A 72,089-nucleotide genomic window follows, 5' to 3' on the forward strand; every position below is an offset into this window, starting at 1 on the left:
AGTTCAGATTCTAGAGGACATGCTTAGAGCATGTGTGATTGACTTTGGAGGGTAGTGGGATCAGTTCTTGCCTTTGGTCGAGTTTTCTTACAACAACAGTTATCAGTCCAGCATCGAGATGGCTCCATTTGAGGCTTTATATAGTCGGCGATGTCGTTCTCCTATCGGGTGGTTTGAGCCTGGTGAGGCTAAGTTGTTTGGTACAAATTTGGTAAAAGATGCCTTAGAGAAGGTAAAGTTGATTCAGGAAAGGCTTCGCACAGCTCAGTCCAGACAGAAGAGTTATGCAGATCAGAAGACGCGGGATGTATCATTCATGGTCGGCGAGAAGGTTCTCTTGAAAGTCTCGCCAATTAAAGGTATTATGAGATTCGGAAAGAAGGGCAAGTTGAGCCCAAAGTTTATAGGCCCATTCGAGGTGCTGAGGCGAGTTGGGGCGGTTTCTTATGAGCTTGCTTTACCTCCCAATCTATCAGGAGTCTTTCAGTTTTTCACGTATCTACGCTTCGGAGGTATCACGCCGACTTGTCCTATGCGTTAGACTTCAGTACTATTCAGCTGGATGAGAGTTTGGGTTATGAGGAGGAGCCAGTTGCCATTGTTGATAGACAGGATCGCCAGTTGAGTTCCAAGAGGATTTCTGCGATAAAGGTCCAGTGGAGGGGCCAACCAGTCAAGGAGGCGACCTGGGAGTCCGAGGAGGACATGCGGAGCAGATATCCCATCTTTTCCCTAGCTCAGGTACTTTTCTATGTCCGTTCGAGGACGAACGGTTGTTTTAGAGGTGGAGAATGTGATGACCCTTTGGATCATCTCGTGTTTTAGAACACAATTCGAGATTCGAGGCCTTCAAAACCTCATTCTACTTCTCCTCATCTGCGTGCGCAGTCCACGCGCATTTTCGAAAAGCCTTTGTGCGAAAAATTTGAGAAAATAATAATTTTTGCCTTAAAAAGTGATTTTAGTTGACTTCGGTCAACATTTTTGGTGAACAGACCTGGACTCGTGTTTTGACGGTCCCGGAGGGTCCGCAGTAAAATATGGGACTTAGGCGTATGCCCGGAATCGAATTTCGAGGTCCCTAGCCCGGGTAATGAATAAACTGAAAATCTAAGGATTTAAAGAAATTGAATAATGTTTGATCATGTGGTATCGGGCCCGTATGTTGGTTCTGGAGCCGGGTACAGGTCTAATATAACATTTAAGTCATGTCTGTGAAATTTGGTGAGAAACGGGACTTATTTGATGTGATTCAGACGTTCGGCTGTAAAATAGGAATTTCAAATGTTCTTAAGGATTTCATGTGTTTTGGTGTTAAATCCGTAGTTTTAAATGCTATTTCGGTGATTTGATCGCACGAGCAAGTTTGTATGATGTTGTTAGACTTGTGTGAGTATTCGGTGTGGAGCCCCGAGGGCTCGTGTGAGTTTCGGACGTGTGTTGGGAGTGAAAACACTCAAGTTTTCTGGTATTTCTGGGCAGTTGTTGCAGGTCTCGCAAATGCGAGGATTTGTTCGCATTTGCGACGACCGCATTTGCGAGGAAGGCTTTCCGATTGCGAAGAAGCCTGAGCTGGGTAGTGTTCGCATTTGCGATATTTTGTTCGCATTTGTGAACCCAGCAGGGTCAGCATTTGCGGCCCTTTTGTAGCATTTGCGGCCCCAGTAGTGGGAGCCCAGGTTCCCATTTGCGATGATTCTGTCGCAGTTGCGACCTTCACATTTGCGAACCTGATGTCGCAAATGCGACATTAGAGGCCTGGACACGGCTTTTAAAAACAGGACTTAGGCCATTTATTTCATTTCACTTCTACATTTGGGCGATTTAGGAGCTTCCAAAGAGGGGATTTCAACCTAGCATTGTAAGGTAAGTTATTTCCACTTAATATGAGTTTGATACTTGGGTTTTGGGTTGATTAACACATAATGATTAGTGAAAACCATGGGATTAGAGTAAAACCTAGGGTTTTTGATAAAAACAAGATCTAACCGCAAAATTTGTTATGGAATGGATAAAAATCAGATATTCTTGATCCTTAGGTTATGGGTAACAACTTTCTTCAAAAATTTCTGGAATCCGAGCACGTGGGCCCGGAGATAAATTTTAGGAACTTTGCATTCAGGGTCGGGAAATTACTCTAATAGCTAGAATATGAACTCTTGAGCTTGTATTGACTAGTTCTTACCCCGTTTGATTAGTTTTGGATCGTTCGGCTCCGAATTGAGGGTTTTGAGCACGTTCTTGAATTTGGAAGTAAGCTTTGGAGCAAGGTGAGTCTCCTTTCTAACCTCGTAAGAGGGAAATAAACCCCTTGGTGAATTAAATAAATGTATGTGATTGTCTGTGGGGGCTAAATACGTACGTAGTGACGAGAGTCCGTGCGTAGCTACTATTATGCTAATTGTCCGGGTAGTTTAGGACCTGTATCATGCCATACTTGCAAATGCTTACGTTCTTGCTTGCTACTGAGATCACTTAGGACATGTTAGGGATTGAAAATAAATATAAACAAACGTACGCACTTACTTGAGAACTTGTATGAATTTATTTGACTATAAATGCGCCTTTATGTGCCTTCTTGATAATAATTGCTATTTGTGGATCGGGCCGATCGCCTCGGTAGAAATAGATGCATCTATGGTTCGCGCCATTCGACCCTCTGGCAGTGCACAATTATATTATGTTGGACCGGGCCGTACGACCTCGGCATAATGTGCGCATGTTATTTATGTGGAATTCACCCATGATATGCTATGTTTAAATGCCTTGAAATGTAAGCCATTATATGACCTGATTGAATCCGATATATATATATATATATATATATATATATATATATATATATATATATATACACATATATATATATGCGTTGCTGCTCCTTGTTCTGAGAATGTCATTATATACATGCCATCCATGCTTAGTGTAAATCTTATATATTATTGTATTGACCTTAGTAAGTGTCAAGTCGACCCCTCGCCACTACTTCTTCGAGGTTAGACTGGATACTTGCTGGGTACATGTTGTTTATGTACTCATATTACGCTTCTGTACTTAACTGTATAGGATCTGAGGCAGGTGCATCTAGTTACCCCTCTAGCGCGCATTCTTGATTCCTGATCGAGATCTCACAGTGAGCTGCCCCTTCCGAGCCGTTCAGCAGCATACCGGAGTTTCTCTTCTTTTATTGTTATTATATACTGTCTATTCTGTTTCAGGCAGTAGGATAGTGGTATTCTTTTGTACATTCTACTAGTTGCCCTAGTACTTGTGACACTAGTTCCTGGCACACACTGTAGACTATTATTTTGGGATGTAACTATACTATTACGAACTTGTTGATTATTGACTGTATAAAAACCTAACTGTTGAGAAAAATATTGAGGTTGTTTTTGGTAAATTAATAAGAACTCATTATTTGAATTAGGGTTGGCTTGCCTGGCAGTGGTGTCGGGCGCCATCACGACCTATGATGGAATTTGGGTCGTGACATGTGATCTTTTGGGCTGTTGAAGGAATTGACTAAGTGTTTGAACTCCAAAAGTTATGTCAGGTCTAGTTACAGTCAAATATAAGAGTTTTCCTATTAATCTCTGATAAGAAGTTTGATCAACCAATCAATCATTTTCTTCTGAGTCTACTATTTGTCCAATATAGTCATCATACTGTTTTGAAGTTAGCTTGACATTATAGTCAATAGGAGTTACTACTGGTTTGGCTGCAGCAAGTCCAACTTCTGAAATTAGCTCCAAGGCATATTTCATTTGATGCATAGTGATCCCTTGATGTGATCAGACAAATTCAATACCTAGGAAATATTTTAATTCCCCTAGGTCTTTCATTTTGAAGGCATTTTTCAGTGATGTTTTTGTTTCCTCAATCAGTTGTAGGCTATCTGTGATTAACATGTCATCTATATATTACTAAAATTATAGTAATTCCTTCATTGGTCTTCCTAATGAATAATGAATGATCAAATTGACTCTGTTTGAAGTTGAATTTCAGTAAGGCTTCATACAGTTTTGTATTCCACTGTCTAGGGGCTTGTTTAAGCCCATACAGGGATTTATGAGCATGCATACCTTATTCTCCCCTGGCTTTTAAATCCCTGAGGCAGCTCCATATAGATTTTATCAAATAAGTCACCTTGAAGGAAAGCATTATGCACATCCATTTGGTGTATATGCCATTTCCTTGTAGCTGCCAGAGTTAAGATAGTTCTCACTGTAACCATTTTCACCACCGGTGAGAATATTTCTTGGTAATCAATCCCTTCTTTTTGACTATATCCTTTAGCTACTAGTCTATCTTTGAACCTTTCAACATCATCTGAGGCTTTGTATTTGATTCGGTAAATCTATTTGCAGCCAATACGTTTCTTACCTTGCGGCAATGTGACAATATCCCATGTATGATTGTTCTCAATGGCTTTTATCTCTTCATTCATTGCTTCTATACATTTGGGATCTAGGATAACTTCAGGGTGCTTGGTAGGTTTAATAACTGAAGAAGTTGCAGCTACTTATACTTGATATTTAGGAGATATTTTGTCTAGCTAATATATTGATCTAGTGCATAAGGCACATTCTGATGGATATTCAAAGATACAAAATCTTTCATCCAAATTGGAGGATGCTTACATCTGCAGGACTTTCTAAGCTCAGGTTGTTATTGATTCTGAGCTTCTATAGTTATCTGAGAAGGCCCCTCATGAATAATATGATCACTTTGTTCAAGATACATGTAGTCTGTTGCTATGTCTGTATCATCTTCTTCTCTTATGTCTTGGTTTGCATTAGATTCAACTCTTTCGATTCTATCTGATTGATTGTTGCTTGAGGTAATTTCTGTTCTAATTTCAAAGGATGTTTCATGGTTGTCAAACAATACTCATGTTTTTTATGTGTTATCCACAAATACAAGTTTTGAAATGCATTCTTTATCGAAAATTAGAAATATGTCTTTTCTAAAGATGACATCTCTATTACCAAAGAAAGATTGATTAGAAAGATCATATAAGATATTGCCTTTTTGAACTTCTAAGTATCCCATATGAATTGACATTTTTGCTCTAGGCATCAACTTGTCATGCTCATGTACTATTTTTGCAAAGCATAGGCAACCTAATACTCTAAGATATATTTCAGAAGGTTTTCTTTTATGTATCCTCTCAAATGCATACATATTACCAATAACTGAGCTGGACAGTCTATTTACCAGGTAAACTGCAGCCAATATGCATTATCCCCAGAACTTAAAAGGTATTTGAGCTTGAAACTTGGTGGCTCTTTTAACTTGCAATATATGTTTGTGCTTCCTCTCAGCTACTCCATTTTGTTGAGGGGTATATGCACAAGTTCTTTGGTGTATGACACCCAAGGTTCTGAACAGATTTTCACACACAGAGTTCACAAATTCTGTTCCATTATTTTGTTCTTATAATCTTTATTATCTTCTCAAATTGAGTTTTGACATAGTTAAAGAAATGTTGAATTGATACACACTCATCTGACTTTTGCTTTAGTAAGAACACTCATATCATTCTGGAAAAATCATCTACAATAGTCAAGAAGTATTTGTTTCCATCCAAAGTAGCTATTTTATATGGCCCCCAGAAATGTACATGTATAAGATCAAACAACTCCTACTCCGAATACTGCTTATAGGAAAAGGCAGTCTACTTTGCTTGGCACAAGGACAAACTATGCACTCATTTATTCTACTCTTGATAGTTTCTAAGTCTACTGAAAGCAACTTCTTTAAAACTAGTGTAGATACATGACCACATCTTCTATGCCACAGTACTACATACGATTTTTCAGCTTCAAGTGTTTCATTCCTCCTTTCAGTTAGTGCAATCATTTTCTATTTTTCACTTGTATCCGTATATAGTAGGCCCACCATCTTCTTTACCAATCCCCTTCACCTTTCCAGCGAAGAGCTCCTGAAACACACAAAAATCAGGAAAGAGTGTGGCTGAGCACTGTAATTCTTTGGTTAGTTTAGAAAGTGATAGTATATTGTATTTGAATTGAGGAACATAAAACACATTTGTTATTATGTTACTTTCTAATACTGAACTGGACCCTGTATGAGTGACTACTGTAATGTCACCATTTGGTAATAATATTTTCTTTGCATTTCCTATTTCAGCTACTATTCCTTTCTCTAATAAGCTGATATCAGAAACCATGTGGTTTGTAGCCCCTGTATCTATAATCCACTGTCTAAGACAATAAAAAAACTAATAATGTTGTGTCAATACCTGCTACATTAGCTGCTGAGATACTGTTATTTGACCCTGTGTTTTTATTCAGCATTTGAAGAATCTGCTCATACTGACTCTTTGTAAGAGCATAGTTTCCCAGTTGATTCATAGAATTCTCAGTGATTGAATTGTTAGAACAACTTCTACCCGTGGTCTGTTCATTCACATTTGTATTATGTCCATAGTTGAAGGCAGACACTTGTTGGTGATCTTGAGCAGATGAATTATACACAGATTACCATTTTCTGTTAGTAGGTTGACATTATAGGCTGCATTTGTACGAACATTTCCTCTTCTTTTGTTCTTGAAATCTGCAAGGTATCCAACAATTTTATAGCAATTTTCTTTGCTATGTCCATTAATTCATAATACGCATTATAATTTCTTCTGAATCTTTGATTCTGATTTTGATTTCCTCCAACCTTAGAGTACATAGCAACTTCAGAACTTCCCATTTGACTTGTAGGATTAGCTCCCAAGATTCATGTGGTTGCAGCAACAGATTTTTGTCCTTCATCACTCACAATCAAGGCATATGCCTGATTCACAATTGGAATAGGACTTCTAATCAGAATCTGACTCCTAGCTTGAGAATAGGAGTCATTTAATCCCATCATGAACTGATATAGCTTCAATTTCTGCAAGTAAGTCACAAACTCTCTTGATTTTGGACAGTCACATCCAGGTGCTGGTACCACGGCCTGAAATTCTTCCCACAGATCTTTCAGCTTTGAAAAGTACACAGAGACTGAAGTTGTTCCTTGTGATACAGTAGCTATTTCCTTATGCAGATTATAAGTTCTTGAGCCATCAACTTTGTTAAACCTTTCTGCTAGATCTTCCCAAACAACTTGAGCACTTGATGCGCACATGATCCCTCCAAGAAGACATTTAGCCGATGAATTCATGATCCAAGAAAGCACAATCGCAGTCACTCTTTCCCAATTATTCCACATGATTTCTGGAAATTTTTCTTACTTGCATGTGCCATCAACCATAACAAGTTTATTTCTTCCTAACAAAGCCACTCGCATAGACTTAAACCGGATAGAATAGTTCTCAATCCCAGTCAATTGTAATGATATGATTCTGAATTCTGCTTACATTTGTAGCAGACATAACTAGGGGATGAGTAGCTCTAGTAGATTGAATTGCATGTTCTCTATTTAACTAAATTCCTGGACTTTGACCCAATGAGTCATCAGTTATCGTCATTTTCTTGCTAATTCAAGAATCAATCAGAACTGATATCAACCTTTTAGTAGAAAATGAACAGAAATAGAAATTAGAGTTTAGGATCGATACACAAGCTAGAATTTCAAGCTTGATTGCTCTGATACCATGATGTAATTCATTGTGTAGCAATGATTATAGTTTCAGAAGAAGAAGGAAGAAGAAGAAGATGGAGCAGTCGTTGAGAGAAAACAGAGATAAGAAATGAGAGCTTATTTTCATTACTCAAAAAGTGTACTCTAAATACATTCCACTATTGCCTTTATACACTTTTCATTAACCATGTATTTGGCTTCCTAACTAACTCCTAACCATAAACTTAACTAACTCTCAGCAGTGATTAACGGCTAGCTAACTATTTCAATATACAAAGATTGTTATACCCTTTACATTATTTAATAGAACCATGCGATTTTCAATTAATTTGAATCCTAATGATCACTTTAACCATTAAGCTGATCAGATAAGTTTTCTCCATTCCTTGTTAACTATCCTTAAAAATGGTTAAAAGAAAGTAGAAAACCAATATCGCTATCCATGAGGTCAGGTTTGACGGAAGACATGCATCTTAGTCTGGGGCTGATAATTGGACCTTGGGCCTAACTCGTCCCCAAAATCTAGCTCAGGAGGTGAGGATTGCCCAAGTCCATATAAGGAGACCACTCATCCCCTTCATTGTCAATGTGGGACTCAACACCCCCTCTCACGCCCAAGATTGGACATCTGGAGCGTGGACAACTATGGGGGCCCAACAGCGGAAAATCGGGATGGGTCCTGCTCTGATACCATGATAAATGGACCTTGGGCCTAACTCAACCCCAAAAGCTAGCTCAAGAGGTGAGAATTGCGCAAGTCCATATAAGGAGACCACCCATCCCCTTCATTGTCGATGTGGGATTCAACAGGAGCGAAGCCATAATTTCAAACTTGTGGGTTTCAGAATTTTAATCCATTTAAGTTACTGGTGTTGCATTAAAAATGATACATATTAAATAAAATTTTAAAAGGCAAATACAAAGTTTTAACCAAAGCTTCTAGGTTCAGTCGATCACACAACTGGCACTCTGGCTCCGCCCCTGAGCTTAGTACGTAACATATATTGACAATAGATTAGAGAGTGCTTAAATCAACAAAAGAAGAGGGAGGGTGGGGGGGAGAGGAACAGGACCTGCCAGAGAATTAAAGCAACTGAAAAAATAGAATCAAAGGGTGTAGTCAAGTAGTCTAGCGGTCAATAAAATTATTGAGAATCATGAGATCTCACATCTTATGTTCAAATTTTAACGGGAGCAAAAATACTAGTAGATGATACTTTTTATCTGTTTAAGTTTTGATGGACAAAGTTATTCCGTATAAGAAATAGCAAATACCTCATATTAAAATTGGTCAAGGTACGTATAAGGATAGGGAAAAAAAGAGAACATATATGCAGCTGAAAACATGCCATGTGGTTGGTCAATGGTGTTTTCGAGTACGTACTAATTAAGACAGGTAAAGAAATAAAATGATGGAACGAAAGCCATTGATAGATCTGTTAAGTAGCTTATGAAATTGATTCATTAGTCATGTGACATGCATTGTTATGAATTTATATCTTTTATAAATTGGGTCCGCTTAAATCCATTTCTTTTATCCAACAATTTGTCTGTTCCACTTCACAGTATTGACAACTACTTAAAGCCGGAATATTTCTTGAATAAAACATTTAGAACGATTTATTAAGTTAAAATATCATGGTATAGCCAGTTTTCACACTGGTCAACGAAAAATAGCCAGCGTTTATCAAGTCAATGAAAAATAGCCACTATTTTGCTGCAACAGGGACCGGTCCAGTATAATATACGGGAGTTCTGGTGCATTTGTGTACGAACTCCAGCATATTATGCTGGACCGGTATACTTTGCTAACTCCTGTAAAATTTGCGGGAGACTGGAGCACCAGTGCTCCAAACTCCAGTATATTATACTGGACAATTATACTTGCTGGAACTCCCGTAAAATTTGCGGGAGTTCCAGCATAATTATGCTTGAACTCCCGTAAAATTTGCCGGAGTTCCAGCATAGTTATCCTGGAACTCCCGTAAAATTTATGGGAGTTCAAGCATACTTATGCTGGAACTCCCGTAAAATTTGCGGGCGTATTTTTCCGGATTTTGAATAGTGTTTTCGCTCAGATTTATAGTGGCTAAATTTCGATGACTTTTGAAACTTGGCTAATTTTCAACGACCAGTGGTAAATCTGGCTATTTTTAAATTTCTTCCATTTATTAACGCACAAAATTCCCCAATTTGATAAAGGGTTTAATTTATATACGTTGATCATGTAATTAATTTTTACACCATCAATATATACATTTTAATATATTATTGCAGGTAATTTATTTTGTTTTAAAGGATTTCGTTATCCTAAAACTATCAGCGAATGAATTTGGTAACTAATGCCACTGCCCAAGAGGTTGAGGAGAGTATCGTTGTATAGCTTTTTTTGCTTGTAGTCACGGCTCTTATCCTTATCCGGCTAACAACTCGATTTTGTTAATTCATTGTTCATTTACCTTTAAACTTAATTTTTGGTCAACGACTTTGATGGTCTTTCCTTAGCACAAAGTTTTTAATCCTTTTTCCATATTGCTAATTAAATTGAGCTTATTGTAAAATATTACTTAATTTGTTATAGGTCAATGTAACCTGTAAGCACTTTATTCATTATCAGCACACAAAAGTTGAACTCGGATTTTTTTTTTTAAAAATAACACATTGTTTAGCGTAGTGATGGCAAAATGGTGTAAAAAAAAAAAACAGTTAACCATCCATATTATCTATTAAAAAATGGATTGGATAATGAATTTTTTTAAAAACGGGTCAAATATGAATAAGAACCATATTATCCATTTAGAAAATGGATAACTAATGGGTTTAACTTTTACATTTGTAAATCCTCAACTTGGGGTTCCTCAAGTTTGGAAGACTAGGAATTCTCCAAAAGTGATCATATTCAAAAAATCATGGATAATATGAATATCCATATCCATATTATTTGCCGGTTAACCGTTTTATCCGTATTAAATATGGGTCAGATCGAATAATTTATCCGTTTTTGCATTACCCGTTTTCGACCCCAGCCGCCCGTTTGTCACCCCTATCCAGAAGCAATGGCTGTTGCTAAAATCTTTAGTACACTCAAATCTGATGCAGGACAAGATAGGCAGTTTCTAACTTTCTTTACCACTGCTAAGTGCTAAGAAAATTAAATCAAGTAGCTTGCAAACCGGTAGTCATTGCACACTAGCTGGTCAGTGGGAAAACTACAATTCAAGTGCAAAAGGTAAAGGAAAAAAGGTAAGAATCCGAATCTCACCTAAATGAGAATGACATAAGAAGTTTTTTTCTGGCATTGCAACCTTTACCACAATTTCTTAGATCGAATTATTTTGTGAAATTGAATTTCACTATGCTTGGGATAGAACTTCTGTATAAACGTATCACCTTCCTATTTAAGTATTTTTAATTACTCTCTAAGGGGTGGATAGAAGGACAATCTTTCCCTATCCATCAACCTGCCAATCAAATGATCTAAACATTAACAGTAACATTTGGACATTACTAGGCTATTATAAGGGTTTGAGAAATAATCGCACAATATTTACATTTCTGCAAGAGGTTGTTTTGATGGTTTGAACCCCATGACCTCATACAGCGACAACTTTTATCTTTGCGCCAAGGCTCCCCTTTAAGCTGAACTTACACACTCTTTCAAATTACTTGGATATTAAAACCTAACATCAGATACTCTGACATTTGTTAGATTATAAGATTCATATACAGGCAGACCCTTTACAAAGAATTACACCACAACCTTTCTAAGATAAGCAAATGTGAGACCGAAAAAGACCTGTGTATTCTACCCGTTAAGTTATCAGAAAGAATATGTCAAAATGAAATACAAATGCAAGAAAGAGCTTGCGTGTAGTTGGCTCAGACCTGAATATGCCAGAATCAGCACAAGAAACATATACTCCTATTCCTTTGTGTGCCCCCTTCTTCAAAGCCCCTCATATACGATCTAATCGATAGATGCTCCGAAGCATATGTCATGAAGGATGCTAAAACAAGGCCTCCTACGACCATCAATCCTAATCTGCAACAACATAAACACAGCATAAAAGATAAACTTTAATTTTTTCTAGTGCCAGACGACACATGTACTGAAAAGTTGAAAGGCATATGGCGTTATCAACTGAGTGAGAACAAATCCAGTGAGAAGTTAATAATGCACTAGAAGGCCATCTGCGTGAAGCCATATGGTTGTAGACAGTAGTTTATATGTGATGCAGCATTTTAGAGGCGTATGCTTTGAATGCTTTAACTGTCTTAGATAATGAATGTAGACATAATCTGAATGTAGACATAATTTTTATAATATACATAGCTAGCATAATTATAGGGATTCACAACAGATTTATAGGATTTCCTTTTTGATTCTTTCCCTAGTTAGGGCTCTATGTACTTGTATATATACTTGTTACTTCTTGAATACAACACAAGAGAGATTTCTCTATTGTCTCTCTACTTTACATGGTATCAGAGCAGGTCTACTGCTCGTCGGAGTTGAGTCGAATCCGCTACCGGAAATTCCTTGGCCGGAAGCTAATCTGAGGTCTTTTTGACATTTCCAGTTGATTTGTGGTGGTTCTGATCATAGAACCACATTTTGGCAAAGAACAACCTCAGACCAGATCTTATTCTCACTTTGTTTGGTCAGGTTTGAGTTTGGTTTATTGGTTATTCGATTTCTTTAATTCTGTGGTATTTTTCTTGGAGGTTGCCTGTGTGAGAAGCTTGCATCTTTATTTTTGACTCACTGTGGTGATCGATTAGTGACTTGATATTGTCTGTTGGGTCTTTCCTTATCAGAAACTTTGTTGCTCTCTGATTTTGTTTGAGTTGGGCACAAATTCGTTTGATTCTCTGATTTGGTTGAGTCGATTATTAAAGTTGAATCCTGTTCAATAAGTTGTTGATTTCGTATCTACCAGGATCTGTTTGGGTATCTTTTAGCTTCGGGGACCTCTGTTAGTTTAATCAGTTTGTTATTGAAAGAAAAAAATGATGGTAAAGAATAATAATGCAAAACTCCTAGCCCAACAATTTTGGTTTCGGATGAGTTTCTAAAATTCCTTCAATATCATAAATCAGTTAAGGAATCTTCTTCAGTTACTGCCTTTGATGGGTCAGATAAAACATGTCTTATCACCTCTTCCAATAAATGGGTGATCGATTCAGGTGCCACAAATCACATGACAGGTAATCCAAATATTTTTTTTAGCTTTCACTCACATAAAACACCCTCTCCGGTTACTGTAGCTGATGGATCAACTTGTAGCAGTGTTGGATCTGGGACTGTTAAACCAACTTCCTCTATTAACCTGTCATTTGTATTAAGTCTACCAAACTTGGCTTTTAACTTGATTTTTGTTAGTAAAATTACCAAAGACCTTAATTGTTATGTTGCTTTTTTTCTGGATCATTGTTTGTTTCTAAATCTTAAGACGATGCAGGTTATTGGTAAAGGATATATATCTGGTTATCTCTACATCCTTGATGAATGGGAGCCACGGTCTGTTGCATGCTCTAGTACCGTGTCTCCTTTTGAAGCACATTGTCGACCTGGACATCCCTCTTTGCCTTCGTTAAAGAAGCTTTGTCCTCAGTTTCAGAATATTTCATCATTGGATTGTGAGTCATGTCGATTTGCAGAACACCATCGCATCTCGTTAAGTCCAAGGGTTAATAAGCGAGCTGGGTCAGCTTTTGAGTTAGTCCATTCTGATGTTTGGGGACCATGTCCGGTTGTTTCTAAAACTGGGCATAAGTATTTTGTCACTATTGTAGATGATTTTTCTCGAATGACTTGGATTTACTTTATGAAGAGCCGCTCTGAAGTGTTTACTCATTTTTCTGCCTTTTGTGCTGAAGTCAAAACTCAATTCAATGCTTCAGTACGTACTCTAAGGAGTGATAACGCTAAAGAATACATGTCAGAGATATTTCAGTCCTACATGAGACAACATGGTATATTACATCAGTCTTCATGTGTTGATACACCCTCTCAAAATGGAGTTGCTGAGAGGAAGAATAAGCATCTACTTGAGACAGCTCGAGCACTTTTGTTCCAAATGAAGGTTCCTAAACAGTTCTGGGCTGATGCGGTTTCNCCTGTAATAATTTTATTTCCTTCTCCATATCAGCGATTAACCCATAGCATTGTTCCCTCTCGGCCTGTAATTCTTTCTCCCGACGGGCTGCTTTTTCTTCAAGAGTATTCATTTTTCTTTTCATGTTGGCGATGGTTCCCTCATAGCTCTTCTTCATTTGTTGTACAAACCGAGCCCTTTCCTCGGTCTTTTTTGCCCATTGTGCCCGAAGTTTTGCCATGCTTCCCTCGGATTTTTCCAATTCTTCCTGACAGTCCAGGACCTGTTTCTTCAACCCTCTTATCAATCTCTCGTCGGATAGACTTCTTTCTCGATTCCTGGCATCTAATTTCAGTTGTTGGATTTGGGCCTTGAGAGCTTCATTCTCCTGGGCCAGTTGCTTTTTATCTCCTTCATCGGCTGCGGCTTGCAAGCTGTTTTCAAACCGAAGCTCCTGAACCTGTTTTTCTAACGCTCCTATTCGGGCTCTATACTCTTTTTCTTTAGCTAACCAATCCCACTGCACCTGAGCCTCGCTGTTAATTGTTGCACATGTGGCCTTTTGGCGGGTCTCTCGGGGATTTGAAACCTTTTACCGAACCAAACCAAGTATTTGGGATCTACCTCACCTCTGGCCCGGTCCTGTACTATAGTTTTAAGCTCAAGGTACCTGCACTCATTCCATATCTTTCGGATTCGGCCTTCAGGGAATGCAGCTTTTGGGCCCAACTCAATGACTTGCCCACTCAGGTCTTCATCGTTGTGCACCGTCTGGAATCTTCCAAATTGTCGCAAAACGCGGTAAGGAGCATAGGGCTGAATGTTTCGAATACCCATCAAAAGAATATAAGGGACCTCTGCTGATGTGTATACAGCTTCAGTAGGAGGAAGCCATCCATAAGCCCATTCCACTTTATCTGCAGTGAGGGATCTTAAACATGACGACCAGGCCTCAGTACCCTCCGGGAACTCAATACCTGTAACTCGGGTCTTGAATTCTGCAATACAACTCAACCCGGTTAAGCCGTAGTTCATGTAACCTGTGCGGTGACAGAGATGTTCCTGTATCCACAAGTGCAAGAGCAAATTGCAACCTTGAAAGAATTTCCCCCCTTCTCGACATTTGGTCAAAGCTCGGTATATTTCTGCTACAATCAGGGGAACCACTGTGCTAGTAGGTTTCTTCATGGCAACATCTAGCATTCCTACTAGGCCAAGGTCTATGTGACCATCTTTTCTAGGACAAATTACCACTCCCAAAAAGGCCACCATGAAGGCTAATCCCCGTCGGGCTTCCCATTTGTCTTTATTTCCAGCATGTGTTAATCCTGTATTGGGTTCCTTAAAACCTTTGGGGTTACCATACCGGTGATATAGGAAATGTAGTGTACAACACCCTTCCGCCAGATGCGGGTCCTGAATATCCCGACTGATGTTCAACAAGTCCAAAAACCTATGAAGAGTTACCGGTCGTGGGGTCAAAGGGTATCTACCGCGGAGGTTCCCGTTGAGACCAGCATATCCGGCAATTTCCTCCAATGTGGGTGTGAGTTCAAAATCTGACAACCGGAATACATTACGGGTCCCAAAATGGTATCAGTGCCTCAATGACATCCTTCCTTGGTCTGATTTTCAATAAATCTACAAGACCGCCCAGGCTTTTAACCACAGTATCTCTGCTTCCTTTTCCCAAGTCATGCCACCACATATGGAGTTTCAAAGGGATCTCGCTCAGGACTGAGAAGGTTTTGATGTCACTTGAATTCATCCTGCACATTTTTTAGGGGAATTTAATGATTTATTTTGAAAAATGGCTATTCGTGCAAAATTCTTTATTTAGAAAATAAGGACTTGGATTTGCAAATACGGCCTTTCAGCACTTCTGGGAGGAAGATTTTAAGGCTGTGCCCGCAAACCATTTAAAAATGACTCAGGGTGGCTATTCTCGCAAAAACGGCCTTCCGGCGTCCTTTTGGGGACATTCGGCTTATTTAAACAGGAATGGCATCACCCGACTTATTTATGACACAAAATTTGGCATTTTTTGGCTATTTTTGAAAAAGGGTGGGTTGGACCCGATGAGCGTTGCCTACGTATCTCACATCCGGTGAGAATCAAACCGGCGTAGTTCGGGCAGATTTGCCAAAATCAAAACCATTTTGAAACCACATTTTTCTTTCTATTTTTCCGAGCAATTTTCTTTTCTCTTTTCATTTTTCAAAAAAGAATCCGGCAGCATTTCGGTACTATTTGGGCATTGGGGTTTTTTCAAAACAAATGGTTAACCTCCCTTACTTAGTCCTAACACTACTTATTTTCTCAATTTTCACTCATTTAGACAAGCCGGTCAACATGCAAATCCGAGCAAATAAATGTGCAAGTAGCACGTAAGATGCATCAGGATGGTCAATTTATTTCAGGTCACCTGTCCTAGACGGACCCAACCCCTGTGTTGAGTCCCCTAAGTCAAATGCACATGATGCAAACAAGCGTCCTACTAGGGATCCGGCATGAGGTTTTGTTCTTCTAGGTTTAACCCTAGGTTTATTGGTCTAGACCTGGCTTACCCGAGCGGACAACTCGAGCCGAGTGGGAGGCAGCGTACCGGGGATACAGAAGCTCCGCCGGCTTTGCAACTTATCCAAACCTCGTTCTAAATGGGAAAAGACTCTAAACAGAAGAGAAACTACACGAAGTGCACCCTTCTCCATGATGTAGAAGACTCAGAAAGAGGATGGGATTCGCGACAGTTTATATATACAATTTCAACAAATATCAAAGCGGTAGAACATTTAGCACATATAGCATGGAACATGTAGAATAATCAGATAAAGCCAGATATAACAATTGTACTAAGCTCGAATTCTTGAACCCTGAATCGAAATTCTGGGTTCGTGTCCCCTGTGGAGTCGCCAGAGCTGTCACACCTCCCTTTTTTACACACCTACCCCGAATGATAAATGTATAAGGGAGTTTTTCCATTTAAAGTGACATTATTCGAAATGGGATTATTTATTCAATTTAGAGTCGCCACTTGGGATAGGTTTGGCTTTTGGTGTCCCAAGTCACCGGTTTATCTTGAATCCCAAATCGAGGAAATTTCGACTTCCCGAGTGGAGTCTGCGAACCAGAAATTCTGAATAAGGAATTCTGTTGACCCGAGGGAAGGTGTTAGGCACCCCTGGATCCCGTGGTTCTAGCACGGTCGCTTAAATTATTATAAATGGCTAAAAAATCTAAGTTTTTACATGTTCAAACCTATAGTGCAATTTTTAAGATTATTTACCGCTTTAGTTATTTTTTACGAAAGTGAACGCCGTTTAAGAGCGTGTTTTTGGATCACGTCACATGAAATGCACCCGGATCCTCGACACCTCTTATTCAACGTTTTGGGATTTGGATTTGGGTCGCATGAAATGCACACCCGTATTTAAGAAGGTAAAATTATTAAAAAGCGCACCTAAAGTGGCTAGCGTCTTATTAACTTTGCGGGAAGCCATGAAAATTCGCTAAATGGCATGTCCCGAATTTCTAAAATATTTTTAATAAAGCATTTAATGAGGGCCCCGCAATTTATGCATTTTTATTTGGCGAGGCTCGTCCCACTTTTTATTTAAAGGCCAATCCTAAAGTAACTATTATTTTTCTATTACAGTTGTCTCTAAACGGGCCCTAATTAATTCGCATTTATAAAATTCGGGCCTTAAGTTCAAGTCCGAATTCAAACAAAAGGGAAGACCCTCTTAATTTGAATCTGCCACCTAATTTGAAACCCAAATTTATATTTGTGAATTAATTCCCGATATCCTAATGTAGTTTTTAAAAGACTTTTGGACTTAACAATTTGGGCCTTGAGCATTAGCCCAGGGTTTTATGAATGCTGCTGTGTTTCATTTAAAGCTGGCCCAGCTTTGGGCCTCTGATGTCGTCCTTGGGCCCTTTGTTGTTAACNAGTTTGGTGGGTAAGTTTGGAGTGTTTGGAGCCGGCGCCGCCGTGTGCGGCGGTGACGGCGCCTAGGGTTTCAATGATTTGAGGTTTTTGACACGAATTTGGGCCATGGGGTTTTGAGGTTTGGAAAGAGGAGGACTTGAGGAATCTGTGGTGTAATTTTTAGGTGGTTTGGACGAACGCCGTCGGCAGAGACGATTTCCGGCCGGCGGCGGACGGCGGAGGGCGGCGGAGTTAGGGTTTTCCGGTAAGGTCTGAGAGAGGTGAAGGGTAGGGGGTCCTGAGGGGGTAGGGGTTGTTCGGACATATATATATTGAGGGTAGGGGACTTCTGGACCGTCTGATCAATTAACCTCGACGGTCCAGATTAACCTAAGATGGAACGGCGTCGTTTTGTGGTATAATGAGACTGGACCGGGTTATTGGGGTAGGTTTGGGCTAATTCTGGATGGGTTCAGGGTGTTTAAAGGCTTGGGCTTGGGGTTTTGCATGATAGTAGCCCAATTCATGGCAGTCAATTCTTTTCTTTATTCTTATAATTATTTACTTGTATTTTATTGACTTGCCTTTTTTTTTTTTGTATTTTTGTATTTATTTATTTTTCTAATTTTATCAAATGCCAAAACAAAACCTAATTAAACTATTTAACTTCTAAAAATTATTTAAAACTCTACAACAATTAACAATTAAAAGGGCAAAGAAACTATTTTTTGCAATTTTCTTTAAATTTGTTCTAAAACTAATTAATACCTAATTAATACTAAAATTATGGAATTAAATCCCTAAATGCAGATGCATGTTTTTGTATTTTCATATGAATAAAAATGCAACCAATTAACACAAAAAGTTAACAAAAAAAAAATTCACAAAAATTGTAAAATAATTAAGAAATCAATTATTCGAAATTTTTGGAAATAATTTGCTTAGGGCAAAAATCACGTGCTCACATGCAGGAGCATAGTCATAGTCTCCATCATCGTCGTCACCACCTCCCTCTGTACAGGCTGCTGGAGCATAATCATACCCATCATCTCCATCGTCATCTCCATCTAAACACGACCTTCTTTTCTGGAACTCAATAATCATGAAAATGTAAGACATTCTATAATCTCTTCTTGATTGGACTATAGAAATATTTGAAATATGAGCTATTGGATGTTATGTTTATCTCTTTGAGAAGATGTGAAGAATGGTTTTTGTAGTGTGTATGATAAGTAGTGAAGAAACCATTTGCTTATATAAGGGTAAGAGAAGTTTAATTTGCACTCGTTTTGATGGAGTTTGGCACGTTAGAAAGTGTGTTATGTTACCTGAAGAATGTGTACTAACATGAGCTTGGCTGTATTTTGGGGCTGCCACATCAAAAAATTCACTTTACACATGGCATTATCTATAAGGGGGGTTAAAATTTATTCTCCATATATCCTGTGGAAACATAGAATCTTGAGTTGTGAATATGCTAGCCCTCTCTCCAGATCTCTCTTTAAACTAAATGAAAGGATATGAGAGCATCTAGTGCTAAATTTTAAGATAATGAGTCGAGTGAGGAAGAATATGATAAACCCTTTTGGAGATATTAAAATGAAGTACAAGCATAGCATGTGTTAATGCTTTTTCACTCTGTGTTAAGAGTATTTTTGGGGCGTTTTAGCCAACAAATGGTATTAGACCCGGGTCCAGAAGGACGAGTATGGTAATGGTTGAGTGATGGTTGGTGCGGAGCTCGATTTACTTACCATTACGAACTTGAAAATACACGCACAAAAAGAAGCTAGTTGCTGACCTCAATTGCTATCACTCTAACAATGTGCCGGACACACCTTGTATCTCAACCTGTAGAGGGTAGTACAAGTTTTCAGGTGCAATTTCCTGAATGAGCCAAAAGCCCTAACTTTAGCTAGTGGAAAAGTGTGCATGGCACGTGTAAGTGTGTAATATTACACGTGGATGCTTACTTGGCATGACACCTAGACGACAGGGTATTAACACTGCAGAACGAATATGTTGAGGACCATGTGTCGACATATGTTCTTTTGATCAAAGTAAAAATGTCGACAATATTCCTTTGTGTGCGTATGAAGAATTGGATCGAAAACATTTTATTCGTAGATTTTGTTCCATATGTAGTGCTTTTCTGAAAAGAGGAACTGTTTCTTACATTGTTTTATGATGTTTGGTGGTTAATTTTGATGCGATGTTGAGCTAGAATTTGAAGTTTATGAGTTCTTATATTGATTATTTTAAGTTAATATAAAATAATAATTGAATTCATAGTTAAAATATATATAGGTATTTAGTAAATTTTATAATACATATAGTTGATCTAAGTAAAAGCGAATAGGCTCATGTGAACTCATAGATGTCACTCTAGCTAGATCCGCATCTGCCCGGCCTTACACATAATATAATAATAGTAGAGTAGATAGTAGCTAGTGATAGTGTATGATATGGGTGTTTAATTAGTGACAACTGCTAAGTGATGGGGATTATTATTACTAAAGGACGTGGGGATGAATAGGATCCATGAATCTTTAATCAAAGGTCACAAATTCTAGTCCTGAGAACAGAAAAAAAAAAAAAAAAAAAAAAAAAAAAAAAAAAAAAACCTTAAAATATACCTTAAAATTAAAGGACNCAACCTCAGACCAGATCGTATTCTCACTTTGTTTGGTCAGGTTTGAGTTTGGTTTATTGGTTATTCGATTTCTTTAATTCTGTGGTATTTTTCTTGGAGGCTGCCTGTGTGAGAAGCTTGCATCTTTAATTTTGACTCACTGTGCTGATCGATTAGTGACTTGATATTGTCTGTTGGATCTTTCCTTATCAGAAACTTTGTTGGTCTCTAATTTTGTTTGAGTTGGGGACAAATTCGTTTGGTTCTCTGATTTGGTTGAGTGGATTATTAAAGTTGAATCCTGTTCAATAGATTGTTGATTTCGTATCTACCAGGATCTGTTTGAGTATCTTTTAGCTTCGGGGACCTCTGTTAGATTAATCAGTTTGTTATTGAAAGAAAAAAATGATGGTAAAGAATAATAATGCAAAACTCCTAGTCCAACAATCTTGGTTTCGGATGAGTTTCTAAAATTCCTTCAATATCATAAATCAGTTAAGGAATCTTCTTCAGTTACTGCCTTTGCTGGGTCAGATAAAACATGTCTTACCACCTCTTCCAATAAATGGGTGATCGATTATGGTGCTACAAATCACATGACAGGTAATCCAAATATTTTTTCTAGCTTTCGCTCACATAAAGCACCCTCTCCGGTTACTGTAGCTGATGGATCAACTTGTAGCAGTTTTGGATCTGGGACTGTTAAACCAACTTCCTCTATTACCCTGTCATCTGTATTAAGTCTACCAAACTTGGCCTTTAACTTGATTTCTGTTAGTAAAATTACCAAAGACCTTAATTGTTGTGTTGCATTCTTTCCCGATCATTGTTTGTTTTTAGATCTTAAGACGATGAAGGTTATTGGTAAAGGATATATATCTGGTGATCTCTACATTCTTGATTAATGGGAGCCACGGTCTGTTGCATGCTCTAGTATCGTGTCTCCTTTTGAAGCACATTGTCGACTTGGACATCCCTCTTTGCCTTTGTTAAAGAAGCTCTGTCCTCAGTTTCAGAATATTTCATCATTGGATTGTGAGTCATGTCGATTTGCAGAACACCATCGCATCTCGTTAAGTCCAAGGGGTTAATAAGCGAGCTGGGTCAGCTTTTGAGTTAGTCCATTCTGATGTTTGGGGACCATGTCCGGTTGTTTCTAAAACTGGGCATAAGTATTTTGTCACTATTGTAGATGATTTTTCTCGAATGACTTGGATTTACTTTATGAAGAGCCGCTCTGAAGTGTTTACTCATTTTTCTGCCTTTTGTGCTGAAGTCAAAACTCAATTCAATGCTTCAGTACGTACTCTAAGGAGTGATAACGCTAAAGAATACATGTCAGAGATATTTCAGTCCTACATGAGACAACATGGTATATTACATCAGTCTTCATGTGTTGATACACCCTCTCAAAATGGAGTTGCTGAGAGGAAGAATAAGCATCTACTTGAGACAGCTCGAGCACTTTTGTTCCAAATGAAGGTTCCTAAACAGTTCTGGGCTGATGCGATTTCTACGGCTTGTTTTCTGATTAATCGCATGCCATCTAGTGTACTCGATGGTAATGTGCCTTATAGTGTTCTTTTTCCGAACAAGTCATTATTTCCGGTGGAACCTAAGGTGTTTGGAAGCACATGTTATGTTCGAGATGTTCGACCATCTCTTACCAAGTTGGATCCCAAGGCTGTGAAGTGTGTTTTCATGGGCTATTCTCGCATTCAGAAGAGGTATCGATGTTATTCTACTGAGCTTGGTAAATATTTAGTGTCAACTGATGTGGTATTTTCAGAGACTACACCATTCTTCTATGCACCTCCCATTTCTACAAGACAGGAAGAGGAAGATGAATGGCTAGTATATCAGGTTACCTGTACTTTGACAGAACAATCAGATGATACTCTTCGATTTCCCAGTTCTTCTGTTGAGCACCAATCGACTATTATGCCTTCAGTACCTGCTCCAACTGTGTTAGCAAGACCTCCAATTGTTCAAGTTTATTCGCGAAGGCGAGAGACAAATGATACATGTCCCGCACCAGTTCCAACATCATCTGATCCTCCTTTGCCTGATCCTCCAGATAACCTTGACCTTCCTATTGCTCTTCGCAAACGTACACGTACTTACAAATCGACATATTCTGTTGCTAACTTTGTTTCCTATGACCACTTATCCTCTACGTCTAGATCTATGATTGCTTCTCTAGATTCCATCTCCGTGCCCAAAACAGTGAAGGAGGCTTTGAATCATCCTGGATGATCTGATGCAATGCTTGAGGAAATACATGCTTTAGAGGATAACCACACATAGGATTTGGTAGATTTACCAAAGGGAAAGAAACCAGTGGGATGCAAGTGTGTCTTTACAGTTAAAGTTAATCCAGATGGTTCTGTGGCAAGACTTAAGGCCAGACTTGTAGCGAAAGGGTATGCTCAAACTTATGGGGTGGATTATTCTGACACCTTCTCCCCAATTGCCAAACTCACTTCTGTCCGCTTATTTATTTCTCTAGCTGCGTCCAAGAATTGGCCTTTACATCAGTTGGATATCAAGAATACGTTCCTTCACGGTGATCTTCAGGAGGAAGTGTATATGGAGCAACCACCCGGTTTTGTTGCTCAAGGGGAGTATGGGGAAGTCTGTCATTTAAAGAAGTCCTTGTATGGCTTGAAGCAGAGTCCACGAGCTTGGTTTGGCAAGTTCAGTGAGGTAGTTCAGGAGTTTGGGTTGAAAATGAGTAAGTGCGATCACTCGGTCTTCTATCGGAAATCAGTAGCTGGCACTATTCTCCTTGTTGTATATGTTGATGATATTGTTATCACAGGAACTCAGGAAGTGACTATGCGGGGATTTCTTCCCTCAAGTCTTTTCTGCATACTAAGTTTCATACAAAGGACTTGGGCCAGTTGAAATACTTTTTGGGAGTAGAAGTAAATAGAAGCAAGAAGGGAATTCTTTTATCTCAGAGAAAGTACATTCTTGACTTGCTTGCAGAAACTGGAAAGTTGGCAGCTAAACCTTGCAGTACTCGAATGGTTCCTAATGTGCATCTTATGAAAGATGATGGTGATCCTTTTGACGATCCAGAGAGATATAGGAGATTAGTTGGGAAATTAAACTACCTCACTGTGACTCGTCCAGATATTGCTTTTGCGGTAAGTGTTGTTAGCCAGTTCATGTCTGCACCAACGGTCAAACATTGGGCAGCTTTGGAACAAATTTTGTGTTACTTGAAAGGAGCTCCTGGACTTGGCATATTATATAGCAATCACAATCATACTTGTATTGAGTGTTTTGCAGATGCTGACTGGGCTGAATCAAAAATTGATAGAAAATCTACTACAGGTTATTGTGTCTTTGTTGGAGGAAACCTGGTATCATGGAGGAGTAAGAAGCAAAGTGTTGTATCTCGATCCAGTGCAGAATCCGAGTATAGAGCTATATCACCGTCTACATGTGAGATTATGTGGATACATCATCTGTTGACTGAAATTGGGTTAGAGCATCCAATACCAGCAAAACTCTGGTGTGACAATCAAGCTGCCCTCCATATTGTGTCAAATCCGGTGTATCATGAAAGAACTAAGCATATTGAGGTTGACTGCCATTTTATTCGTGAGAAGATTCGGGAGAACTTGATCTCCACTGGCTACGTGAAGACAGGAGAGCAACCGGCTGATTTGTTCACAAAGGCGTTGAATGGAATTCGAGTTGATTACCTTTGTAACAAGCTGGGCATGATCAATATCTATGCTCCAGCTTGAGGGGAAGTGTTAGATAATGAATGTAGACATAATCTGAATGTAGACATAATCTTATGTAATATACATAGCTAGCATAATTATAGGGATTCACAACAGATTTATGGGATTTCCTTTTTGATTCTTTCCATAGTTAGGCTCTATGTACTTGTATATATACTTGTTACTTCTTGAATACAACACAAGAAAGATTTCTCTATTGTCTCTCTACTTTACATACTGTTAACACATCCGGAAATGAATGCATAAAGTTTAACCAAAATGGTTACAACCGTGAACCATCTCCTAGGCTACTTAACCAATGATCCGATCTACTCTAAATATCTTTTTTTTTGGGCATAAGTGACCTATTCTAAAATAGCTAATTACATCTTTTATTCAATGTGCTCTCACCCAACGGTCTCAAAAGGATCCCCTTAGACAGATTTGGCTAAATACACCGAGGACTCCTCAAACTTGCCAAGTTTTCATTTAGACACCTTAACTAAAGCTATCACCTATCGAATACCTAGTCTATACTTTTTGCATATTGGACACCTAATGGACAATCTCCGACAAGAACGAAGTGCTTGACTCCCAAACGCTATGATATGGCAAAAAAAAAAATCAAGTATGCGACACGTGGAAGATTTTAAAGTAAAACCTCTCATCTAAAAAATTTTATTCAGAATCTATCTACACATCTGTGTCGTCTTCTTCGATTTCCTACCCCCCCCCCCCCCCCAAACCACAAAAAGTACTTTCTTCAATTCCCCACAACACCATTTTTCACTGTCAAAAAGAGTTTTACACCCAGATCTTCAACCCCCCATTCATGCCACAATATAGCTTCATCAACACCAGACCAATGACATCCTTAACTCCCCTGTTCTCTCTTCTGTAATTTAAAAGGCTATCAAGCATACCACTACTGCAGAAAATGGCTAGCTGCGGAAGCAAGCAGTGGGTGAAATTCCACAGTATTTATAAGTTTCCTGAGGATTGCCTTTCACCAAACTTATGAAAAGGTTTGTACAATTGCTCTTCGAAGTAAGAGAAAACCTATGAAGATGTATGCGGGAATTGGTTGAGAGAAGAGACGGAAGGGGTGACTGTAACGGCGTGAATTAAGAAAGGTCGAGGGTGGGGTGAGTGGCAGTGGTGGCGAGAGAGAGGAAGAAGAGGAAGGATTTGATGGTGCCAGTGGTAGCGGAGAGAGAGGAGGAAAGGGACGGGGAAGGGGAAGGTAGGATATGGTGGCAGGGAGAGAGAAGGGGGAGGAAGAAAGAAAACTTAAAAACAAAAATTGTTGCGCCTCCACGCGCTCAAAATTGGTGTTGTACACGTACTATGCCATGTCAAGATTATGTGTCTAATATGCACAGTTTTGAGTATAGATCAGGTATTAATAGGTCACACCTTCTGTTAAAGTGTCAATGAAAATTGTTGGCAAGTTTGGGGGCCATTAATGCATTCAGCCAAAAGATTTTGTTCCTTTTCATATTAAGTACATTTAAACTGATGATGTGGCAACGGACTTCAGCATGTCATATATGAATACTAAATTCAAACTTATAACTTCAGGCAACTACTCAGTGAACAGATTCACATTTGTTGACAAAATAATGACCCAACGCAAGTAAACGCCAAATAGCACTGTGTCAAATGCAGCCATTAATACATATATATACACACACAACTATAATAAATAACTTGAAATGCGGAAGAAATTATATTAAAAGTACCTCAAAAACAAAGCAGTGATTCCAAAAATACTAGGCAATGCAGGGGCTAAAATTGCAAGAGATGCCATCCCTAACCCATAGTAGCACGCAGCAATGTCACAACATGATTGCTGCGGCTGATGACCTACAAGGTTAACAAAACACCAAGAACAATGAAAACAATGCACCTTAAATTAAGTAAAATGAAAACTACTTATGTCAACCAACCTTTTCCAGACTCATGGTCCAAAGATGCAGGATGAGCCTGAAATTGTCCAGCACGATTCGCGACAGCCTTACCCCATTGATAAATTAAGTGCAAATAACTTCCAAACAAGAGGAAGAAAAGTGTAAATGTCCACTCATACATTAGGAGGAGACCAGTCCATGGCATTACTTGGCGTGGGATAATTACAAGTGAAAGCCCAAGGGACACCAGAACAGCAGCAAAACAGACACATACAGATATTCCACCCAGAAAAGCAGGCACCTTCGGCTGCATACAATTTGTGAACTTGTTTCATTATCATCGAAGAACAAGCAATGTAAGTTTATTATAAACTGAGAAAACATTAGCAATAGGAGTAAAAACTTCACAAGCAAAATATGTCATGCTTGATATATAACAGAAAGCCATTCTGCAAGAAATGAGAGGCAATTCACTATTTTGCCAATCTCGTACAGATTAGTGAAAGGGAAAGAGCAAGAAAAATCAGCATGTCACAATTTTACAACCGATAAGGAAGGAGCAGAGATACCTGCTGAGGGGAAACAATGGTGGATGAAGGAACGGAAGAATATGGTAGGACGCCTCTAGCTCTGACCTTGTAGTATAGCTGTCTAACATGGTCCCACAATGATCGGGTCTGCAGACACAAATCTTTTTTCAATATGACAGATACTTAAAATGCTGACAACTACGTAATGACATCATTTTAAATTTCTGACCTTTAGAAAAGATCGATAGTAGCAAAATACTATCAGAAGTAACGGAAACAGAAACAAAAATTTGACAAGAAGTTCATCTCTAGGATTTTTGCCCCCTCCAGTTCCAGGTAGTGATTCTTGAAGACGTACCCTAACATTCTGCAGCATGAGCAAACATAAGACAGTTGTTGGAGATAAGTTAAACAAAATCCTCTCTCACACACCAACATAGAGTGCGCAAACTCAGCTTCAAGCCGCAAACAGCAAAGTGCATAAAATGGCATTTATGTTGAGCAAGGAATCTGTGCTATGGACCACGTTATAAGGGAAGTAAAATTTAGGATATAAATGGAGGAAGAAGACAACAATATCGAATCTAAAATGACTTGCAACAGCTGTGGGCAGTGACTAGAGTACACGGAAGAAGAAAAGTACCTGCCATACGTCAACAGGTTTTAACAGCCAAGATGTCCACCAATCCCATGGTTTAAGTGGTCCCAACGTGTAATGAATAACTCGGAGTTCTTTCTCATCTACCATCCACTACAAATATATAAAAGAAAAAAAGGATTGGTGCAAGCAAGGAAAAGTTAAAATGCATTTAAAGAAAATCAAGCTCTTGCGTCTAAAAAGTTTCTGCTCTAAACATATGCATTCTAAAGTTTACCTTTTCCATCAAAAATGAAATTCTCATTTATTTTCTCATGTAACTGTTACCAGTTCCTGCCATTCAAGACTCCTTTCCTTGACTGATTTCTATTCACACCACCCGCTTATCAAATAACATTTCCCTAAAGGGCTATTGTTCAACTTTCTCCAACAACAACAACAACTACGCCTCAGTCCAAGCAAGTTGGGATCGTATATATGAATCTCACTAACCATGTTACGCCATTTAAACTGATCTCAGGCCATTATTTGATAAAATAAAAATAAACATAAAAAGTACCAGAAGTTCTTTATATTTTTTACTAGGCTAAATAACTCCTAGAAAAGTATAGGAAGTAAAGTAATAGTGCTAACATGACTAAAACATCTTTTCAACTAATAGATACCTCCTATATCGATCTTTTTCTTTTATTGTGCCCTATCTTTCGCAAAGTCTACATGAGTCCTAAGAAATTGTAGGTCCTTCGATCCAACCTCCCCCCAAGTGATTTTAGGTCTACCTCATCCCATTTTAACCCTTTACTCATCATGGTTTCTCATACACGGACCGGTGTATCTGGCGAACAACATAGGACATGTCCATACCATCTCAAGGACCTTCTCTCATTTCATCCGCGATGTAAGCTACTTGAACCTTTATGGTCATTTCTAATCTTGTTTAGTCTTATATGACCGCACATCCATCTTAGCATCAGCATTTCTGCGACACTTATGTTGTGAATGTGTTGGACTTTAGTGTTCACTTGTGTAGGCATCTCTCTATGACATAGCACTTCTCCATTTCAACCATCCGAATTTCGATTCTATGTGTAACTTCTTCATATAATTTCTTGGTGTGGTTCTTCTTTGTATAGAATATGGCTATGTGAATCACTAAGACTGCCGAACTGTTCATACTTGGTAGAATGAAATTAAGCAAACAAAAACTGCAGTAGCTTCCAATGAATGAAGCATGATTGACACAACCACAATAAGCCCACAATATTGTAGCCTCTTCAGGATAATTTTCTCGCACAACCACAGTAAGCCCACAGAACAATGCAAAGCTCGAAACATCACATGTTGCAATTTTCCAATGACTGCTGCAGTATATGACAGTTCTCATGTAAATCATTCTGTGCAAACAGAAATTCCATTTGAAGTCATTGCTTCCAGATCCGAATAATTAAAACGCAAAGCACACAACCCAGCCCACCCCCACCCCCACCCCCACCCCCTCCCCCATAAAAACCCCCCAAAAATAATAAATAAATGTAAAAACAAAAAAAAAAAAAAAAAAAAGGATTCAAAAGAGGCAGTTCCTTGATCCTAACACAAACCTTGTTAGCAAGCATGTAAAGGCCAACATCTGCATTGTAAAGAGTAGAAAGTCTCTCCATTTCAGGGACCTTTCTAGAATTTAGGACATCTGAAGGCTGATTTGGCTCATAAACACGCGCATTAGCAAACCCAACGTAGTAGGAGTTCAGAAAACCTTGATCACCTGTCAGCAGGAAGAGAATGCATCACCTTTTCACATTCATTCTCAAACTAGGAAGACTTTCATTGTTAGGACTACACAAGATAAGCTCGTAATAAGACTAAGAAAATTCCACCTTACACAATAACTTTGTAAGATTATTAGACGACAGAAGATAATCCAAATCCTCCAAAATACAGATTACATATGTTCAACTTTTAAGGTTGGACTGAGAGGACATAACCTAAGAATTAAACAGTTAACAGAAATAGCATACCTCCAGTGTAAGAAGGCAGAGTGGTCACCTTGCTCATCATATCCTTAAAAACCTCTTCTGATGGCTCAATCACCATTACTCCAGAATTTAGTCTCTCAGAATGTTTTAAATTTGCACAAAACTTCCCACACTTAAATAGATCTTCAATGCTCTTTACTACAATAGTATCAGCATCAAGATATACCACTGCCAAAATAAAAGCAGAAATTTCAACATTAAGGACTAGAATTCAGAAAATGTGTCATCTTTACTTTAAAAAAATATGTCATGAATTTATCAAAAAAGCCGAAAAAAGAAAAAGATGCCAAAAGACATGAATACAGCTACATCAATATTAATACTCAAATGCACATGCAGCTGCATCAATATTAATACAGTCTTGTTCCCTAATGACATTAAAACGAATGAATGAAGCTTGAAGAAGAAAACATGAAAAATGATACCTTGAAATTTCCTGCCAAGGTGTTAGAACTGATCGTTTATACCAACTATAATTTAAGAGGAAATAGGTTGTTGCACTTCGCAGAGAAGCAGACAACAATTCACTTGGCCTAAGTTGAACAGCACTTAAGAAAGTTTTAAAACGTAGATCATACCCACTTATCAAAAAAATTGTAGATCATATCCCTTTTTTCCTTTCTGTCCAAACTTAAAATCAAGCTCTCAGATATGGAATTACCTTTCTTGTACTTGGTCATATTAAATACTTTTAGCTTTGTGTAGACGCCCCAAAACCTCGTCGGCCTCACTTGATTCGGGTTTGACAATAAACTAATCTTTTCCACAATCCAGCCATCAGCCTGCACAGGAAGAAACAAAGACCATAAGCCACGTCTACTGATGCCTTAGAATCAGAAACAACTTTTAAGATAGACATCTCAAACAACTGAAAAGACTAACATGGGACTTATTAAGGCAAGCTAAATATAGAATGACAGCCGGAACAACTGAATAGACTATAGGACTTGCTGAGACAAGCTCAATTTCAGTCACTGGTTTGCTTCTTTTTCTTTTCTTTTCTTTTTAAAAAAAAAAAAAAAAAAAAAAAAAAAAAAAAAAAAAAAAAAAAAAACCTTAAATTATACCTTAAAATTAAAGGACGTCAATTACTTTTTTCAATTATTTTACTATCAGTATTCTCCAGGTATATTTGCGTAAAACATTTTTTCATACTAATTTTGGACTCAATTGAGAAACTACGTACTAAGTTCAGTTTGCAACAAGAAAATTACAATAGAACACTTACATAATTGTCAAAGTATTAACTTAATCATATTTACGTTTTGGGTGCTAAAATCTTGTCAATTTTCCCATTTCTTCACAAATTACTTTAGGAATCCCACTAGTTAATTACAATCTGCTGCAAAATGCACGATAAATGGAATAAGATAAAAAAAGAAAAAAGAAAAAAGAAAAAGAGGAAGATCAAAAGATGTTGCTGTAGTAGGTATGTACAGCCAAACCTCTTTATAACAACCTCGTTTGTTTCGAATATTTTTTGATATTATAGCGAAGTGCTGTTATAGAGAACAAATATAATAACATAATTTAAAAATTAATTCCGAAAAAGTTTGGCTTTTATGGTGAGGTGTTATTATATAGGGATGATGTTATATAGAGGTCTGACTGTATATCATATTTTATATCCGAGACAAGATTAAAAAGACTTGTGCTTTTCATTAAAAGTTGAAGAATAATGTACACAATAGCAGAACGTCTGTGTCCATGACACTTGTCGAATATTTACCTGCAGCAGAAAAAAATTATTTTTTTTGGTCAAAGAGAAACTAGTTAATTAGAGTGCTCAAGGGTCATTACATTGAGTATTGGCATGGTAGTGATGGGATGAATATAATTTTATTCTACCTTAATCAGAGAATTTGGGTTCGAATCGAAATGAAAAATCATGATAGATAACACTCCTGTCTAGTGGACCTTAGTTTTTACCTTGCTCCATACTTCTAGCATTATTAGTTGAGCAGTCCGTTACTTTCAGTATTATTCATTTTCTTCTGGTTTAATCATCTGATATCCGAAACTTTCTGCGTTTTTCTACTAAAAATTTATGTATTTTCAGGGGCTCGAACTTGAGACATTGGTTAAAAGATGAATGGATTATATACATCCTCCTACATTCCGTAATGGATAATTCAAATTATTAATTTAAAATACGGTAATTTAAAATGATTAAAAATTCGAACCCGTAAACTTTAAATTCTGGTCCGAAGACAATCTTCTTTTAATTGCGGGACGAAATCTGACATCCGTTAAAGAAGATTCGAGAAAAGATTGGAATAGGAAGACGTGTTTTCAGAAATGAACATGATACGGTCTGTAATTTGATCATCAAGGCATGGCAACAAGTTGACTAGAAGCGTTGATGAGCATACTGAAAGTAACTAGGCTACTAAAGGACCGTTATCATATGGTAGAGCACTACATATATTAAACTCAATATGATCTTACTGGAATTGCAAACTGTCGTAGCATACATATCTCAAAGCCTCTAGTGTTCATTCTCACTAAAGAATATAAGGAACAACCGACTAAAATAAATGCAAAAATATTATAGATAGGGAAAGTTTTACATACTGTATACGTATATCAAACTAGGGCTTTGTATGTAACTAGGATACTAAAGCCTAACATTCCACCAGAATGGTAGCTTTTGATTTAAAAGAAAAAAAAAGGCTTAACATAGTTAGGGTTTTAGGTACTTAGAGCTAGGGTTTTCTTATAAAGACGATTTATATATTTGATTAAGCAGCCGGAGCATAGTCATAATCAGCATCATCATCGTCATCATCTCCATCGTCCACGGACCATGCAGCCGGAGCATAGACATAACCGGTGTCGTCGCCGTCTTTCCTCATCGGAGGTTTACAGAAATGACCATTTCCATTATGGCCCTTTTTGTCCTGGTAATCAAAGAATACCAAACAAATTGAGCTCATCAATATAGTTGAAATTTGGGACATATTGTTAGATTTTTTTTTTAACCAAAATTGAAGAAAAAGAGATGATATATAGTTAAGGGAAGTTGTTGCTGAGCTATAGGGCAGTGAATTTATGAGAAAATATGTGAAGTTATTTAAAGAAGAGAAATGTAAAGCAAAGAGGAATATGCAAAGGTTTATTTTGTGGTATTGAATGCTTGAAGTAAGGATGGCTGGTGACATAATGTGGTCAAATGGCTCCATAATTGTGCAATTCGCATGTAAATCTGATAACCTTTCACAATTCCACAAGGCCAGTGAAACTTGGGATATTCGAATATCACTACTAAAAAATTGCCAAAAAGCGTTCACAAAAGCCGATTCGAAATCGGTCGGAATCCAACAAAAATCGACCGAATTCCGATCGTTTTCAATTGCTCGATAAAATAATGGTCGCAAACGGGGAGCGACCAAACTCGGTCACTATCTACCGACCGAATTCGATCGATAACTGTCAACACAATTTGACCAAATGTTTGACATAATTTAATGTTACCGACCGAACTCGGTCGGTATTGTTAAAAATATTTTTTAATTATTTTTAAATTTCCGACCAAATTCGATCGGAAGTTTAATTATTAATTTTTTTAAATTATTCAATTCCGGCCGAAATCGGTCGGTATTGTCAAAATATATAATTATATATTTTTATTTAAAATTGTTAATTATTTCCGACCGAAATCGGTCGGTATTATTAAAATAATTAAAATTTAATCATAAATTCTGACCGAAGTTGGTCGGTAAATTTGATTTTCTGGGAATTAATATGATCACATTTCCGACCGAAGTCGGTTGATTTTCTAGGTAATTTTTTGCCAGAAAACAACTGTTTTATGCTGCACCACCTGCCAACAACCAATCACCTATAATGGCAGCATTATATTGCTGCCATTCAACCAATAACAACAACAACTACAACAACTACAACAACAACAATAACAACAACAAGAACAACAATAACAACAACAATAACAACTATCAAAACTATATTAACAAAACATTAGTGCCATCTCCATCTCCACTAAACTATATTAACAAGACATTATACCCAACAACAAAATGTTTCACAAGTTAAAAGTTCAAACATCATTCAATGAGTGTTTTGTACTACATCATCTTCATCTCCACTACTATAGCATTAATCGTCGGCATTGTTCGAAGGATTAGCATCTAGCGAAGGCCCATGAGACCGGGGAATCGTGAAAGCACCACTAGCAAGAAGATTGGCTAGCTGACCTTGAAGGATATTAAATTGTTGGTCCCTCTTTTCTAGGTGAAATTGAAAGGTATCTAATTGTTTATCTCTCTTTTGTTCTCTAGTCTTTGTCTCTTCAAGCTCTGTTGTCAGCTTTGCGATCTTCTTCTCCATAGAAGAGAGAGTCGACCTATCAATTGCCTCGCCCTGGGCGGAAGTCCCTATACCTTGCAATCCAGCCCTGTAGCGCCGAAATGGTCTCTCTGGAAGGCCGTATGCTATCCCCTTTTTAGGACAACCGGCAACATCCAACCATATCCTCTGCGCTTCTTCGTCTGAAATAGGTGGTCGCTCGCCTTGCTCATTCGGTGGCAAGCTCTAATTGTACTCCTCCACATTAGCCTTGTAGCGACCCTTTACTTAGAAGATAGAGAATTATTAACTATATAATATTATAAACATTACTTTCAAGTTATAGTAGTTATGAAACTTACATATGCAGTCTCCGCCCAGTCATCGACCCATCTAGATGGATCTATCGGTGCATTCTTCTTCCGGATGTGAGTCTCCATGAAGAACTCATCACGAGTCATCTTCCTCCCATATTTTTTACCTACAAATATAATAAAACGTGTTCACTAAATTAAACTATACAAAAATATAGTTCGATAAAAATAGATGTAAATATTTTAAGGAGTTACCAGTAGTCTCCTCGTAGTCCCCATGCTCCTTGCACCCACATAGTGCAAGGAGCCACCCTTCTTAGATGCTCAAGCCTTCTTTCCTGTTCACTCCTCTTCTCGAATTTCTCGGTGGTCCACTACCTCAGCAGATCCTCCAATAAATCTGGTAGAACTCATGAAGGCTTCTTCCTCTTCTTTCGAGCAGAGCAGAACGAACCAGATAGTCTCTTACGGCATTTGAACACAAAATTTGCAAGAATTTCACTGTTATGTAGGTCCTCCCAGGCACACTTAGTATGCAAATGAAGTGTGTAACATTAAATGAAAATATTGTTAATATAATACTTAAATAGATAAGAATTATATTAAAACCTTAAAATTGATTGAAAATTTGTTGCTGGAGCTCCGGTGGAAAGTCACTCCAAGTCGCATAGGGTGCATTATACAACCGGCCAAGAGTTTCAGTGATTATTTTTGTAGACCGATGATTATGTATGAACCTGCAACATAACAATTACATTAGATAAACAAGAGTAGCTATTATAATTCAACAAGAATAAAGAAGTAATAAACAAATCATACCCATTGCCCTTAGGCCTAATGATTATCCTATGATAACGATTATACCGCACTTCCTCTGGATCATCATCCTCCAATGAATCTGAAGCGTGCGGAGAAGGGGGGCATCTGGCTCAGCACTACTATCCCAAAGGCGAAGTCTAAAAATGCTAGGAGATAAACTCTGTGGAGAATGAGACGGGGTCGCTGATAAAGGTGGATGCGATCCACACCCTTGATGCGATCTAGACCCCTGATGCGATCCAGAGCACTGCTACGATCTCGTTAGCTGAAATCTAGATGGATGTGATCCAGCTGGTGATGAAGCAAACGGAGCAGATGACGGGCGTATCACCACATGGCCCTGTGACTGCTAACTAGATGGACCCATATAACCATATGCATGATCATATGGAGGAAGGGGGTATAGCCCTATGGTACAGAATGCTAAGAATATTGCTGGGAGGGCGAATGGTAGGTAGTTTGATGAGTAGATGGATGAGGTGGAAAAGATGTGTGCCTAGAAGATTGCTGCCGGCCATCAGCAGCGGAGGGATGCAAATGTGGAGTGGAAGGAAGCGAGGGTGTAGCACCATCATCATGATCAATAGGCCTCTTATCCTTCCTAGACCTACCTCGACCCTGACTGGTCATCTGCATAGATTAAAGAAACTGTTAGAATTGAGAATATACATCTATATAAGTTGAGAGCGCTTGAAAAAACTTACATGATAGTCGTCTTCGAAGTATCCTTCCTCGTCCGAAAATTCTTCCTCTTCACTTATTTCATTTTTCAGTGCCAAAAAATCTGAATGAACTGTCTTGTATAGTATGTAAAAAATTATAATATATATCATGAGCTAAAGAAATTTTAGATGCAAAAACTCAAACACCTTTTCTGCCGGCACCCTAATGTATATATATTCCAGCAATCACCATAATTTGGAGGATCAACACAAGAAGTCTTTGATGGCTTCCCAGTTATCAATCAACATTTATTTCATTCACAAATATATTAACTGAAAATTAGTGAATATATAATAATAAGAGGGAGAGTGAGAGTGTTAAGAAATAATTAATAACTACAAATAAATAAATAAAGGAGGGAGAGAGAGAGAGTTGGAGCGATCTCTTTTTGAATCCAATTGCCAAGTGAGGTTCTGATGTTTTATACTTCAATACCACACAAGAGGGGGGAGGGGGTGATTTGTGTGGTACTCAATTTTTGCTTAACTTGATTATAGAAGGACCTGGTTCTTCTATGTTTTCCAACTACTACTGTTGCGGAATAATAAGTATAGAAATAAAGAACACAGAGATTTTACGTGGAAAACATCTGGCTCAAAAGGTGAAAAAACCACGACCTACTTTCCAGTAGGATTTTCCCAAACTCTCCACTAAAATTACTGAGCCAAAAACTGCATTTACAAAAACTCTTTTGTAAACCTAGGATTAACTCTAATCCCGTTGTGGCATACAGCCTCAACTGTTGCGACAAATTCAATTTAACTCTAACTTGAAAACTCTAAATACCTAATACAATTGCTTCTATAAAAGCTGAAAGGTATAATGTAAAATCACCTACTACAATTGAACTAGAATAAAAGATAGACACTTGGAACTGGTTCTTCTATCTAGTTCAAGTAGCTTCAGGATTGCACGCTTGAATCACACATAAATTGCTTGCAAAATTGCCTTGCTATTTTGCTCTCAATTCACGTTTAACTTCTGCTTATGTGCATTACCTGTAAAAGAGAACAACACTAATATTTAAGGAGTTAGTAATTTGAGATTAACTAGGATACAGATGCTACTCTTCCATGGTGGAAGAGTTCTAGTTGATCTCATACTCTAACTCTATCCTTTTCCTAAACCGTGTTCTCTTTGTGTAAGGAGTCTTTCTCCTTATCCAATATGCAATCTTTTCGATCATGATCAAGAGATATCGCTTCTGATAAGTTAGATTTATCTCCTTCACGTGCATCTCACATGTTTGGGTTGATTACAACTGTACTTCACAAGATGGACCTGGTCCATGTCTGAGTTCTTTTGTCAGTCTTCAAAACTTCACATTTACTTGGGCCAACAAATTCACCCTTTTTGATGATGATAAACTATGTGCTTTTCACTCACTTAGGCCTTGTAAGAACTCAACTTATTCATCAATACAAAGATTAGAAAAATTCACTTATCATCAAGGACCAGGTTAATTAGGTTATAAACATCACATATTCAGAATATGTAAAGCACAATATCAATATCTCTCTCTTCCCCCTTTTGGCATCATCGAAAAGTTTCATAAACAAAGTGTGAGTCCCAGATTTTAATAAGTACTCATTGCCACTGGAGCAACTGCAAGTGCAATCATGGATTATTCATCAGTAATCAGGCAAACATATTTAAACTATCAAGGAAATAGTAACAGTCAACAAGAGCAAAAACAGTAGATATAAGCAAAAGCAAAAATATTCAAAACATGAGCAAAAAGAAAGAGAAATCCCTAATCTGGGTCACTGATGGTACTAGACAGGTTAAGGAGATAAAGGATAGAATTCCTAAGGCTTGGGGGAGCTAGAGGGTTGGTTTTGGGCTTGGAGAAGATTCAGCATATTGTGAAGAATCTCGTCATTCTTCTCCTTTTCCTTGGTAAGCTAAGTTCTGATAGCATCCCTCTCAGATTCAACCTCTACTAAGCGAGCCTTCAGCCTAGCTATCTCAGCATCCTTGGCCTCACTTTCCTGAACTAGAGCCCTGACTTTACTGTTGATAGGTTTCTTCTTGGATGAACCGGGTTCATTTGGAATGGCATTGACTAGATAGTCACAAGCAATCAGAGTATTAATGCCAAAGTAGTCCTTGCTTGTGACCAGTTCCCACTTCTTCAGAGGCACCTTGCACCGATCCAGAACAGTAGTCAGAATAAATCCATAGGGGGTGGCATGGGCCTTGGAGCCATTGATGACCTTGTCCAGTAACTTGATGATGAATGCAGGCCAGTTAATTTGCCTTCCACTTTCAAGGCACTCCATCAGAACTAAGTCCATATAGTTAGCAATATGCCTTCTTTCCTACCCGGGCAGTAAGCACTTGTTGACAAACTCAAAGAGGACTTTGTGTTGTGGCTTCATTTTACTTTGTGCACAAATTTGGCCTTATTCACTTCTTCAACATCACAGAATCGCCTAGTGATTTCAAGGGCAGGAGGAAGGGAATCCAGACTTGGCCATCTTTGCCTAGTGTAGTCATCATAGCCCTCAGCAGGGATGCCAAGAATCTCTCCCAGCTTTTCTGCATCAAAAGTCACTTGGACTCCTTTTACTTGGCTGGTAATTGTGCCATCTTTGACTTCTGCATTGGCCATGACTTCAATGATTTCATTCCTAGCTAGCCTTCCATCCATCTGAAGAACCATGTCCTTCCAGCCCTGAACAGCTAGGGCATCAACCAAACGAACCATTCCTAGTTCTACCAAGTCTTTCAGCAATCTTCCCTTCAAAATTTTTCTTTTGCCAAATGTGGCGAGCTTGTCTTTTTCACCATCAGACTCACTCTCTTCTTCACCACTCCATTCCTCATCTTCAGAAACTCTAACTTCTTTGGTTTTCACTGCAGACCTTGTCCTCTTGGCCAATGAAGGTTCAGCAGCCTGAGACACAGACGAAGACTTCTTGGAAGAGGTCTTGGTCCTTTTGGGCTTGGGGGTCTGAACCTCCATTGTTGTATGTTCCTCCTGATGGACCTGTTCCATCTCCTCAATATCAACAGCATCAGAGGACTCTTGAACCTTACGTTTTCCTTTATCCATTCTCTTTTTCTTGTTTTCAGCCAAAGCCTTTTGAAATTCACTCTCAACCTGTTTCACTGTACTTCGTGTGGCTCTTCCCTTTGGCAAGAAAATTTTAGTAGTTGTTGGGGAGGAAGCCTTTCGTTTCTTGGAAGGTTTTGCAGTGCTGGGGGCTTTTGGTGTTGGAGTTCTCATTTTCTTTGGATCATAATTGGCACCTACCTTTTTCAGAAGGTCTGCCAGGGTCTCCTCAATAGATGAACCAGGTTCATCTGCCTGTGAACTTAGATTAACCAACCCTTCAGCAGCCTCCCCTAAACCACTTCCCCCTGACTTCTTGCCACTTTCTTCCATAGTTTCCTGTTCAACCCCATAGATAGTTGGTATTGGCAATTCAGAAGTGGGTGAAGAACCAGCCACTCCTTTCCCTTTTCCCCTCACATCACCACATACACCCTCTATCTCTTTTTCTTTTTCAATTTTCTTTTTACCTCCTCTCCTTTCCAATTCAGGCAGTTCCACATCCCTGATAGGCCCAACCGAAACAAACCTATTTTTTAAATTTTTAGCCAAAGAAGAACTTACCTTAGAATGGGAGTTTTGAGCCTTCTATGAGTCAGAAGACCCAGGTCCTTCCCCCTCACTCGAAAATTCGAACAAATTGCCTGAGTTCTCAGAATCTTGGGCTTAGGCAGCCTTCCATTGTGCGTTTAATCTCTTTGACAATGCACCTGAGGCTACAGTTTTCCGGGCTAGCATTTTGACACGTCTTTTCTTAGGCTGGGGGTTTGTATTGGGTGGAGAAGGCGTGGAGGAACCAGAAGGGGATGGTGGTAGAGGAGTCCCTGGATTATCTTGAGGGATTGACATTGTAACTGATGGCTTTAGAGAGTTTGTGAGTTAGGCTTTTGGAGGAGAAAATAATTTCGAGTGAAGAAGGATTTTTGACGGTTTGGATTAATGAGGGTGGCAGAAGGTAATAATGGGTAGTTAAAGAGAAAGACTTATTTAATGGCTAATGGTAGCTTTTAGCAGTCAATTAGAGGTCTAATCAACTTGAAATTGCAGGTTGAACGAACGGTTAAGCTTCCCTAGATTTTAGGCATTTTTTGTGGTGAGAATTCTAATAGGGGCGGAACTGGTTCAAAAACAAACGGATAGGATTTTCTAATGTTTTGAACATAGGTAGGACTCTGCTTATGATTTAAATATTTATATTTCTAATTGTGCAGATTATAGAAAACATACCTTGTCATTCAGATGAACCAATACTGATGAACCAGGTTCTTTATTTAGAATTCTCTTGATCATGCCTCAATTTACCAAAATAGAGAAAATTTTACTAGAGATCAGTGAGTCATATCAACACATGTCACATGAGTATACTATTCATAGTATGAAGCTGAGAAAAATTAAAAAAAAAATTTCATTGTGCATTCTGAACTGGTCCCATTAGGTGATCTTAATCATCCCTAATTCTAACATGTTCCTTTCAAAGCTTTCTCTACTCGGTGCTTTAGTAAAGATGTCAGCAATTTGTTTATCAGTAGCATAGAATTCCTTTAATAATCAATCCTTTCTCATAGTTGTCCCTTAAGAAGTGATGTCTAACATCTATGTGCTTAGTCCTCTTATGATGAACTGGGTTCTTTGTCATACATATAGCACTAGTGTTATCATAAAAGATAGGGATGTCAGGTCTGCTAGCAGTAAGATACAAAAGTGAGCCAATCATACCCCTATACAACTTCCGATCAACAGATGAACCAGGTTCATCTATGTCTAATTTAGTAGCTATTGCAATGGGCGTGTCTATTTCTTTTGATTCATCCATTTTAAACTTCTTAATCAACTCTTTTGCATATTTCTGCTGATGGATCATGGTTCCATTTGGGTTATGTTTGATCTGTAAGCCTAAGAAAAAGTTAAGCTCACCTATCATACTCATTTCAAATTCACTCCCCATTAATTTTGCAAATTCCTTACTCAGTTTTTTAGTGGTTGCCCCAAAAATTATGTCATCAACATATATTTGTACTACTAGTAGATCCTTACCTTTTTCCCTCAAGAATAAAGTACTGTCAATGTTACCTCTTTTGTATCCGTGTTCGAGCAAGAATTTGGATAGACGTTCATACCATGCTCTAGGAGCCTGCTTGTGTCCATATAGGGCCTTGTCCAATTTGTATACATGATCTGGACACTCCTTAATTTCAAACCCTGAAGGTTGTTTGACAAAGACTTCTTCCTTTAAGTAGCCATTTAGGAAGGCACTCTTCATATCCATTTGGTGAAGGGTAAATTCCATGTGTGCCGCAAAGGCTATGAGGAGTATTATTGCCTCCAGTCTTGCTAAAGGAGCAAAGGTCTCATCATAATTGATGCCCTCGTCTTGGCTATAACCTTGGACCACCAGCCTTGCCTTGTTCCTTGTAATTGTTCCATTTTCATCAAGTTTGTTTCTAAAGACCCATTTAGTGCCAATCACTGATCTGTCCTTGGGTCTTGTGACCAGATGCCACACTTGGCTTCTTTCAAACTGATTGAGTTCATCTTGCATTGCATTCACCCAATCTGCATCCTGCAAAGCTTCAGCAACATTTTTAGGTTCAATAAGAGATAAGAATGCACCAAAAGCACACAGATTCTTTAATTGAGATCTGGTTTTAACTCCAGAAGTTGGATCAGTAAGGATTTTTTCAATGGGATGAGAACTTTGATACTTGTAAGGTTTCACAACCAACTGATTTATGTTTGGAGTTTCTCCCATATTTTGTTGCTGAGGAACAGGCTCATGGACAGGTTCCATTTGGGAGTTAGATTCAGTTCTTCTTTGTTCAGTTCCCCCTATCAGGTTGCCTTGGATACAAGAACCTGTTCCATCACCTGTTCCTTTTTTTGGTGCATCTTCAGCTTGAGCTGTGACTTCACTCAATTCTTTTACCAGCCCAATGGCTTCATCTTCATGTTCCTGTCTCTCAGAAAGAATGTTAGTTTCATAAAAAACTGCATGTACACTTTCTTCTACACACAAAGTTCTTTTGTTGTAAACTTTATAAGCCTTGCTATGTGAAGAATATCCCAAGAATACTCCCTCATCACTTTTGGGATCAAACTTACCTAGGGAGTCCTTTCCATTATTGTGCACAAAGCACTTGCATCCAAATGCCCTAAGATGGGATATATTTGGTTTTCTCCCTTTAAGTAACTCATAGGGAGTCTTCTCTACAAGAGGTCTAGTCATGCACCTATTAATAATGTAACATGCAGTATTTACAGCCTCTGCCCAGAAGCTATGGGGAAGTTTACTAGAAAGAAGCATAGTCCTTACCATATCTTCAAGAGTCCTATTCTTTCTTTCAACTACCCCATTTTGTTGAGGAGTCCTAGGTGCAGAGAAATTATGATCTATACCATGCTCATCACAAAATTCAGCAAACTTAGCATTTTCAAATTCAGTTCCATGATCAGACCTAATTGATGCAAGTTGATTACCTAGTTGTTTCTGAGTTTTTCTAACAAAGGCAGTAAACATGTCAAATGCTTCATCCTTAGATGTTAAAAACAATGTCCAAGTAAACCTAGAGTAATCATCAACAAGCACCATCACATATTTCTTACCACCTCTGCTCAATGTTCTCATTGGACCACAGAGATCCATATGAACCAGTTCCATCGACCTGGTCGTGCTTACCACTTTCTTGCTTTTAAAAGAGGATCTTACCTGCTTCCCCCTTGCACAAGCCTCACAAACTTTGTCTTCCTTAAACTTGATGTTAGGCAGCCCTATCACCAGGTCCTTGGAGACTAATTTGTTGAGTTGACTTAGACTTGCATGTCCAAGTCTTTTGTGCCAAAGGAGGGGATCATTGTCCAACACACTTAAGCAAGTGAGTTCATTTTCTGAAAGAGTGGACAGATCTACAATGTATATATTGTTTACTCTTTTTCCCTGCAAAACAATCTTGTCAGTGGTAAGATTTATCACAAAACATTTGGTAGAGGTGAATGCTACCAAGTTACCTCTGTCACACAATTGTGATACACTGATTAGGCTATATTTCAAGCCATCTATCAAGTAGACATTCTCAATGGAATGTGAGTCTGTCTTACCTACCTTTCCAACCCCAATGATCTCACCTTTCTTACCATTTCCAAAGGAGACATTACCTCCTTTAAGGTCCTCAAGTGAAAAGAACTGGTTCTTGCTATCAGTCATATGCTTTGAGCAGCCACTATCCATGTACCATATTTGGCTGCTCCCCTTCACTTTGACCTGCAAAAGAAAATCAGGGGTTAGTCTTAGGAACCCAAACTAGTTTGGGTCCCTTTCTATAGGCAAAATGGTGAATTAAATTCTTTTTAGCCCATCCTGGCAGCCTATTTTTTCCTTGAACAAAGGTTTTGGTCTTTTGACTGGCCTTTTCTTTTGCATTACATTCACTTTTAAAGTGACCGGTCTTACCATAGTGTGTGCAGATTTTGTTCTCAGGAAGTGTGATATACTTGCTTTTGGGATCCCACTTAGGTGCAGGGGTCCCATAGCCAAGTCCTCTCTTATTGAGTGCATCGGAGGACTTATCCATTTGCAAGTTCTGTCTAGTTCATGCTTAACCTTGCCTAGATCTTCTTTTAGGACTCTTATCTGCTCATCGTTCTTGTATAACTCGTCCTTCATTTTTCCTAGATTTTCTTCTAAGGTGAGGTGTGTGTGATCAACTTTCTTTTTACCTGTTCCTAATTTCAGTTTTAGATTTTCAGATCTATGTGCTAAGATAGTTGTGTCAAGTTCAAGAACCTCATTCTTCAACTCAGTATTTTCACTATCACTTTCACTAGCCCTGAGTTCCAGATTTTTGCACTTAGCTTTTAGGATCACACATTCCCTAGACAGCTGTTCCTTCTCATTATTTATGACCTCGGACTCATCAATGAAGTCTAGCAGTAATTCAGATAGCTTTTCTTTAGATAAAAATTTAATCTTGTCTTTGAGATGAAGCACACTTACCTCTTGTTCATCATCTGATTCTCCAATGGCCATAAGTGCTTGTTCATCTCCAGCTTCATCTTCTGAATCCTCATCTGTGCTTTCTCCCCATGCAGCAACCATAGCCTTTGTTGATCCTTTGCTCCTCTTGGGTTGAACCTGTTCCTTCTTTCTGTTTCTTCGTTCAACCCTTTCTTTCTTCCATTCAATTTCCCCCTGAGGACAATTCTTGATCATGTGGTCAGTCTTGCCTCATTTTTAGCAGCCCTCGTTGGTCTGGTTTTCAGGGGCCCTTGGTTTGTTGAAGGTTGCACCTCTTGAATAACCCTTTCCTCTCATTAGGTACTTCTTAAAATCCCTTGTGATCATAGCCATTTCATCATCCTCTAAGTCTGCACCTTCAGCTGTTCTGAGAGCCAGGATTCTTTCCTTCTTAGGTGCATCCATCTTCATGGTTTGCCTTCTCAGTTCATAGGCAGTGAGATTTCCAATTAGCTTATCCAACTTGAGAGTAGCATTGTTCTTTGATTCCTGAATAGCTGTGATTTTGCTTTCCCAAGTTATTGGCAAGACCCTTGTCAAGATTTTCTCAACCTTGTCTTCTTCAAGGATAATTCTTCCAAGAGACTTAAGTTCATTTGTTAGTGTTGTGAACCTTGTGTACATCTCTTGTATGGTTTCTCATTCCTTCATGGTGAAATTCTCATATTGAGAATAAAGCAGTGTTCCTCTTGATCTCTTTACTTGAGGAGTTCCTTCATGGTCCACTTGTAGAGTGTCCCAGATCTCCTTAGCAGTAGTACAACTTTGAATTCTGTTGTACTCATCTGGACCTAGTCTAACACAAGCCATTTCTTGACCTTGGCATTCTTTTTCCACTTCTTCAAATCTTCAGCAGTACAGTCAGCTCTAGTCTTTGGCACATCCTCTCCTTCAACATTCTTCTTTGTAGTAGCCAGGGGACCATCAGTAACAATATCCCAAAGTTCATAGTCTTCTCCTATGATGTGGCCTCTCATCCTGTTCTTCCACCAGGAATAGTACTGGCCATTAAAGAGTGGAGGCCTAGCAGTGGACTCATCTTGATCTGTTCTTAAGGTGTTAATCTCTTCAAAGATAACCCGCTCTGATACCAATTGATGTTTTATACTTCAATACCATACAAGAGGGGGGGTGATTTATTTGGTACCCAATTTTTGCTTAACTTGATTATAGAAGGACCTGGTTCTTCTATGTGTTCAAACTGCTACTGTTGCGGAATAATAAATACAGAAAATAACAAACACAGAGATTTTTACGTGGAAAACACCTGGCTCAAAAGGTGAAAAAATCACGACCTACCTTCCAGTAGGATTTTCCCAAACTCTCCACTAAAATCACTGAGCCAAAAATTGCATTTACAAAAACTCTTTTGTAAACCTAGGATTAACTCTAATCTCGTTGTGGCACACAACCTCAATTGTTGCGACAACTTTAAGTTAACTCTAACTCGAAAACTCTAAGTACCTAATACAATTGCTTCTAGATAAGCTGAAAGGTACAATGTAAAATCACCTACTACAATTGAACTAGAATAAAAATAGGCACTTGGAATTGGTTCTTCTATCTGGTTCAAGTAGCTTTAGGTTTGCACGCTTGAATCACACACGAATTGCTTGCAAAATTGCCTCGCTATTTTGCTCTCAATTCACGTTTAACTTCTGCTTGTGTGCATTACCTGTAAAAGAGAACAACACTAACATTTAAGGAATTAGCAATTAGAGATTGACTAGAATACTAATGCTACTTACTCTTCCATGGTGGAAGAGTTCTAGTTGATCTCATACTCTAACTCTATCCTTTTCCTAAACAGTGTTCTCTTTGAGTAAGGAGTCTTTCTCCTTATCCAATATGCAACCTTTTCGATCATGATCAGGAGATATCACTTCTGATAAGTTAGGTTTATCTCCTTCACGTGCATCTCACATGTTTGAGTTGATCATAACTGTGCTTCACAAGATCGACCAGGTCCATGTTTGAGTTCCTTTGTTAGTCTTCAAAACTTCACCTTTACTTGGGCCAACACATTCATTATGTTATGAAGCTTAAACCTATGTGCTTTCTTGTCTGTTGCTTTACTTCGCTTGAATCCATGACTTTTCTGTATTTCAATTAGCATGACTACTTTTGGACTTCAATTAGTATGACTACTTCTATGTAATTGAACCTATATCTTCCTTGTTCCCAATCAACATGACTACTTCTGTATTTAGCTCTGTGTCTTTCATGTCTATTGCTTTAAATCAACATGATTACTTCTGTTGTTATGTCCTATCCAGTATTGTGTAATCTGGTTATTAAGTTTATGTGCTTCCTTTTTTTTGCTTCTAATCAGCATGTCTATCCCCTATTGAGTGTTATGGAATCTGGCTGTCAACCTGCTTTGTCTTAACTGGCATGTTTTCCTTCCTGACCTGTTTTATGTGTTCCTGACTAATGACTTCTATGTTCCCAACCCTTACTACCTTTCTTTGTATAGTTTTTCTGTTTATTATTATTCTACTCCCAGCATGCTATGTGCCCCACCTAGTGATAACTAATGGATTGAGTTGAATCTAGGCAATCTGAAGCTTGTTTGAAATGGTTGTGAGCCTGTTTTGTCCTTGTTTGATTGTTTGAGCACAGAGGACTGCAATGACTCTGTTTACTCCTGTTTCACTTCTACTCTTGCTTCACTTCTAAGTTGTTTTACTTCCAAACTGTTTTTCTTAAAACTATTTATATTTTCAAGCACCATTTTCAACTCCTACTCTTAGAACACCTAGGGTCTTGCCCCTCTGATGTAAACATTGCTTAGGAGTCCACGAGGCTCCTCTGAACTTTGATACACTGGGGTTGGCTTTCCAAACTTGCTCACAAAGGGTTACTTTGAAAGTTTTCTAGTGTGAGCATTGCCCGGGGTCCCTGAGGCCCTTGGGAACTTTGACACACCAGGATCCTATTAGATGCACTATGAGATTATGGCATTTGTGAACTGGTTGAAGGCTTGGTCTGCCAGGTTTATCTTTTGGGCCTATATTCAGGCTCCCTATAGTTGTAGCAATTCCACTTCTGTAATTCATTATTAGTGTTGGTTTGTAATAATAATTTCTTGTAAACAGATATTGGANGAACAGCACTTAAGAAAGTTTAAAACGTAGATCATACCCACTTATCAAAAAATTGTAGATCATATCCCTTTTTCCTTTCTGTCCAAACTTTAAAATCAAGCTCTCAGATATGGAATTACCTTTCTTGTACTTGGTCATATTAAATACTTTTAGCTTTGTGTAGACGCCCCAAAACCTCGTCGGCCTCAACTTGATTCGGGTTTAGACAATAAACTAAATCTTTTCCACAAATCCAGCCATCAGCCTGCACAGGAAGAAACAAAGACCATAAGCCACGTCTACTGATGCCTTAGAATCAGAAACAACTTTTAAGATAGACATCTCAAACAACTGAAAAGACTAACATGGGACTTATTAAGGCAAGCTAAATATAGAATGACAGCCGGAACAACTGAATAGACTATAGGACTTGCTGAGACAAGCTCAATTTCAGTCACTGGTTTGCTTCTTTTTCTTTTCTTTTCTTTTTAAAAAAAAAAAAAAAAAAAAAAAAAAAAAAAAACTGGAAGGCCTTTTTAGCAGCAAAATAGAAGATACATTGCATCTGTAAGTACAGGTTAGACTCTATCTTCAAGATAAACTAAACTACTACACCTCCATATCAAACTCAAGCTTCCTAAAGTGAAGCAGCACAATGATACTTCAATTTAAGACTTTAGACTTTAACTTACAAAATTATTATTAAATGAGCAAGCATCATTAGCTCAACTCCGAGTTACATAGACTCGACCATATGTATCATTGTATTCATTTCGTACCATTTAGAAGCATACGTGGTTGCAGGGGCAAACCCATTACATAAGCAGTGGGTTCATCCTTACCCACTGCTAATCCACTGCTCATGACTCTGACTTTTATATATACGTGAATTCATTAGGATTAGTACATAATGAGAGAATCCAAGCACAAGAGATCTTTGCCTCCTCAAGACTGTAAGAACTCCAAAACCACTTTCCCTGCGTCCTTAATCCGTGCCTATAGGTGGGCATACTCCTTTAATTTTCTTATAACAATAACGGTGGTGTTTAGTCCAACTTGCATGCACCTCGACTAATCTATTATTTGATTCCTACTACCTTCCATCAACAAAGTAGCTTAGGTAGATGGGAAAAAAATAATATGGAGTTGCCCCACATTCCAACCTTGATTCTCGAGGTTATCACCCAACTCTTCGACAACTAGGCCACCCTCTTGGGGGCTAGATGGGCATGGTCATTTCAATGCAATATTTAGAGTACTCATTATAATTACACCATATTCACACTAGTTATCTACCAATTGCAACCCTCCTCGACTCAGAGGTCGGATCCAGAATTTAAGCTTTACGTGTCCAATCGTTAAGCTTCTTAGCATTGAACCCATTGTATATTTAAAGTTATGGGTTCATATCTAATTTTAGTGAATTTTTATACATAAATTTATACTCCGCGTTAAAAGTATTAAGTTCAGATGAACCAAGCACCAATACACTGCTTCGGCCCCGGCCTCTGCCTCTGGCTCGACTAACTGACTTGAAAACAATTACTTCCTCTCTTCTACTTTAGTTGGCAATATTTTCTTATTAGTCCTTTTCAAAAAGATCTAACACTTGTCTATTTTAGAAACCATTAATTTCTAACTTTTCATTTTATCCTTAACGAGAAATTTTTATACCCGCACTAATATTATGGCATATTTAGGACCACACATTTCAAAGATCATGGTTTCTTTTTAAATTTCGTGTTGAGTCGAACTATACTAAACAAAATGGAACACAGGGAGTATACAGCAACTAAAAGCTTGCATGAATCAAACTACACTACGTAAAAATGACACTCAAATGAAAGTAAATGATATAAAAAATACATACTCGAAGGAGGTCGTTAGCGTATTGAGAAACCCCATCAGAGACCAAAACAACCATATCTTTAGTGGACCCACTTTCCCTTATTGACTTTCCAAGCACTCTAACACCCAACAAGAACTCATCTCCGTACAGAAGAGTAACGTAAGCTTCCTCAGTTGATTGAGATTTGGAAGCTCCGATGACCCAATAATTACATGACAAAAACATTATTAAGGAGATAATCCATAATCTTAACAAAATTGCTTTCATCGTAATCTTTCTCGAGAAAATGGGAAAAATAAAAAAAATATCTCGAGAATAAGATATACCAGCAGAATTCAGTAAAAGAAACTTGAATTTCAGAAAGGAAGGGAAAAGGGATCTGGGGAGAAACGTGGGGTTACTGGAAATGGTATTAGAATAGTGAAATGAGATTATTTAAATTAAGAATTGGGGATTATTATTCAGTATATTCGCTGTTCTTGTGACTTTCCTCCTTGTATTCGTTGTCATCTCCTAGGCTGTCTTTCCGGAAACTGAGAATTTTCAAAACCTCTCACGTTGATGTTATGTGGAGTTAAAAATTTATAAAATCGGGTCATTTAGGTAACTAAAATCTCTAAATAAGTATTAAGGGATATGTTTGTTTGAGTGCCTGTATGAATTAGTAAAGAACACGAATATGTTAGTTTGAGTGCCTCTATGAATTAGTAAAGAATCTGGTTCGTTACGTAGAAAATCACCCGGCTCAAAAGTGTAAAAAGCACGACCTACCATGTAGGATTTAACTCCAACTCTACTAGAACAATGAGCCAAAAATGTATCAATCACAATACTGTAATTAAATACTCTCCAGTACTCCTGCTACACCTATTTGATTCACAAGTTACTCTAACTTGTAAAGCAAAATACTCACTCCAACTCAACTAATTGTTAATGACAATTGATTACAACTCAATTTTCTAAAACACATTCACTAGACTGACTCAAGAAGAATACAAGGCAAATACTCAACACAAGTAAACGACTTATGGCTCTTTAGTTGATGTGTAAAAGGATGGTTTAGAAGTCCAAAGTCAATCCTATTTAAAACACAACTTGAGATCTTCTAGGAGTCTCATTCATAGTCAGGTTCTTCTTTGATAGGACTTCTACTGTTCTAAGGATTCCACTAGCTTTGGGACTTTTGTCTCTGACTAAATTATCTGTATCTTCTTGAGCAATGACCCTTATCACTTATAGCAACCTTCTTCCACCAAACTCGGACTTGGGTAACTATGAGATAAAGTTATTGTCTTGTACAGACGTACAAGTATCGATCATGAAGAGCTGATCCTTTATCCTGAGGAGTTGGCTCTTCACAACAGCTAAACAGTTATGTTGAGGACCTGGTTCGTTGAGCATTTAGTCACACTTTGTTAATCATCAAAACTTCAATACTCAACATGATATTCTCAAATTTACTTCAATATCTTCTAGTCACACTTTGGATCAGAGATGATATTCTCAAGAGGATGTGAGCTTTGATGCTTCCATGATCTGATCTGTATACCCAGAGAAGATTCACCCGAGGAGTGACCCAAAGGAGCAGGTTCAGTAGGTGTGACTTCATTATTCTGGTCAGTAGTTAGAGTAATTCTTTCCTCTCCTTGTTCCTAATGATCACTGTCAATTTCCTTGTGTTTTTCAGATCCATCTTCATCAGATTCCTTTGTATCTCCATCGCCAGTGAATCCTATGTCATAAACTTTATCCTGCAGACCTTTCTCAACTAAATTGTTAGATTAATCAAAAATAACATGAATATGTTATTCCACACACATAGTTCTTTTATTAAAAATCGTATAGGCCTTACTATGTGGAGAGTAACCCAAGAATTCCCTCATTCCTTCTGTCATCAAACTTACCTAGAGCTTCTTTCCCATTATTATGCACAAAACATTTGCACCCAAAGGCTCTCAGGAGAGTGATGGTGGGTTTTCTTCCTCGAAGTAACTCATAGGGAGTTTTCTCAAGAATGGGTCTGACCATGCATCTATTTAGCAGGTAGCAAGCAGTATTGATTGCCTCACCCCAGAAACTCTTAGGCAGTCCACTAGCAATCAACATGGTCCTCCCCATGTATTCTAAGGATCTATCCTTTCTTTCTACAACCCCATTTTGTTGTGGCGTTCTGGGAGCAGAGAAATTATGATCAATACCATGTGAACCACAGAACTCAAGGAATTTTGAATTTTCAAATTTAGTTCCATGGTTAGTTCTTATACATAAAACATTGCACCCTAGTTTTTGTTGAATCATTCTGACAAATACACAGAAAACATCAAAGATTTCATCTTTGGATCCCAAAAACAAAGTCCGGGTATACCTGCAGAAGTCATCAACAATCACAAACACATAACTATTACATCCTTTGCTCCTTATTCTCATTGGTCCAAATAGGTCCATGTGAAGGAGTTCCAGAGGTTGAGAGGTACTTAGAAATTTTTTAGACTTAAAGGATGACCTAACATGTTTCACTCTAATACATGCATCACATGCCTTGTTAGAGGTGAACTCAACTTTAGGTAGCCCAAGGACCAAGTATTTTGCTGCCAACTTGTTGAGTTGACTGGCATGCCCCAGTCTTCTATGCCATAGCAGTGGATCATCTTCCACTGCACTCAAGCATGCGTGATCACTCTGGGGAAGTGACATAATCGACATCTTATAGACATTGTTATGTCTCTTACCCTTTAACACAATTTCATCAGTATCAAGCTTAGTGACAATGCAAATTTTGAAATTGAATTTTACCTCATTTTCCTTTGTCACACATTTGAGAGATGCTAAGAAGATTATGTTTAAGACCTACCACAAAATACACACCTTCTATAGCATGAGAAAGTGACTTGCCAACCTTACCAATACATGTTATCTGGCCTTTTTCCATTTCCAAATGACACACTCCCTCCTTGGAAGGCTATCAGTGAGAGAAAATTTTGTTGGGTTTTTAAGCATTAATATGGCTTAAAAGAGAGTGATGGGAAATGGAGGGAAATGAAATTTTTAAGTGAAATTTTAAGTTACCCCCCCCCCCCCCGACAAAGGGACATTGTCCCATATTAGAAGAGGAAGAGGTTTTTAATTGGTCTATAAGCAATTGCTCTTCTTCTAGCTCTTAAAGAGTTGATAAGAAGGCAAGCCTCGCGCCGTCGTAGTCGTCACTCGCTCGGCTTCGGCTTCGAATTCGGATTCTGATTTGGTCAAATGATCGATTGATTGATTAGTTTTTGGACCAAATTTATTTGTTAATAGTAAATATTAACATAAATGTTATTAAATATCCGATTAAATAATAGACTATTAATATTAATATTAAATCCAATGGAATGTTAAACGTTTTTCCGTTTTTTGTTTTTCAATTGTGTAACTGAAAATTAACCTCCCTCTTGAAATCCCGGTTTATTGTTGTGTAAATAGCCATTTATGTTATGGTATTTATGCTATGGCCATTCTCTCAGATTCTCCATACGATTTTTTGAGTTCTCTTCCTTTCTTCTGCATACTTTTAACTTCAAAGAAAGCAACAGTAAGTGTGTTTTGCTGCCGAACTTTGTGTTCGCTTAAACACTGGGGTTTGAAGTACCTCTACACCAGTGTGTAATTCGTTCTATCCTGGGAGGAAATAATCTATAACCTGTACTAGGAGGGGATTAAATTCCTTAAGGAAACACTGTGAATTCAGTGGGCTCGGATTAACTTTTGTTTGGTTTACATTTTCTGTTTATATATTATTCTATCATTTCCAGAATTAGTTTACAAATACAGTTTACTCACAAGCTTAAGGAATTTAATATTTTCTATATTTGTGTTATATTCACTGTTCTGGAGATTAAAACCTTTGTGGTTTTCTACTCCGTTGGAAATTAAAATCTACGTGATTTTAACGATTGTTTGTGTCATTCTTTTACAGAAATGACTAATGACAACGGAAACCAAGCTGTTCTGATGGTGACTGCCAATGCGTCGACAAACCGTACATCGGCATTGGCACCGGCGAAAAAACCCGAAAAAAATTTTGGGATTGATTTCAAGTGGTGGAAGCAGAAGATGCTCTTCTACCTGACTACTTTAAGTATGCAGAAGTTCATTAAGGAAGATGTTTCTGTTTTGCCCGATGAAACTCCAGAGAATGAACGCTTTCTTGTGATTGAGGCGTGGAAGCATTCTGATTTTCTGTGCAAGAATTATGTTCTTAGCGGGCTGGAGCACGATCTGTATAATGTCTACAGTGGCATGGAGACGTCAAAAGAATTGTGGACTGCGCTTGAAAAGAAATACAAAACTGAAGATGCGGGGTTGAAGAAATTCGTTGCCGCTAAGTTTTTGGACTACAAAATGGTAGATAGCAAGTCTGTTATTACCCAAGTCCAGGAATTGCAAATAATTATTCAGATCTCCTTGCTGAAGGTATAAATCGAATTAATACTGATGTTGAAAGTAGTAATTTTAGTATTTTACTAACAGAATTTTCATTGAACGTCTTGTCATCAATGAAGCATTCCAAGTAGCAGCAATAATTGAGAAGTTGCCTCCTTTGTGGAAGGACTTCAAAAACTACTTGAAACACAAACGCAAGGAGATGTCACTTGAAGATCTCATTGTTCGGTTGAGAATCGAAGAGGACAACAAAGCTGTTGAAAAGAGAGGCCGTGGAAACTCAATAATAATGGGAGCAAACATGGTTGAAAAGCATGAAGATGTTGATGACTTGTATGCTATGCTTTCTGAATGCAACCTGGTGGGAAATCCTAAGGAGTGGTGGATTGATTCTGGAGCCACTCGCCATGTTTGTGCTGTTAGGGAAGCTTTTGCTACATATGCTCCTGTTGGACCCGAAGAGACGCTTTCTATGGGAAATGCTGCAACGGCCAAGATTGAAGGATGTGGGAAGATCTTTCTGAAGATGACTTCTGGCAAGGTGGTGACTTTGAACAACGTCCTTCATGTTCTCGAGATTAGGAAGAATTCAGTCTCTGATGGACTTCTTGTTAAGAATGGTTTTAAGTGTGTTTATGTATCCGATAAGGTTGTAATAAGTAAGAATGAAATGTTTGTAGGAAAAGGTTACCTCACTGAGGGCCTTTTCAAGCTGAATGTAATGGTTGTTGAGAATAATAATAAAATTTTAGCTTCGTCTTACCTACTTGAGTCAAATGAACTATGGCATATACGTTTGGGTCATGTTAATTACAAAACCTTGCGGAAAATGATTAACTTGGAAGTATTGCCTAAGTTGGAATGCGACAAATCAAAATATCAAATATGTGTGGAATCTAAGTATGTTAAACATCCTTATAAGTCAGCTGAAAGGAATTCAAATCCTTTAGACTTACTTCACACAGATATTTGCGACATGAAGTCAATACCATCTCGCGGTGGAAAGAAGTATTTCATAACCTTTTTTGGACGATAGTACTCGATATTACTATGTTTACTTACTTAATAGTAAAGATGAAGCAATAGACGCATTCAAGCAATACAAAAATAAAGTTGAAACGCAACTTAATAAGAAAATCAAAATGATAAAAAGTGATTGGGGTGGTGAATATGAATCTCCTTTTGAACAAATATGTTTAGAATATGGAATTATTTATCAAACAACGGCCCATTACACGCCCCAATCCAATGGAATTGCGGAAAGAAAGTATCGTTCATTAAAGGAGATGATGAACACATTGTTGTTAAGTTCTGGTTTGCCACAAAACTTGTGGGGGGAAGTCGTTCTTACGGCTAGCCGGATACTAAATCGAGTACCCCATAGCAAATCACAATCCATTCCATATGAAAAATGGAAAGGAAGGAGGCCCAACTTGAATTATTTTAAAGTGTGGGAGTTTTTGGCAAAAGTGCAAGTTCCTAAACCCAAAAGGGTAAAAATAGGACCGAAAACCGTTGATTGTGTTTTCATAGGATATGCAACCAGTAGTAAAGCATATCAATTTCTGGTTCAAAAATCAGAAAATTCCGATATTCATAATAATACGGTTATAGAATCAGATAATGCTGAGTTCTTTGAAAATATATATCTATATAAAAAGGAATGTGAGCCGATTGGTGAAGGATTTAAACGACCTCGGGAAGAAACAAAAGAAAGTACATTTAATCAGGAGGATCCAAGACGTAGTAAACATCAAAGAACGTCTACTTCACTTGGACCATATTTTGTGACTTTCTTATTGGAAAATGAGCCTCGAACATTTAAAGAAGCCATGTTTTCTTCGGAATCATTGTTTTGAAAAGAGGCAGTCAATAGTGAAATAGAATCCATATTGAACAACCATACATGGGAATTGGTTGATCTTCCTCCTGGAAATAAACCTTTGGGTTCTAAATGGATTTTTAAGAGAAAAATGAAAGATGATAGCATTATTAATAAATTTAAGGCAAGACTTGTAGTCAAAGGGTATAGACAACGAGAAGGTATTGACTACTTTGATACATACTCTCCAGTTACAAGAATTACGTCCATACGGATGTTAGTAGCATTAGCTGCAGTGTATGGTCTTGAAATTCATCAAATCGACGTTAAGACAACCTTCTTGAATAGAGATTTGGAGGAAGAAATCTACATGGAACAACCTGAAGGGTTTGTGGTTCCAGGTAAAGAAAAGAAGGTATGTAGACTTGTTAAGTCCCTTTACGGACTAAAACAAGCACCTAAACAATGGCATGCGAAATTTGACCAAACAATGTTGTCAAATGGTTTTAAGATAAATGAATGTGATGAATGTGTGTACATTAAAAATGTTCCAAATCACATAGTCGTTATTTGCTTATATGTGGATGATATGCTAATAATGAGTAATAACATTGCCAACATAAATGGTACTAAGCGTATGCTAAGTAGCAAGTTTGGTATGAAGGACTTGGGAGTTGCTGATTTATTCTGGGGATTAAGATCCATAAGACTCCTCAAGGTCTGGCATTGTCACAATCTCATTATATTAAGACAGTACTTGAAAAATTCAAGCACTTAGGGTTTAAAGTTGCAAAGACTCCAATTGACGTGTATCTTGCATTAGCAAAGAACAAAGGCCAAAGCATATCACAATTGGATTATGCTCGTGTGTTGGGATGCTTAATGTACATCATGAATTGTACACGACCAGATATATCTTGTGCTATAAGAAAATTGAGTCGATACACGAGCAATCCAGGTCAATCTCATTGGATGGCAATGAAACGAGTTTTGGGATATTTAGAACATACTCAGGGCTTTGCTTTGCACTACAGTAAATATCCTGCGGTGATTGAGGGATACTGTGATGCAAATTGGATCACCAGTTCAGCTGATTCGAAGTCCACAAGTGGATATGTATTCACTATTGGTGGAGGAGAGGTATCTTGGAAGTCATCCAAACAAACTTGCATTGCCCGCTCTACAATGGAGGCTGAATTCATAGCCTTAGATAAAGCCGGTGAGGAAGCTGAATGGCTCCGGAATTTCTTGGAAAATATTCCATTTTGTCCCAAATCGTTGGCACCAATATGCATACATTGTGATAGTCAAGCGGCAATTGGAAGGGCTCGGAGCGTTATGTATAACGATAAATCTCGTCATATGCAACGAAAACATAAAACCGTTAGGCAATTACTCTCTAGAGGAATTATCACGATTGACTATGTAAAGTCAACTAATAATGTGTCGGATCCACTTACAAAAGTCCTAACTAGAGACGTAGTTGAGAAATCATCAAGGGGAATGGGACTATGGCCGAGAGCAAGTCATTGTGGCGGTAACTCTACCTAGTGTTGATACCCAATTTTTCCCCGTATATTTTTTATATGCAAAATACTTTAAAATAGTATATATATGCATATATAAGCATGTCCAAGTGTTTTATTATTTTTTTCAATTTTTAAAAGGGTTTTAAACCAATTTATTGCCCTATTTTAGTAGTACAAAAACCAATAATTGTTCCCAAATTATCCTTTTGGTGATTCATTAATTGTATTCTCATATTTATACCAATATATAGCTAAGGTAATTTTTTGCACATTTTTTATAAATTAATTTGGTATTTTTAAAGCTAAATTGCACTAAATTGCAATTTTAGCCTATTTTAAGAATTAATTGCGTTTGTGATTACAAATTTGATTCCAGTATTTTTAATCTAATATTTATATACTATTAATTAATTTATCATGATTAATTTATTTTCCGAAATCGTTTTACTGTTTTATAAATTAAAAAGGGAAAAGTGGCTATTTAAAAGTTAGCCCCATTTCATTTCAATTTTAGCCCAAATTAACCCCCCTAATTAACCCTATTTCAATCTCAAACCGGGCCAGCTCAATTCCTAAATTACCCAACCCCTAACCCGTTAATAAAACCCGCCCGGCTCCCCTTTTGATCCAGGTCGTTGATCATTTTGATCAACGGCCATAATTATCCCTTTCCTTTTTAATTTCCCAAACACCCTAGCCCTAATCACTTTTACCTAATCAGCCGCCTTTGAACCCCTTCGTCTCTCAAACTCTCTCGAACATTCCTGGAACCCTAATCGTCTCCCACCGTCTTCAACCTCGAAACCAACCGGAAACCATGGCTTCTCCGGCCATAGGAGTCTTATATTCACCTCTTATCGCTCCTATGTGCTCGATACTTGAAGATTAGAGGCCACACCTCGAAGGTCTTCACTCAGACCTTCGCCGACTCAAGGTTTCACGGCCATCTCCGGCCTTGCTCCGGCGTATCCTGGTCTTCTGAGCCTGATTCTAATTCTCCGACTGAGATCGATGACTTTTCAAAGCCTTCTCATTCTAGGGTTCTTCTGAAACCCTAACCTTTCAAGGTTTTCTCCGATTCTTTTTAGATCTGTAGTGTATCTATGCTCTACTTGAGTTTTCAAACGATTTCCTTAATTTTTTTTTGAAAATTACTTTCAAAACCCTTCTTTTCCGAATTAGGGTTTTCTGGAAAGTGTTTAAGTATTTTATGATTTTTGTTCTTTGTTATTCGTATTGTTCTCTTACTGTGTTTCCTATATCATGTTCTCGCATGCTTTCTACTGTGTTCTTGTGCTTTTTCTTTTACCATGTTCTTGTATGTTCTTTTACTGAGTTTTACACTCCGTTCTTGAATGTTCTTTACTGTGTTCTATATGCTCCACGCTTGTGTTTCTTCTACCATGTTTTCGATATTATGTTCTCATGTGCTTTCTACTATGTTCTGGTATTTCTTCTACTATGTCCTGCTATACTATACCTTTCTACTGTGTTCTTTGATATTTTCCTTCTACTGATCCTTGTTTAGGTTTTTTCTGAGAAAAAACTTTCTTAAGCATGTTTCTTCTACTCTTTCTACTATGTTTACATGTTTTCTTATGAGTTTCTGAAAGAAACCCCTGAGCTGGTTTCGACTACTTGCCTCCTCATCCCTGTATTTGATTATAGGTGGAAACCTTAGAATTTGGGGATTCCGCTGAGGATTGATTATGTGAACTAGGGTTTTGTTTTAGAACCCTTAACTCCTTCAGACTGACTTTGAGTCTCTGAGCTGAGTTTGGACATCTTTTGTACAATTCTGAACTTTTTGCTAAAACTCTCCTACACTGGAGTTTCTACTGATTCTACAATGGCTCGACAAGTTTCTTTCATGTTTAACGTGTCTGTATGATTTATATGTGATGAATCCTTCTTCAAAAAGGTTTTCAAACTAGTGATTGACTCAAAATTCCTTTTTAATAGGTCTAATTGATTGTTTGCTGATTTTCCTTAAGTTAAAACCTTTTCCATCTTTCTGACTTGGTTCATTCATACTAAATCTCAGACCTTGTGATTTCTTGGTTGTTAATTGATTTTCTTTGCTTAAATTGTACAACCGTGTATTTCAAAGACCTTGTCCTTAAATAACCTTTATGTATTTACCCTCAATTGCATGCTTTACACAAATGTTTGATTAATTTTTTTCCTTAATGGTTTTATACTCGTTTGAATTTGAATTCCTTAATTAAAGGGAGTCTTATGTGATTGATTTACAATCAGTCTTCAATTATTTTCTTGCCTTATTTCCTCATGACTTCCACAGTATAAATACACGACCCCTTTTTTCACAAAGCACACACGATTAACACATTTCAGACCTCACAATTTCACAATCTCTCTTGAACTCACACTCATAGTATTCTGTCTTCCTGTTTGCACTTTGGCTTTTACAAGACTACTGCCTTTTCTACTTGTTTCTTTGAAACTGGTATGTTCTAATTTAAGTTTCTGCATCACCCCAATGTGTTTACTTACAGTTTTCTTTTGTATCCATGTCTACTTTATTATTTTCTGTGGAGTTTGATATTTAGTTTAGTAATGCCTATGTTCTAATGCTTGTTTCTTTTATGAATCTTTGCTCCCCTACCCCATTACCCCTATGTGTTTGTGAGTGGACTCAGGGTATGGCAATACGAGTTGTTGTCTATGAACAAAGTTCTGAACCTTAACCTCCAAACAGGCTGGAGGGTTTGCCAGCATCTCCCATTACTGAGTATGCCCATCAGCCTGCTCTCCTTATGTTCTTGCAAATTCCCACTCCCCTACACCCTTATATGTGCTGATTTTAAGTTATTCCCCTTTTCCNATGTGAAGAATATCCCAAGAATACTCCCTCATCACTTTTGGGATCAAACTTACCTAGGGAGTCCTTTCCATTATTGTGCACAAAGCACTTGCATCCAAATGCCCTAAGATGGGATATATTTGGTTTTCTCCCTTTAAGTAACTCATAGGGAGTCTTCTCTACAAGAGGTATAGTCATGCACCTATTAATGATGTAACATGCAGTATTTACAGCCTCTGCCTAGAAGCTATGGGGCAGTTTACTAGAAAGAAGCATAGTCCTAGCCATATCTTCAAGAGTCCTATTCTTTCTTTCAACTAGTCCATTTTGTTGAGGAGTCCTAGGTGCAGAGAAATTATGATCTATACCATGCTCATCACAAAATTCAGCAAACTTAGCATTTTCAAATTCAGTTCCATGATCAGACCTAATTGATGCAAGTTGATTACCTAGTTGTTTCTGAGTTTTTCTAACAAAGGCAGTAAACATGTGAAATGCTTCATCCTTAGATGTTAAAAACAATACCCAAGTAAACCTAGAGTAATCATCAACAAGTACCATCACATATTTCTTACCACATTTGCTCAATGTTCTCATTGGACCATAGAGATCCATATGAATCAGTTCCATCGTCCTGGTCGTGCTTACCATTTTCTTGCTTTTAAAAGAGGATCTCACCTGCTTCCCCCTTGCACAAGCCTCACAAACTTTGTCTTCCTTGAACTTGATGTTAGGTAACCCTATCACCAGGTCCTTGGAGACTAATTTATTGAGTTGATTTAGACTTGCATGACCAAGTCTTTTGTGCCACAGGAGGGGATCATTGTCCAACACACTCAAGCAAGTGAGTTCATTTTCTGAAAGAGTGGACAAATGTACAATATAAATATTGTTAACTCTTTTTCCCTGCAAAACAATCTTGTCAGTGGTAAGATTAATCACACATTTAGTAGAGGTGAATGCTACCAGGTTACCTCTGTCACACAGTTGTGATACACTGATTAGGCTATATTTCAAGCCATCTATCAAGTAGACATTCTCAATGGAATGTGAGTCTGTCTTACCTACCTTTCCAACCCCAATGATCTCACCTTTCTTCCCATTTCCAAAGGAGACATTACATCCTTTTGGGTCCTCAAGTGAAAGGAACTAGTTCTTACTTCCAGTCGTATACTTTGAGCAGCCACTATCCATGTACTATATTTGGCCACTTCCCTTCACTTGGACCTGCAAAACAAAATCGGGGGTTAGTCTTAGGAACCCAAACTAGTTTGGGTCTCTTTCTATAGGCAAAGGGGTGAATTAAATTCCTTTTGGCCCATCCAGGCAGCCTATTTTTCTCTTGAACAAAGGTTTGGTTCTTTTGACTGGCCTTTTCTTTTGCATTACATTCACTTTTGTAATGACCAGTCTTGCCACAGTGTGTGCAGATTTTGTTTTTAGGAAGTGTGATGTACTTGCTTTTGGGATCCCACTTAGGTGCTGGAGTCCCATAGCCAAGTCCTCTCTTGTTGCTACTGTGGTGCTCTTGTATCCAGGATAGTGCATCAGAGGACTTATTCCATTTGCAAGTTCTGTCTAGTTCATGCTTCACCTTGCCTAGGTCTTCTTTTAGGACTCTTATCTGCTCATCTTTCTTGTACAACTCATCCTTCATTTTTCCTAGATTTTCTTCTAAGGTGAGATGTGTGTGATCAGCCTTCTTCTTACCTGTTCCTAATTTTAGTTTTAAATTTTCAGACCTAAGTTCTAAGACAATGGTGTCAAGTTCAAGAACCTGGTTCTTTAACTCAGTATTTTTACTATCACTTTCACTAGCCCTGGATTCCAGATTTTTGCACTTGGCTTTTAGGATCACACACTCTCTAGACAGCTGTTCCTTCTTATTGTTTATGACCTCATACTCATCAATGAAGTCTAGCAATAATTCAGATAACCTTTCTTTAGACGGAAATTTAATCTTGTCTTTGAGATGAATTACACTTACCTCTTGTTCATCGTTTGATTCTCCAATGGCCATAAGTGCTTGTTCATCTCCAGCTTCATCTTCTGAATCCTCATCTGAGGTTTCTCCCCAAGAAGCAACCATAGCCTTTGTTGATCCTTTGTTCCTTTTGGGTTGAACCTGTTCCTTCTTCCTGTTTCTTCATTCAGCTCTTTCCTTCTTCCATTCGATTTCCCACTGAGGACAATTCTTGATCATGTGGTCAGTCTTACCACATTTGTAGAAGCCCTCATTAGTCTGTTTTTCAGGAGCCCTTGGTTTGTTGAAGGTTGCACCTCTTGAAGAGCCCTTTACTCTCATTAGGTACTTCTTGAAATCCCTTGTGATCATAGCCATTTCATCATCCTCTAGGTTTTCACCTTCAGCTATTCTGAGCGCCAGGCTCCTTTCCTTCTTGGGTGCATCCATCTTCATGGTTTGCCTTCTCAATTCATCGGCAGTGAGATTTCCAATCAGCTCATCTAACTTGAGAGTAGCAATGTTCTTTGGTTCCTGAATAGTCGTGATTTTGCTTTCCCAAGTTATTGGCAAGACCCTTGTCAAGATTTTCTCAACCTTGTCTTCTTCAAGGATAATTCTTCCAAGAGACTTAAGTTCATTTGTTGGTGTGTGAACCTTGTGTACATCTCTTGGATGGTTTCTCCTTCCTTCATGGTGAAATTCTCATATTGAGAATATAACAGTGTTCCTCTTGATCTCTTTACTTGAGGAGTTTCTTCATGGGATACTTGTAGAGTGTCCCAGATCTCCTTAGCAGTGGTACAACTTTGAATCCTGCTGTACTCGTCTGGACCTAGTCCACACACAAGCCATTTCTTGGCCTTGGCATTCTTTTCCCATTTCTTCAAATCTTCAACAGTACAATCAGCTCTTGTATTTGGCACGTCCACTCCTTCAGCATTCTTCTTTGTAGTAGCCAGGGGACCATCAGTAACTATGTCCCAGAGTTCATAGTCTTCTGCTCCTAAGGTGTTAGCCTCTTTAAGGAATATTTGCTAAGGTGGAGGCCTAGCAGTGGATTGCCCTTCCCAGTTTCCAGGTGGTGCACATCTTGATCTGTTCCTAAGGTGTTAGCCTCTTCAAGGAATATCTGCTCTGATACCAATTGATATTTTATACTTCAATACCATACAAGAGGGGGAGGGGGGAGTGATTTGTGTGGTACCCAATTTTCGCTTAACTTGATTATAGAAGGACCTGGTTCTTCTGTGTGTTCCAGCTACTACTGTTGCGGAATAATAAGTACAGAAAATAAAGAACACAGAGATTTTACGTGGAAAACACCTGGCTCAAAAGGTGAAAAAACCACGACCTACTTTCCAGTAGGATTTTCCCAAATTCTCCACTAAAATTACTGAGCCAAAAACTGCATTTACAAAAACTCTTGTGTAAACCTAGGATTAACTCTAATCCCGTTGTGGCACACAGCCTCAACTGTTGCGACAACTTCAAGTTAACTCTAACTTGAAAACTCCAAATACCTAATACAGTTGCTTCTATAAAAGCTGAAAGGTACAATGTAAAATCACCTACTACAATTAAACTAGAATAAGATAGACACTTGGAACTGGTTCTTCTCTCTGGTTCAAGTAGCTTCAGGATTGCACGCTTGAATCACACATAAATTGCTTGCAAAGTTGCCTTGCAATTTTGCTCTCAATTCACGTTTAACTTCTGCTTATGTGCATTACCTGTAAAAGAGAACAACACTAATAGTTAAGGAGTTAGTAATTTGAGATTAACTAGGATACAGATGCTACTCTTCCATGGTGGAAGAGTTCTAGTTGATCACATACTCTAACTCTATCCTTTTCCTAAACCGTGTTCTCTTTGTGTAAGGAGTCTTTCTCCTTACCCAATATGCAATCTTTTCGATCATGATCAGGAGATATCACTTCTGATAAGTTAAATTTATCTCCTTCACGTGCATCTCACATGTTTGGATTGATTACAACTGTGCTTCACAAGATGAACCTGGTCCATGTCTGAGTTCTTTTGTCAGTCTTCAAAACTTCACGTTTACTTGGGCCAACAGGTTCATATCTGCATATATACCACTAACTTCACAATTTTGTTTCTTCAACTTCTGTAACTTCTTTCTTATCCATTGTTCCAAACAGAATGAGGCGGACAATTGTCATTCTGGATAGCTTATTTAGTCCTTTATAACAGAATTTTCTTCAAATAACACCTTCAGACAATTATATACTATAACGTGGCAGAAATTGAGGAAGATAAAGAAATTCAGATCAAAAAATTAAAATAGACAGGAAGAAAATAAACGAAAAAGCTAAGAATTTAAAAAGGGAAGAGAGATATTATCTATCATGTGGTTAGTCTGCTGTGTTGGTGTTATGTCAAAAGCCCCCAGAAAATAGATTGAAGACAAAGAATGAAGCTGCAAACTCTTGTTTCTATTACGTTTTTCGTCAACAGTTGAATTCTCAAGTGGGATGATACGTGTTCATGATTGCATCATTTACAGACGTCAAGATAGTCATGAGCATAGGAAAGTTGAGGCGGCATCTGCCGCGAGGAATCATATCATTGTTAATAATCTCATAAAATTGATGTACTTCCCAATTTCCATGGGTAGATATGGAAGAAGGAAGACGGTGAAAGACCTGGCCATTGTATTTGGAAGCCTAAACTGAATGCAATTAATTTGAGTTTGACTTTTCAGAAGCATAACGGTTAGCATTTTACATTACCAATGTGACCTTTTAGATTAGCATTTTACGTTACCAATGTGACCCTTCATCAGAAGCAAAACCATTAGTCTTTTTCCGAAACTGTTTTTTTGTTCTACAGCAGAATGAAGAAAATTTGCACGAAAAAGGAAACAATAGATAAATAGATATATTATAGATAGATAGCTCCCAATTAAGATAATAATTAAGTAGTGGACCTGCTGTCATATTCAACATTGACGCCAAATGGTCATGCGACATAGAGAAACGTGTTGTGTTAATATAATATTGGTCAAGATCAACATCGTACACTACATACACTATATGCAGTGCATCTATTTATATTTCTTCTAGTTGCAGAAGGGATTAAAATTTTATGTGGTTCCGAAATCCATTAAATTAATTGGATTCTAAACTTAATATTTGTACTTCAAATATATAGTAAATTTCTTAATACATATATAAAGTATGAGTCAAAGTTATTGACTACTGATACGGTTGAACCCATAGCTAATATTATACGTCTGCCCTGGTGTGATTGATAAATTGTAGTTTTTAACAATAGTAGGTCCAGATCGAATGCAAATGACTAATTTTCATACATTCTGGTCTTTAGTTTCTTACATAAATTAAGAACAGTGAAGTAATATATTACTAATTTATTTTGTTCGTGAGTGATTAAATTTTGATCACTCTTCTAAGCTTTCTACCATTAATGCTGGTTGATAAAAATTCCTTCAAAAGTCCACTAGTATGTTAAGCCTAGACAGTTAACATTAATAGACTAATAGTGACATGATAGACAAAACTATTTAATAGTTTGTTGATTATATATTATATTCATGTCATAACCAATTATAAATGGAATTATCAATACAATCACAGTTCACATCATCAGGTGAGACTAATTTTTTACTATAATCATGTCACTGTTTCTGCATAAATTATAGTTCAAACATTTAAATAAACAAAAAAGGGTACATATAATAAGCTAGTGATCTTGTTGACCTAAAAAAAGAAAAGAAAAACCTAGTAATCTCAGAAACCTAACACCTTGATGTAGACTTCAGCCACAAAAGGTTTCAACTTTCAACTAATATATAAATGTGTATTTTCCTATTTTTTCTAAAAATAAAGACTAGGATTAATAATTAATATCAAGGTTCTTACTTCTTCCTCATTCCTTCCTAAGGTCTTCACATGTCTGAATTATACATAGTGAATTTTATCGAATACACAACGTCTAATCAACATTTTCATGCAGCTGGAGCATAATCATAATCGCCATCATCGTCATCTCCTTCTAGGGATGCTGCTGCAGGAGCATAGTCATAGTCTTCATCATCATCGTCATCACCTCCTTCTATGCATGCTGCTGGAGCATAATCACACCCATCATCTCCATCTAAATACGACCTTCTCTTCTCGAACCCAATAATCTTGAAAATACCAGACATTATTATATATCTTCCTTTTCAATTGGACTACTATAGAAATCTTGAAATATGATCTTGGATGTTGTATGTATTTCCTTGATAGAATATGAAAAATGGTTTTTGTGCTGTGTGTATGATAGGTGAAGAAACCATTTGCTTATATAAAGGTAAGAGAGCCAACTCTAGACTCATTTTGACAGAGTTTGGCACGTTAGAAAGTGTGTTATGTTAGCTGAAGATGTGTACAGCCATAAGCTTGGTTATATTTTGGGGCTGCCACATCAAAAATTTACTTTACACATGGCATTATCTATGAGGAGGGTTAAAGATTATTTTCCATCCTGTGGAAACAGAGAATCTTAAGTTGTGAATAAAAAGAGAGATCTTTCTTTGAATTAAATGAAAGGATATGAGAGCATCTCGTGCAAAATTTTAAGATAATGAGTGGAGTGAGGAAGAATATGATAAACCTTTTTGGAGATATGAAAATGAAGTACAAGCATAGTATTTTTAATACCTTTTCACTCGTGCAGTACAAGCATAGCATTCTTTAATACTTTTTCACTTGTGTAACTCGATTCTAAGATTTAATATGGACTTAATTTTTTTCTTGCTTAAGTTCCTAGAGAGGGGAATTAAGCTCAACATGAGTGGGCGTAGAGTAGGGAGAGAGAGTACGACCAATAGGGGATATCTACACCAGGAGCCTATTGGGTTTGCGAACAAAAATTTCACATTGATTGTTGAAAAGATTGAAAGTTTATATATAAAATATAAGGCTTTCTTAATGGTGTGAGAGTTTGTGGTGAAAACTGTGTGGGGTTTACCCAAAACGGACAATATTACATCATGTTTTTTTTGTGAAGAAAAAAATTTATTAATCTCCACGAACAGGTACAATATTCTCAGCTAGTTACAATCTGCCTTTCCTGTTAGTTTCCTTCTAAACTTCCTATTATATATTCTTCATATATAACTTTACATCTCCTTCTAATATCTATAACATGTAAGCTGTGAACTCTATAATTCAAGCTATGTGTGTTACTCAGCCACTCCCTTTCTTTGTTGCCTTGCTTCATGTTGAGGAATATGCTTCTCCGCATTTTATATTCTTGCTTTATCTGTTCAATCACAAATTCAGGTCGTGGTAATTTGGATTCACAGTAAGCCAGGTTTCTTGCTTTCGAAATACGATAGGCCAGTGCTGCCATAGTTGCAATGACAAAAGCCCTGTAGCTTCTACCCTTAGTGTTCCTTGCTAATCTCCTCCATATCCCGTTTATGTCCATTTGCTGCACTTCACTCCCTGTCCAGTTGCATATACCTTGTAGGCAAATCTGGGAGAATGCACATTCAAAAAATAGATGTTCTATGGTCTCTATATTGGTATCACACATTACACACTTGTCATCTTGTCTAATGCACAGCCTGTATAGTCTATCTTTCGTTAGTAATCTTTTATGCAATACCAACCAGCAGATGAAACTGTGTTTTATCATATTTCCTCTGCTCCATACTCATCTCCACCAAGGCCAATCCTCCTGCTTCCTCATTCTTCATTTGTAGCCATTGTTTACTGTATATTTGCCTTGATTTTTTAGCCAATCATTTATCACAAAACCAGGTACAAATGTATGTCTTGTAGTGCAGACCTTTTTCCAGTACTAACAACAATCAAGTGGCGGGACATATTGCTACCAAACAGTACCCTTTAAGTAGATATTGTTAATCCATTTGACCCACAGATTGTCAGCTTTTTGGGCAATGTTCCAAACGTATTTTGCTATTGCAGCTTCATTCCATCTCTGGCACTCTGTTATTCCCAGTCCTCCTTCCATTTTTGACCTGCATACCAGGTCCCAAGCCATAAGAGGGGTTCTATTTGTTACCACTTTGCTATTACATAGGAAATTTTTACCTATTGTAGGTATTCGTTTGAGCACTGACTTTGGTATAATGAAAATGGAAGCCCAGTAGCTGTGAACATGGAGTAGGACTGAGTTAATGAGCATCACTCTCCCAGCCTATGAGAGATGTCTAGTACCCCCATCTCCTTACTCGTACTGTTAGTCTCTCAATCAGAATCTCATAATTCATTTTGGATAATTTTCTAGCTGAGATTGGTACTCCAAGATATCTTAAAGGCAGGGTGCCTTTTGCATAGCCAGTCAACTCTAGTAAGTCTGCCACATTGGGTTTGCATGCTCACACTGAAGATATTTGATTTTGCTGCATTTGTGCATAATCTAGAGGCATTGGAGAATGTCTTTAGTCCCCTCAGCATAAGGAGAAGAAACTGGAAATCCCCTATGCTAAATAATAATACATCATCTGCAAAAGCACAGATGATTCAGCCTAAGACTTTTACACTTTGCATGAAACCCAAACTCCTGATGTTTTGCCACCTGATTCATTATTCTTGTAAAATATTTCATGCATATGACAAATAGAAGAGGAGAGATAGGGTCCCCTTGCCTCAGCCCTCTTCTACCTATTTTATTTCCATACAGCCCCCCATTAATTGCAATACAGTCAATAGACCTCCTTGCTACAAATGCACTCTGATTAACTGAAATGATTTCTGGCAGTACCTTCTTCAATCTATTGGATAGCATCTTTCAGACTATCTTGTATATGGTATTACAACATGCTATAGGTCTATAATCACCAACTATTTCAGCATGATCCTTCTTAGGCATTAGAGTATATTACATCATGTTAAGAGTATCTTTGGACCGTTTTAGTCTAACGGTTTGGCAGGTAGTGGCAGAGCCACATTGAACCAAGGGGTGTCAAGCGACACCTCTTCGCCGGAAATTACACTATATTGCTAGATAATTTTTTTTGTATTTATGTACATTTACTATACGTTGACTCCCCTTGACTTTTCGATGTATCTAATTATTTATATTTCGACACTCCTTGATAAAAATTCTGGCTCCGCCACTATCGGCAAGGCCAGTATGGCAATGACTGAGTGATGGTGCGGAACTCGAATTACTTCTTTACGAGCTTGGAGATACGCATATAAAAAGAAGTTAGTTGCGGGCTTCAATTGCTACAGTACTAATGGCACATATTGTATCTCAACCAGTGGATGGTAGTTCAAGTTTTCAGGTACAATTTCCTGAATGAGCCAAAACCCAAAAGCCATAACTTTAGCTAGTGGAAAAGTGTGCATGACACGTGGAAGTGTGTAATATTCCACGTGGATGCTTACTTGGCATGACAACTAGACGACAGGGTATTAACGCTGCAGAACGAATTGTACCATTGAGGACCATGTGTCGACATATGTTCTTTTGATCAAAAGTGTGAAAATGTCGACAATATTCCTTTGTGTGCGTATGAAGAGTTGGATCGAAAACAGTTGAGTCGCAGTTTTTGTTCACAGTTAAATTATTTATAGATATTTAATAAATTTGGGAGAAATAAAAAATAGTATAACTGATAATTGAAAAATAGTCACAATTTCAAAAGTAATTAAAATTAAAACCATTTTTTCATGTAAAGATAAAATCTGAACAAAAACACTCTTAAAAATTCGAAAATATTCGAGCATAATATGCTGGAGTTCGAATATTTTACATATGAGCTTCCAGCATAATGTGTTGGAGTTCCAACATAATATGCGAAAAGTTTATATGCAGGAACTCCATAACCCCACATATTATGCTGGAACTTTCCTTGTGCTGGAGTTCCAACGTAATATGCTTGAAGTCTATACGCAGGAGATCCTTAATCCTGCATATTATGTTGGAACTTTTCGTGTTTCAGCCAAAGAGCGCCTATTTTTTCAATGACTTTGCAAACGCTGATTGTTTTACGATTACCCGTCCGATGATTGGCCAGACGTACTATTCACGTAAATTTGGTAATACATATACTTGATTTAGGTAAAAGCGATTGGATTCACGGGAACCTACATATATTACTCTAGCTAGATCCAACCTTGCCCCTGCACATAATATAATAGTAGTAGAGTAGATAGTAGCCGGAGATAGTGTGATCTTTGTGTTAAATTAGTGACAATTGCAAGTAATGAGGATTATTATTACTACATGATGTGGTGCTATGAATAGGATCCATTTTATCTTTAATAATATATAGATCTATGGTTCGAGCTTTGAGATTCTAACGACTCGACCAGTCGTTTTGAGCACTTGCACTTCGCTCGCCAGTTCTCGGGCATGACTAGCCCCTTATGATGTATTATGACTTATGTAAATCGTCGGTTTTGGTTTCAGGTTAATCGGAATAGATATGGAAGTATGATCCTTAGCTTGAAAGTTTAAATTTGAAAGGTTTGACCATGTTTTGACTTTTAGTATTAGATCTCGGATTTGGATTTTTATGATTTGGTTAGCTCCGTTGGGTGATTTTGGACTTAGGAACGTGTTCGAAATGTAATTTGGAGGTCCGTGGTAGAATTAGGCTTGAATTGGCGAAATTGGAAATTTGGCGTTTCCGGTAGGCAGTGGAAATCTTGATATCGGGGTCGGAATGGAATTCCGAAAATTGGAGTAAGTCCGTTGTGTCATTTGGGGTGTGTGTGCAAAATTTCAGGTCATTCAGAGGTGATTTGATAGTTTTCAACGTTATTTGTGGAATTTGAAAGTTCCTAAGTTCTTAAGCTTGAATCCGAAGTTGATTTGGTGTTTCGCTGTTGTTTTGAGTGATTCGAAGGCTCGACTAAGTTTTAATGATGTTATTGGAGGTGTTGGTATGTTTGGGTTGAGGTCCCGAGGGCCTCGGGTGTGTTTCGGGTGAGTTTTGAGCGAGACCGGGCATTACCGGGACTCAAGCATGGTTCTGGTGTTCAATTTTTTGCTGAAATAAGGGATTTTTTTGCTGAGGGCGGTGAATTTTCGCTGAGGCGGAGTAGGGAGCGCTGAGGCGGAAAAAGGAGCGCTGAGGCGCTCCAGGGTAGAATCCGCAGGTTCGTTGGTCCGACTTCAGAAGCCTGTATCTGTTGATCTACAAGGAAATTTGAGATGATTCAAACACAAAAGTCGTAGCCCTTCGTGTCTAGTTTTCAGAAAGATAAAGAAATCATAATTTGGACATCTGTAGAGAAAGTTATGGCCAAAATACTAAGTCCTGTCTTTGCAGCCACCAGAAGCTCGGTCAGCGGTGATTTTCCGCGGTCAGTAGTGATTTACCGTGGTCATCGGTGATTTTTCGCAGTCAGCGGTGATGGGAATCCTAAAGGTGCACTATAAATACGAGATTTAGGGTTTTATTTCATATTTTAACCTAGAGAGCTCGGACTTTGGCGATTTTTCGAGGGATTTTCAAGAAAACCATCGGGATTTGGAGCAGTTGGAGGCCGATTCGAGAGGCAAAGGCATCGCGGGTTAGAGTTTGGACCGGTTTGAGGTAAGTAATGATTGTAAATGTTGTCCTGAGGGTATGAAACCCCGGATTTCACATCGTCGTGCAACTTTGAGGTGACACACACGCTAGATGACGAGCGTGGGGTCGTACACTGTTGGGGATTGTGCCTTGGTCCGTACCGTGTGACTGTTAAGTCACGTATTTGATTGAAAATAGTTTGATATCATTGTGTTTTGGAAAATATTACTATGTTTTGGGATGAATGCCATATTTGGTCCTTGTGCTAACTGTTTGGACCCTTAGGGGCTTTTACTACTGTTTCCTCACTGTTTAGGTTTAATATCTACACTCAGTCATGTTATGTTTTACTGATTTCATAACTAAGTCTCTATTACTCTGTTTTTATGCATAAAATGATATTTTGGGCTGAGCACCCTGTTTTACTGATAGTCCGAGTGGCTTGTGAGGCTAATGACTGAGAGAGTCCGAGTGTCTGATTGTGAGGCTGATGACTGAAAGAGTCCCGAGTGTCTGATTGTGAGGTTGATGACTGAGAGAGGCCGAGGGTCTGGTCGTGAGGAGTATATATATAGATATATGGATCGGGCTGCACGCCGCAACGATATATGGATCGGCTGCACGCCGCACCGATATATGGATCGGGCTGCACGCCGCAACGATATTGGATCGGGCTGCATGCTGCCGCGATATAGAGCTTGGGCAGTAGGAGCCCCTCCGGAGTCTGCACACCCTCAGTGAGTGTAGTCGACTATATATATGGATCGGGCTGCACGCTGCAGCGATATATGAATCGGGCTGCACACCGCATCAGTTATTATAAGGTACCTATTGAGCGTGAGGGCTGATTGATAAGAGTTGAGGCTCGAGTGACTGAGAGGCTTGCCCGAGGGGCTATATATATATATANATGAAATTACTGTTTTCACTCCTCTTTGTACTGAACCTCTGATGAAAATGTGGAACAAATGCTTTTAAACAACTTTCATTGAAACTGGAGTTTTACGAGATGTTCGGAGTTTAATCGCTGAGTTGGCTATATTATTTCCACTGAGATTTTCTGCTATGAGATGTATATGATTTATGTTGCTCGAGGGGGGCTGTATACGAACTATGTTTTGCCCGAGGGGCCGATTACGATTTTTATCACTTTCAGTATGAACTACATTGAACCTCTATTGAAATTGTTAGAAAGACATTTTTCAAAGGATTTTACTGAAATTGGAGTTTAATGAGATGATTTGATTTGTATCCTGTTTTGGAAACGTACTATACCCATTGTGGTGCTATGACGTGGATTACGTGATTTCTTACTGCTCAGTCTTTATTTACTTTTATTACTTACTGAGTTGACGTACTCATATTACTCCCTGCACCTTGTGTGCTGATTCAGGTATTTCTGAACCCGGTGGCGGGTATTGTTTACTCAGTGGCAGGTTTATCGGAGTTAGCAAGGTAGCTGCCTGGCGATCGCAGCCCTGCTTTTCTCCCTCATTATTCTTCCTTAGTGTATTTTTTGTGATTTTCCCGGCCATGATGGTCCTGAGGTTGTCAAACAGTTGTAGTAGATGCTCATGACTAGTGACACCCCGATGTCGGGCTTTCTTTCCGCACTGTTATTTGTTTTGAACTCTATCTAAAGGTTTATTGTTAAATAGATTTGATTTTATCCGAAGAATGGAGAAATACTGATTGGTTTTGAGTTTGTGTCGGCTGGCCTAGTTCCATGATAGGCGCCATCACGACTGGGTTGGTCTTGGGGTCGTGAGAAGTTGGTAT

At 38.1% G+C, this 72,089-nt stretch overlaps 1 protein-coding gene across 1 annotated transcript; it reads right to left on the bottom strand.

The window, feature by feature from the left end:
* Positions 1-11,229: 11,229 nt before the first annotated feature.
* Positions 11,230-48,861, bottom strand: LOC109245020 (inositol phosphorylceramide glucuronosyltransferase 1-like). The gene is made up of 10 exons (XM_019412190.1): positions 48,252-48,861; positions 29,730-29,850; positions 29,051-29,236; positions 28,634-28,797; positions 27,081-27,188; positions 26,667-26,804; positions 26,477-26,584; positions 25,947-26,214; positions 25,740-25,863; positions 11,230-11,638 (listed from the first exon to the last, which is right to left on the bottom strand). Exons 1-10 carry the CDS (start codon positions 48,495-48,497, stop codon positions 11,497-11,499), a joined length of 1,605 nt encoding a protein of 534 aa, XP_019267735.1. The 5' UTR covers positions 48,498-48,861; the 3' UTR covers positions 11,230-11,496.
* Between the last annotated feature and the right edge of the window lie 23,228 nt (positions 48,862-72,089).

This window comes from Nicotiana attenuata, unplaced genomic scaffold (genome assembly GCF_001879085.1).
Source record: "Nicotiana attenuata strain UT unplaced genomic scaffold, NIATTr2, whole genome shotgun sequence".
NCBI classification, from domain to species: domain Eukaryota; kingdom Viridiplantae; phylum Streptophyta; class Magnoliopsida; order Solanales; family Solanaceae; genus Nicotiana; species Nicotiana attenuata.

Excerpts from the sequence above, each read along its gene's own strand:
- LOC109245020 (XM_019412190.1), bottom strand. The coding sequence starts at position 48,497 with ATGAAAGCAATTTTGTTAAGATTATGGATTATCTCCTTAATAATGTTT. Across the intron at positions 29,851-48,251 it reads ACGCTAACGACCTCCTTCGA|GCTGATGGCTGGATTGTGGA; the intron begins GTATGTATTTTT and ends CTTCCTGTGCAG. Across the intron at positions 27,189-28,633 it reads TTTACATGCTTGCTAACAAG|TGGATGGTAGATGAGAAAGA; the intron begins GTTTGTGTTAGG and ends ATATATTTGTAG.